Source organism: Haliotis rufescens, unplaced genomic scaffold (assembly GCF_023055435.1).
Source record: "Haliotis rufescens isolate VD_foot unplaced genomic scaffold, xgHalRufe1.0.p SCAF_1, whole genome shotgun sequence".
Lineage (NCBI taxonomy): Eukaryota > Metazoa > Mollusca > Gastropoda > Lepetellida > Haliotidae > Haliotis > Haliotis rufescens.
In genome coordinates this window covers 69,680,257-69,752,345 of record NW_025963779.1, presented here as the reverse complement: position 1 = coordinate 69,752,345, position 72,089 = coordinate 69,680,257, and the positions used below count along the sequence as shown (strand labels likewise).

General features: G+C 41.0%; 3 protein-coding genes across 6 annotated transcripts in view; 1 reads left to right on the top strand and 2 right to left on the bottom strand.

Moving 5' to 3' along the window:
- Nucleotides 1-2,011, bottom strand: part of LOC124134053 (cylicin-2-like) — a 10,686-nt gene extending 8,675 nt beyond the window's left edge. The window contains exon 1 of the mRNA XM_046498674.2: nucleotides 1,812-2,011. Coding sequence (XP_046354630.2) covers nucleotides 1,812-1,915 — 104 coding nt within the window. The 5' untranslated portion in view covers nucleotides 1,916-2,011. The remainder of the gene's footprint in view (nucleotides 1-1,811) is intronic.
- Nucleotides 2,012-25,354: 23,343 nt separating this feature from the next.
- Nucleotides 25,355-57,186, top strand: LOC124134054 (purine nucleoside phosphorylase LACC1-like). Of its 3 annotated transcripts, none has more exons than XM_046498677.2 (2): nucleotides 25,355-25,559; nucleotides 54,980-57,186. In XM_046498677.2, the coding sequence occupies exons 1-2, from the start codon at nucleotides 25,546-25,548 to the stop codon at nucleotides 56,223-56,225; spliced, it is 1,260 nt and encodes a 419-aa protein (XP_046354633.1). In that variant the 5' UTR covers nucleotides 25,355-25,545; the 3' UTR covers nucleotides 56,226-57,186. The 3 variants fall into 3 exon arrangements, with proteins under 3 accessions (XP_046354633.1, XP_046354634.1, XP_046354632.1); XM_046498678.2 differs by lacking the exon at nucleotides 25,355-25,559 and adding an exon at nucleotides 33,174-33,386; XM_046498676.2 differs by lacking the exon at nucleotides 25,355-25,559 and adding an exon at nucleotides 49,951-50,062.
- LOC124134056 (purine nucleoside phosphorylase LACC1-like) lies at nucleotides 37,868-50,436 on the bottom strand. Of its 2 annotated transcripts, none has more exons than XM_046498679.2 (2): nucleotides 50,080-50,436; nucleotides 37,868-42,106 (listed from the first exon to the last, which is right to left on the bottom strand). In XM_046498679.2, the coding sequence occupies exons 1-2, from the start codon at nucleotides 50,088-50,090 to the stop codon at nucleotides 40,864-40,866; spliced, it is 1,254 nt and encodes a 417-aa protein (XP_046354635.2). In that variant the 5' UTR covers nucleotides 50,091-50,436; the 3' UTR covers nucleotides 37,868-40,863. The 2 variants fall into 2 exon arrangements, with proteins under 2 accessions (XP_046354635.2, XP_046354636.2); XM_046498680.2 differs by lacking the exon at nucleotides 50,080-50,436 and adding an exon at nucleotides 46,076-46,236.
- Nucleotides 57,187-72,089: the final 14,903 nt, after the last annotated feature.

The window sequence follows — 72,089 nt, the reverse complement described above, 5'->3', positions numbered from 1 at the left end:
TCCTTCATGCATGTTGTGGCCTATATGTACGTATGATTTCATTTTGAACATTGACAAATATCCAAAGTTAAAATTAATTGTGTGAAAAAATGTATAAAAGATATGCAAAATATACACCATAACTGAAACTGTAAACAGCATGATACAGTGATCGTGTGCACTCTCATTCAAGGACCTTCACCTCAAAGAAATGACCAAATATGTACAACAATGTTGACGTATGACATCACTACCTGTGACCCACTTTTACAAAATGGCGTGTACACTTTCAACAGTACGCGGGATTGTATGAGAGGACTTTCGTTGATTCAGGGATCGTATAAACATAAATGTGACATGTAAGTAATCAGAAACATTCTGACAATCTATGTACTGTTATTTGTTGTCATAATTTTATATAAACAAACGGAAATAGTCAGAAATTCCGATAAATACCGTTGTCGTTGTGCGTGATTTTGCGTCAGTCATGGCGTCAACCAGAACGGTAACTTCTGTTGAAAATATCTAATCATTGCAATGTATCTATTTGAAATTCCGTACTTCTTCCTACGATTCTCTTCCCATGCATGTTCTGAAAATGTTGAGCCAATATATTGAACGAATAGACGAATGGATAGCTCAAAATAGGAGAATATGCTACACTGTGTAAAATCTGAATTTTGCTTTGTTTACATTTCAACCATGTGCAGTTTTTCGAGCACAGCGTTCGTTTTCACACCTAAGTTATTTTGCTTGATTTCATCTAGCCACTTTGTATTGGTGACAAAGACCACTGGTCATTTGATTCTAAAATGCATGAGGAATTCAAGGATGTAGGTATTGCAGATAAGTTTGAAATATACGTGATGTTACAGGCGTCTCATAACCGGTGTACCTGAAACGTGATTTTGTAAACACTATCCAATATGGCGGAAAGTTCACTTGGGCGTTCGTGTTTTCGTTTTTCCCAAAACATTCTAAACGATTCCAGGGTTATCGGAGACGTTTTGGAATGATCATTGGTGATTTCATAAAAGACAGATACCCGTGATCACTAATATGCTATTTTTGAAATTCATTTCTCCGAGTAAATATCCGAAATTTAGATTTCAAAACATGCTGTAAATAACGCCGTGAGTGTTAATTTAGTAATGTGTAAAAAATGGCGACATTTACGATGTACCTAATTTTCAGAGGTCATGTTCAGTACTTTTGCTTGGCCTAAAATGCCAGTGGATGATATCACAGGACAGGGAATTTCCCACCTTATTCAAAACTGTAAAGTGTTGTTGTGTGGGTGATGTATTTTGAATTTTATTCGACTTCAAAGTGAGGGTTGTAGAGGAGGGACATATATGTCCCTCTGGCATCCAGGGGGTTAATGCCGAGCGCCAGACAGGGTAACAACAAGTACCATCTTTTAACGTCTTTTTGTATGACGCGGCCCGGGATCGAACCCTGGACCTTCCACTCTCCGGACGGACGCTCTACCACAAGACCAAGGAGGCGGTCCCATCAAAGAGAACAAAATTACAAATTGTACAGTAGTGAACAAATTAACGGCAATAACATCTTGCTCATCTATGTGTGTGTTAAATTGTTCATCATTGACGGTATAATTGCGAGTTCATTATGTCATGATCTGAGAATGATATCGCAAGGAAAGTCGGCCCCCTTATGCAACAACAAGCAATATCAATTGTTTTCATATTTTCCATCTAACTAAGCATACCTATAATCTGTTATAGACGTATAGTACGGTAAACAAGAGACCTAGGCCTATAGGCCTTGTCTAACCGAAATCAGGATGACGGAATCAAATGAATTCTTACGTTTCTTCTTCAGCTTCTTCATCATAAGACCCGCCGTCTCGGGTTAATGTACATGAAACGCATGGAAGAAGAAGTATGCACAGAAGTGTTATCGGTTTCCACATTGAGAACGTTGTTTACTTATGACATGCTGGATAATGGTTTATGTTTCTTGCATCGTGTTTATCGAATGTTGTCTTTCGCTTCAGTTGTGTTCCACGTCATCAGTTTGGGCGTGACGTCATTATCGTTGCACGTTCTATATACCGCGAATAAATTGCCCTAGAAGGTATATTGGTCTCCAAGAGGCGACTATGTTTGTCGTAAGAGGAGACTAACGGGATCTGGTAGTATATGACATATACAATATCTTGCACCAATATTTTATTGCCCGTTTAAAAGTATTTATGTGCAGTAAGTATCTTCCATATTCGCCTCTTACAATGTTAAACCCTATAGTCACACAAGAGACGGAATGAGCCGGCAGCTGTCGGGACGAAAATTCTTAGTTTATTCCTGGATATTCGAAGTGCATTTTAAAACTTCTGAGTGCATTCTAAATATTCGGGCCCATTCTTGTGGCCGCCCCGAATGTTTTACTCTTGCTCAAAACTTTCGAGGTGCATTCGAATTTCAGAAATATCGAGCGGCATTCTAAGTGTAGTCAAACTCTAAATATTCTTACGGCATTCAGACAGTATTCGAAACATTCTGATCGCATTCGAGGGAGAATCGAAACGCCAAGCCACTTCAAATTCTGCCAGAATGTCCCGAATACGCCTCGGATGAGCCGGAATGCACGTCGAATGCAAGATCTTGATTGCTGCTGGAATCTATTTCCATATTAAAAGAATACAACTGGAATGCACTTCAGAACGTCCCGATTGGCCCTCGAATGGGTCCGGACGTCTTTCAGAACAGCACCGAATCGCATGAAAACGCGCCTGCATGGTCAACATCAACTCATGCCGCCTATAGGAAGAAGGGAGCCAAGGTCAAGAACTCCACCACTGGCCGCAGCCATGGTCGGGTGTGATATCTTCTGGGTCTTCTCCTGTTTCTTCTCCTGGCCTCCTCCATATCTCTTTCAAGCAGGTCTTGCTTGTGGACAGCAATCTGGAGCAAAGCAGCATGGTCCAGGGGGTCCATACTCTATGATGGTTGGGCTGAGACTGTTGAAAATGCTAGATTCGGCAGCATTTTATACCCTTTATCGGGGACCATTCCGGCGGCATTCCTGATACACCTTGGACATTCGTGTTACCTTCTGAGTACATTCTAAGTACATTCTTAGTATTCGAGCTGCATTCTGTTTGAATCTTTGGACGTTCGAACCATAATCGGTGTCCATTCCGGGAGCGTTCTGATTGCATTTGAGGTGAATTCGTACAGCATTCGAGGCACCTTCCAACCAGATTTCGCGCTGGCAGCAATCGAACCGCACTCGTGTGGCATTCGAAGTGCATTCTAAATATTCTGACTGCATTCCAACTGCATTCGAGAGCTAATACACCCGGAATGTGCAAGAATCATTCGAGGCGGTTTCGAAATGCATTCTAAGTACAGTAAAATTCGGTTATAACGAACTCGAGGGGACCACTAATTTAGTTCGTAATAACCGTAGTTCGTTATAAGCATACATACAGCATAATGGCATTCTTACAAAGGTTGGTCAATTTGAAATTCCCTCCCGAATGTGGAACGAATTTTGAAAATTCTTCATTCCGACTTGTACGTTCTGTTTGATTCCTGCTGATTCCGAAAAATGGTGACGGCGGCATAAGTTACTTTTAACTCCTGAGAATTGTTTACTGCATGGCTGATAAATGTAGTTGTACACATGTACTCGTTTACAATATCCAATTCCCCATATTCCGGCACCATATTACAATACTGGATACACATTTGAATGAAATAATTTAAACAAAAAGTTATTTGATATATATATTAAAGTTTAACTTAGCATGCAAATATTAGCTTACTCGAAATTGACAGGTAAATAGTGTCCTTTATAATATAATGGGTATAGGTTTCTCGGCAGGATAAAGCCAACGGATAAAAACGATATCCGTTTGGGTCATATGCGGATAGAGATGCAAATAACAAAGGTCAAGTAGGGACTACTTTCAGCGTTTGCGAACATGGCGTCGCCCTTGTCATTCGGCGATCGAGTCAGAATTAACCCTCCAGAATCTGGAAAAAAAATCTACCGGGATAATTGCTATCATTATCAAAAGAATAGTATGACTGTGTCTAACTGTGACGTAGCTAAGGCATTTTACAAGTTTTGGCAACTTTGGAGATATAAATTGCGAAACAATTTAGCGGGGACACAAGCTTAGCGCCAGTAGCTGGACCTGTTTCCATATTTTTGCTTGTAGGATTCTGCGGCTTGGAACCTTTTCTCCAAATTAAAACAGTTGGATATGACCGAAATATGTACTAATTGTTACCGTGTTTCGTTTTGTCGCCCTGTGTACATCTGATTGCACTTTGTAACGTTATGACAGGTCAGGCAGACTCTCATAGACTAGGTTTAGAGGAACTTCCTTTGATAAAAGGCAGTTAGCCTAGTCTAGTAGACATACAGATGGATTGCCGCGAAAGGTAAGTATAAACAATTTGTGTAGGCAATTGTTTTGCCTATATGTAGTTACACTATTGTATAAGAAATAGGTTATTGCCAAGGCTAGCTAAATACAATGAATATTCCTAATACAGGATATTTTCCATCCCCAAACTCACTCGCGTGATAACCTCTATTTCCAAAACACATGTTACAAATAAGTTCAGGCTGAAGTCGGATTCTTGGTATTCCATAAGCTTCATTCTCATAAGTCAGTTCATTGATAACAATAGAGAACGATAGACAGCCCTGTGTCGTACACCAAGTGCACATTCAAATCGTGCGGATAACTTATACAATTTCACATATGATATCACACAATAATAAACAAATGTATCATAATAAAGTTTAATAACATATTTCTAACTCCTCTTGTTCTTGCATACAATTTCCATCGCCGTTTTAATAGATAGCAATGTACTGGATTGCAGAATACAAAAATTGCCAGTAGTGCTATGTCCCCTACGAATACCGCTTGAGCTTCAAATATCTTTTTATGAGCATCACACCTTACGTAAAGTCAGATGTTAGTGCTCTCTAGCGTTACACAAAGTATACTATTCAAAGGTAGTTAATGACAACCCGATTATTACGTGCTACTATACAGTTAATCTTTATCCATGGCATTTAATTCTTTTTAGTGGTACATGGTTAGCGAGCACTAGGATCTGATTTTAATGAGAGTGCATATGCTGTTGAAAGGGTGTTCCTGATTAAAACAAGAATAGTCCCGAAGTCTGACCGTGCTGGAGATTTTTTCTGCCGATGCACTAAAACTCCCGTTGGTGCACTAAAACTCCCGTTGATGCACTTAAATCGCGTTGATGCACTAAAACTCTCGTTGATGCACTAAAACTCCCGTTGATGCACTAAAACTCCCGTTTTCAGGGTATTTGTCCTCCGCTGAATTATCATAATGCCATGTTTCTGTTAAGACCTAAAACGCATGGTATCATATGGTGAACGTTATAATGCCATGTTTCTGTTAGACCTATAATACGGTGGCATTTGGTGAACGTTATGATGCCATGTCTCTGTTAGACCTATAATACGGTGGCATTTGGTGAACGTTATAATGCCATGTTTCTGTTAGACCTATACTATCGTGGCTTTTGGTGAACGTTATAATGCCATGTTTCTGTTAGACCTATACTATCGTGGCTTTTGGTGAACGTTGTGATGCCATGTCTCTGTTAGACCTATAATACGGTGGCATTTGGTGAACGTTGTAATGTTATGTTTCTGTTAGACCTATAACATAGTTACATTTAGTGAACGTTTTAATGTCATGTCTCTGTTCGACCTATAATATAGTGGCATTTGGTGAACGTTATAATGCTATGTTTCTGTTAGACCTATAATATAGTGGCATTTGGTGAACGTTATAATGCTATGTTTCTGTTCGACCTATAATATAGTGGCATTTGGTGAACGTTATATTGCTATGTTTCTGTTAGACCTATAATACGGTGGCATTTGGAGAACGTTATAATGCTATGTTTCTGTTAGACCTATAATACGGTGACATTGGTGAACGTTATAATGCTATGTTTCTGTTAGACCTATAATACGGTGACATTGGTGAACGTTATAATGCTATGTTTCTGTTAGACCTATAATATAGTGGCATTTGGTGAACGTTATAATGCTATGTTTCTGTTAGACCTATAATATAGTGGCATTTGGTGAACGTTATAATGCTATGTTTCTGTTCGACCTATAATATAGTGGCATTTGGTGAACGTTATAATGCTATGTTTCTGTTAGACCTATAATACGGTGGCATTGGTGAACGTTATAATGCTATGTTTCTGTTAGACCTATAATATAGTGGCATTTGGTGAACGTTATAATGCTATGTTTCTGTTAGACCTATAATATAGTGGCATTTGGTGAACGTTATAATGCTATGTTTCTGTTAGACCTATAATATAGTGGCATTTGGTGAACGTTATAATGCTATGTTTCTGTTAGACCTATAATACGGTGGCATTGGTGAACGTTATAATGCTATGTTTCTGTTCGACCTATAATATAGTGGCATTTGGTGAACGTTATAATGCTATGTTTCTGTTCGACCTATAATATAGTGGCATTTGGTGAATGTTATAATGCTATGTTTCTGTTAGACCTATGATATGTTGTCAATGATTAGACTATAGGCCTTGGCAGGGCAACATTCCTTTCTTTGATTCGTCTTTTCTTCCTCTGTGCACAGAGATTGAGCAAGCGCCTGATTTCAATTCGCAGGTCAAGACTCTGCGTATTTCCCTGTTTTTGACGCCTGGTCATACACTCTAAACCGAAGTTTTCTATTTCTGAACACTAGACAGAACACATGGATGTACCAATTTTAGAACGCGTCCATGTGTTCTGAAAATATTCTGAACGCTGAACTACAACAGTAGTTATCTACAATTATATTAGCAAGTTTCGACGTGTTCTGAAGATGTAACACTTTAAGAACGCCTGTAAAGTGTTCTGGGACGAGATTCAGAACACTATACGTTCTCGGACACTTGCTTCTACAGTACTGACAAGTCAAATCATCGTTCGTGTCCATATTTTCTTTCAAGGCGTAAGAATTCAAACCATAGCCACACATCCATGCATATTCTCTGGTATAAAATTCTGAAGTGTATCATGAATTATTTATTATCTTTATTTGCCATGATCATGCTGATATTCAAGTCGCATAAACATGTGAGTCAAAATTCTTCATAAAACATTACAAGCTGTCGTGCAGCATTGTGAAGCAGTCGATCCATACTTAACAGTTGAGTTAAGTCTTTCATGAAGCGTTTGTATGTCGCAGACGTTTCTCTCAGGTAAATCTCCACAAGAACGATGTTTGTAACACAGCCATGACCAGGGCCTGAAACATCATGTCAAATATGACTCCGCAACATCCTACAACACGAAACAGTTATTTTGTCATTGTCATATATACTCTTCAAAAAAAGAAACTTGACATAGATGTAAAACCACTTTTAGCCAAATATCTAAATTAATTAAAATAATGAGAACCAAATAAGTCAAACAGAAAGATGATGTGTCTATGATTCGGGAAAACACATGCAAAGCACATAAACGTAGCGTTTTACAGCTTCATCCAAACGCAACCGCCTGTAAAAAAGTGCAGCACAGGATCCTGCATTTAGGCATGCAGCCCCCCCTGCTGAATGGGTATAAAAATCCACATCCACAGCTGTTCATACAGTCCTTATAACGGCAGTAGAGGCGGTGACAGAATGCCAAGACTGAATGCAGCTCAACGGAACAACGCCATTGGGAGATTACAAGCTGGAGCAACTCAGCAAGAAGTGGCCAGGCACTTTGGCGTACTTTGGTCCACAGTGCGGACAGACAATCTCCGCACTGTGGACCCGATACAAAAACACCAACAGAGTTGACGACAGACCAAGGTCAAGAAGACCAAGGGTGACAACCCAAGCACAAGATCGATACATCCGGCTGTGACACCTCCAAGACCGCACTTCCACAGCCACGTCTACAACCACACAGATCCCTGGGGTACGCAGAATAATAGATATAGAGAATACTACACTCATTCTCGTTAGATACCATTTTTACGAAACTCGTGAACTTTCTATGGTATCTGACCTCGCTTTCGCTCGGTCAGATACCATAGAAAGTCCACTCGTTTCGTAAAAATGGTATCTAACGAGAATGAGTGTGGTATTTTATTTATTACCCACGTTAAATATATATTTAAGTGTAAATACATAACAACTTTCGTTCTTTGACAGACCAAACTGAAACCGGTTGCAAAATCTGGTTGCGCATGAATATTGATATATGACCAAAAATGGGCATTGTTGACATGTTTATGCATACGCATTAACAACATGCGCCTGCTGTTCTGTTTGCAAACAAACCAGCACCGACGCTCAAGATCCTTTTGGAAGAAAGTCTTCAACTTATGGTAATTCAAGCGCCATGTTGTTAGTACGCAGGACACCGATAAGAAAATTTGAAATGTCACATTAGCGCCGCGCTTTGAATATCGGACCAACAGTCACACGCATCACACTGCCGGGGTCCCGTCTGTGCAATCAAAATGGTTCGGTTTCCTTGATCTATCAGATGAATTTATATCATGTCCGAACCATTTTGGAAGAGGGACATCAGACTGTTCGCCAAAGACATTCATGTTAACTGTACCACCCTATATACCGAAGACGTGAAAATCAACAAACTCTAATCTGCTTGCATGTCAGTGACAGCTTCGAACGATCGAAGGGCAAGGTCGCCACCGGAATAAGAAAAGACAACCGCGATCCACTCACAGCGTTTTACGCTAGAGATAGGGAATGTTATTGTTCACATTTTGGAATGTTTGGGGCTACAAAATCAGAAGTCAAGCACACTTTCACGGAGTTTTCGAATGATTTGTATCGGAACTGTGAACTTTAAGTGATCTGGTCGTGCTGTCGTGTTCGTTCATTCATGAACAACACCTCCCGAAACAGCGCCACAAAATACGCTTCAAAGGGGACACCGATGGCACAACCGGATCATCCCAAGTAAGTCTAGATATCTGTCCAGATAGTTTAAACAGACTTCATTTCACCACGCTTATCCTTTTACGTTAAATCAAATTGAAAGTTGCGAAAATGGCCGGGTGCGTCACGCTCAAGGGACGCGCTCAATCGGCAGTCGTACATTGTAAATCGATTTATAGATCTAGCTCGATTATATGTCTGTAGGAGCTCTATGCATAACTTATATAGAATGCAAACCGAATTTGATGCGTGTGACTATCTTGTTTGGTTTAATAAAGTGTTTGTAAATATCTCTCGTTCTCGTGAATTTCTTCAGTTCTGCCTTGTAATCGCAAAATGAATGACGTCTCGCGATTTTTTATGAATGAAAAAAGTAGTCCCGGTGTGACAGAGGTCACGGTTATCCAATCAAAACGGATAAAACAAGGTCAACCTTGTACGACACACGTGTGACGTACGGATTTAGTATCTTACCACCTGTATCTTCACCACGTGGGTAATAACGTTTTTTATTACCCACGTGGTGAAGATACAGGTGGTAAGATACTAAATCCGTGGATAACCGTGACCTCTGTCACACCGGGACTACTTTTTTCATCATTTTGAAACTACAAGGCAGATCTGAAGAAATAAATGAGAACGAGAGATATTTACAAACACTTTATTAAACCAAACAAAATAGTCACACTCATCAAATTCGGTTTGCATTATATATAAGTTATGCATGGAGCTTCTACAGACATGATATAATCGAGCTATATCCATTTACAATGTACGACTACCGATCAATAGAGCGAGGGTCCCCATGAGCGTGACGCACCCGACAACTTTCGCAACTTTCAATTTGATTTAACGTAAAACGATAAGCGTGGTGAAATGAAGTCTGTTTAAACTATCTGGACAGATATTTAGACTTACTTGGGATGGTCCGGTTGTGCCACCAGTGTCCCCTTCGAAGGGTATTTTGTGGCGCTGTTACGGGAGGTGTTGTTCATGAATGAACGTACACGACTGCACGACCAAGATCATTAAAAGTGAACAGTTCTGATACAAATAATTCGAAAACTACGTGGAAGCGTGCCTGACTTCTGATTTTGTGGCCCCAAACATCCCAAATATGAACAATAACATTCCCTATCTCTAACTAAAACGCTGTGAGTAGGCCTAGATCACGGTTGTCTTTTCTTATTCCGGTGGTGACCTTGCCCTTCGATCGTTCGAAGCTGTCACTGACATGCAAGCAGACTCGAGTTTGTTGATTTTCACGTCTTCAGTACAGTTAACATGAATGTCTTAGGCGAACACTCGGATTTCCTTATTCCAAAATGGTACGAACATGATATAAATTCAGCTGATAGATCAAGGAAACCGAACCATTTTGATTACACAGACGGGACACCGGCAGTGCGAGTGACCGACTGTTAGTCCGATATTCATATCGCGGCGCTAATGTGACTTTTCAAATTTTCATATAGGTGTCCTTCGTACTAACAACATGGCCCTTGAATTATCGTAGTTGAAGAATGTCTTCCAAAGGATCTTGAGCGTCGGTGCTGTTTTGTTTGCAAACACAACTGCAGACGCATGTTGTTAATGCGTATGCATAGAAATGTCAACAATGCCCATATTTGGGCATATATCAATATTCATGCGCAACCAGATTTTGCAACTGGTTTCAGTTTGGTCTGTCAACGAACGAAAGTTGTCATTTATTTACACTTGAATATATATTTAACGTAGGTAATAAATAAAATGCCACACTCATTCTCGTTAGATACCATTTTTACGTATACGTATCGGCTTTCGCTCGGTCAGATACCATAGAAAGTTCACGAGTTTCGTAAAAATGGCATCACTTCGGGCTTTCCTCCCACATTAAGCTGACACGCCGCGATATAACTGGAATACTGTTAAAAGCGGCGTTAAACCCAACTCACTCACTCACTCACTCACGTAAAAATGGTATCTAACGAGAATGAGTGTAGTATTCTCTATGTACGCAACACACTGGGGGAGGCTGGACTTTTTGCACGAAGACCTGTTCGACGTCATGTATTGACCCCACGTCATCTGGCGGACTGTCTGCTTTGGTGCCAACAGAGGGTTAGAGGGCACGTGCAAGGTGGAGAAATGTATTGTTTACTGACGAGTCCCGTTTCCTACTCACACGTGCTGATGGGCGCGCACGTGTCTACAGACGTCGGGCTGAACGTTACGCCCCCAACTGTGTGCAGCAGGTTGTCCCATTTGGCGACGGGAGTGTCATGGTATGGGCCGGAATTCATCACGGTGGCAGGACGCCTCTCGTGCATGTTGCAGGTGCATTGACTTGATCCTTCAGCCTTACGTTCTTCCTCACGTCCACGTTCATGGCGGACAGTTCCAGCAGGACAACGCTCGACCGCATATTGCACGTGTTTGTCAGGAATTCTTACAGCACAACAACATCTAGACTAAAATCTAGTATCTGAAATGAACATATCGTACATAAAAAAAACAGTTGTTCAGTTATCTTAATAAAAATATAATAAAAAGGAGCCCAGTGACTCTCTTCATTTTCAGATACTGCAGTGATCTAGATTTGCCAAACATTATAGACTTGCATGGGCTGTATTTGATATATATTTGTATCAGGGTCTGTAAGACAGACTACAACATCTAGACTAAAATCTAGTCTCTGAAATGAACATATCGTACATAAAAAAAACAGTTGTTCAGTTATCTTAATAAAAATATAATAAAAAGGAGCCCAGTGACTCTCTTCATTTTCAGATACTGCAGTGATCTAGACTTGCCAAACATTATAGACTTGCATGGGCTGTATTTGATATATATTTGTATCAGGGTCTGTAAGACAGACTAAACAACATCCAGACATTACCTTGGCCGGCCCGGTCACCAGATTTGTCCCCGATTGAGCATCTGTGGGACGAGTTGGATCGACGCGTTCGCGGAAGGATTCCACCGCCCCAAACACTTCCGGCGCTTCTTGATGCACTTCAGCATGAATGGCAGCACATCCAACAGCGTGTTATTGACAACTTGATTACATCTATGTGTCGTCTGTGTCAAGCGGTGATTGATGCACCTGGTGGGCACAACCGATACTGACATTTTCTGTACCCCTGTGACATTAACTGTATCGTGTACATGTGTCTGTCTAGGTGACACGATTAATGTTTTGAATATTGTGTACATTGATCTTCAAACAGTGTTTCAATTATGGTTTCTGTGTCCTATTTTGAAACAATCGCATTATATTACATTTTGAAAGTCAGTGTCAAGTTTCTTTTTTTGAAGAGTATATTTATCAAACTCGTACATACTAGTACTACGAAGACATTGCTCTAACAAATGATCCTTAGTAAAAACAAGATTATCGTGACGATCACATTTGTTTCATTATTTACAGGTTGTAAAATGCTTTGCCAAAAAGTGTCCTTTGACTTACAAAGTTATGTCTTACTTAGATAAAGATCTGAGCAAAGTGCACACAAGTACCTTCTTAACTGATCTGCAACGCTGACTCTTTGTTTCCTTTCCTCATTGGCGTAGCGGGGGCACGGGTGGCCCACTCGTCTAAGGCGCCGCGATTCGCTGTGCAGAGTTGCGTCCCTTGGGCACGCCAGAAACCTATGATTGTGGGTTCGAATCCCGGTTCGCCCCGATAATGTTTCTCGGTTTGTCAGCACCGTACCCGTGCTCGTGGGTTTCACCGAAGTGGTAAACGTCTGCGACCTGCATCACTTCGGGCTTTCCTCCCACATTAAGCTGACACGCCGCGATATAACTGGAATAATGTTAAAAGCGGCGTTAAACCCAACTCACTCACTCAGTCACTCATTGGCGTAGCCGTCTGCTGTGTTCAATAATTTCTTTGGTACTTATATAATCTGCAATGCACCCTGTAATAGAAACAACGTGAATCTGTTTCTCTGAAATATTTCACATAAAAAAAAAGAAAAAAAACCCGTCACCATTCCTTTCTTTGATTCGTGGATATCACATTGTGCCCATGTGGGTAATGTGCATAAGACTTCTCCAAGGACAGAACACGCGCGCTCTACCACAGATTACAGGCGTTCATTAATAGAACATATGCTGTCCGAAATAGAACATTCGTATTCTGTGGCAGAACGTGCAGACGCGTCCAGTGTTCAATATCAGAACACACAGACTTAGAATGTTCTGTCCATTAAATAGAAGCCCGGCCTTTATTAGCCGCCGAGTGACTAACAACGTGATATGTTGGTGATTAATAATGACCGTTTCCTGCAAAACTGCCCTTTGTGTGACTGTAGAATATAGGATTTGGTAAGGTAGTGAGATGCCACTGTGCCAGCATTAAATAAAACACGCGCCGACGTCTAACAGACGCCCATTCAACGGATTGCGTGAAATTAATAACCACCAGAACGTCTAATAGAAGAAATACGGTATTTACAGTCCGCCGTCATGCTGGAATATCGCTGAGTGCGGCGTTAAACGACAAAGAAAATAAACAAAATATTTTACCAACATAATATATCAACATAACTACAACATCATACACTCACATGCACTGCTGTAAACCTTTATCTCGTTTCATACGGAAGTAATTTATGTGTGTTTGATGTAACTTTGCTTGGGTAATTGCTTTCGTCATTAATGTAATGATTTGTTCCATTATGTATTATGTACTTATCACCCCATGCAGATTTCCAAGGGTCTCACCCTGATATTTGCTTTATCCAGCGAGGCAGCTGCACACACTCGTCGTATTTCAGGTAAAGTCGGTGCTAACTTCCCGCAGAATATTCTCGCTCTGTTGCCAAGGTCATTCGTAATAGATCGTATTCCAAGAGAAAATGTTAGTTTGTGCGAGAACTGGAAAATAGTATGCTACAAATCAGCATCAAGGCTATTAATTGTGCAGTATAAACAATCGATGAAGCATCATCTCTGTGTATTGACTATCTTTCAGGCAAGGAGCATTTGGTTGAGTTTAGTTTGGTTTTTCAATGCCGCGCTCCGCAATATTCCAGCTATTTGGCGGCGATATGTAAATTATCGAATCTGGACCAGTCAATGCAGTGATTGACTTCATGAACATGGATCAACGCCATTGGGATACGATGGCAAGTGAAGCATCAACAAAGTCAGCGAGTCTGACCGCCCGACCCGTTAGACGCCTCTTACGACAAGCATAGCCGCCTTATACGGCAAGCATGGCTTGCTGAAAACCTCTTATAACCCGGATCTTCACGGGTGCAAAGGGCTTATGTAACCATGCCACGTGTTCATTGACGCTGTTTCATTTACTGTAATCATAAGTACAAGGATAGCGAGGAAAATATCTATTCTATTCCCTACTTCCTGTTTACACCTGAAAAGCGAATTCATGTTTTAAAAAAAATTATTCAGCTATTGTCTCGCTGAAAGAGGATTGGGGACTAGTTCTTCTTTAATCACGGATCTCCGCCCTGTTGTTGTGAAGATATCGCAGGTGCAAACAAACCAACATACGGGTTTCCCGATGGGCCTTGATCCATGCATGGGTTGATGAAGACCTATTCTAACCCGGATGTTCACGGGTCCGGTGACATGCATCAACCAGGTCACCGAGCTTGACCACCCGATCCCCTTATTCGCATCCAACAAGCATGGTCGCCCCTTACGAAAGCATGCATGGGTTGCTGACCAATCCTAACCCGGGTCTTCACTGGGGCGTAGTTTGGTACAGAGAGATGCATGTACACGATAAGGGCCGAAATCATGGACGACGTCTCTTATGGAAACGATGTATTCCATCAACATTACAATGATTAAGTTTAATAATTAGTATTAACAAACAAGGAATATTATTTGCACACGAAAACGTATTTATTAAGTTTTAAAATAATTATACACGTAATAGTTTCAACAAGTGTATACACGGAAGGGTATTAGCCCCAGCTACTATACCAATATGAACATAAATATATTTTCACAGTTCCAGGTTGAATGTCTGTTTCGTTTTTATCGCACCTGAACTTTTTATCAACGTGAGCTTTAAGTGTATAGCGCATTGCTCGTCGTCCGTTCGTCATACATTTTTACATTCGCGACATCTAAAGTAAGTGAGTGAGTGAGTTGGGTTTAACACTGCTTTTAACAGTATTCCAGTCATATCACGGCGTGTCAGCTTAATGTGGGAGGAAAGCCCGAAGTGATGCAGGTCTCAGACGTTTACCACTTTGGTGAAACCCACGAGCACGGGTATTGTGCTGACAAACCTAGAAACATAATCGGGGCGAACCGAACTCTGTTGATGAGTATCCAGGCAAGGTTGACTGTGCGTTGCAAGAGACTACAGTGGCCTTTGTTGCACAGATGGCAGCTTTGTTCAGATTGTACCTCAACTGCGTGGGAACTGATGATGAATTGACTGGAATATCTGAGCTTGACAGCCTTGACAGAGCGTCGGCAGCTTGATTTGATCGTCCTGGGCGAAACTTAATTTCAAAGTTAAACTGAGCAAGTTGTGCAGCCCACCTTTGCTCTACAGCTGCCAGTCTTGCTGAGGTCTGAAGGTAACTCAAAGGATTGTTGTCAGTTAAGACAACAAACTTAGCTCCAATAAGGTAGTCCTTAAACTTCTGAGTCACTGCCCATCTGAGGGCCAATAATTCTAACTTCATGGAACTGTAGTTCATGTCATTCTTCTCTGGAGGTCTGAGTGTCCGACTTGCATAGGAGATAACTCTGCGCTTACCATCTTGATCCTGCATGAGCACTGCCCCTGCCCTTGTAGACTAGCATCAGTTTCCACAATGAAAGGCTTTGTGAAGTTGGCGTAACCAAGCACAGGCGTAATAGTGAGTTTCTCCTTGAGCTTGCTGAAGGACATCTGACAATCATCATTCCAAAGGTTCCTGATCTGCTGGTTGCGTGCTGTATGTGAGGTAGCTTTGGAAGCCTTACAGACTAGCTCATGTAGCGGCTTAGCCTTTTTGGGCGAATCCTTTCACAAACCGTCTAAAGTAACTTGCAAAGCCTAGGAATGAACGGAGCTCCTTCAATGAGCTTGGTTCAGGCCAGTCTTTTACCACTGATATCTTTTCAGGATCAGTTGCAATGCCTTGGGATGAAACCACATGGCCCAAATATTTCACTTCACTCCTCAAGAATTTGCATTTCTGTGGTTTAAGCTTGAGTCCATGCTGCCGCAATCTGGTCAGAACTCTATCCAATCTTTCCAAGTGTTCTGTGAGGGACTTTGAATAAAAAATGAGATCATCCAGATACACCAGTAACAACTGGAATAACATGTCTCCAAATGCAGTCTGCATAAGCCTCTGGAAGGTGGGAGGGCTATTACACAGCCGAAATGGCATCCGTATGTACTCAAACAGTCCCATGGGTGTGATAAATGCAGTCTTGTGGCGATCAGCCTCATCCATAGCAATCTGATGGAAACCGCTAGCCAAATCCATTGTGCTAAACCATTTGGCTCCAGAGGAGCATGGAATGATTCTTCAATACGCGGCAGTGGAAACGCATCACGAACTGTTTTGGAATTCAACCGACGATAGTCCACGCAAAGTCTTAAAGAGTTATCTTTCTTTCTCACTAACACGAGAGGTGAGGCATATGGACTTTGTGTGTCTTGTATGATACCTTTGGCAAGAAGTGACTTGATATGTTGTTTAACTTCCTCATAATGTGATGGAGGAATGGACCTGCATAGCTGAGCAACTGGCGTTTCATCAGTGGTATTAATCTTGTGTTTTACCGTATCTGTGCAGCCCAGTTCTGTGTCATCAGTTACAAACAAGTGTGAATGTTTACGGAGAAGGTCCATGAGGGCTTCCCTCTCTTCAGGCGTACAGTCCACATTTGAGAGATCAATTAAGTCAAGAGCAGGATGACTGTCCTTTCTGTTTGGCTTGGTAGGCAACCGATGTGTGATTAACTCCTCATCTGGGGATACTCTATCAAATTCAACCTCTGCTTGATTTGGCAACACTGTATCTTCTCTGACCAGACCAATCTTTGTTCCAGGTTTCAGCCAGACATCAGATTCACCTAATTTTGCCACTCTCACAGGGTAATGACCACCGTATGAATCAGACAGTGAACTGACAACCATGAGTCCACCAGGTAGAGGCTTGTTAAAGGATTCAACACACACTGATCTCCCGTCACTGTTTCCTCTAACGTTCACAATGCTCACAGACTTTGCAGGTACACAGATATTCTGTACTCCGGCCACTCTGGCAAATCCTTGAACAGAAGGACGGTTACATTCCTTAAAGGCATCTATCCATTGCACATGTACAGCACCTGAAAGACTCTTCAAACACTTGAGTCCACGCTCCTTCATCAGTTGTTCCCAACACTCTTTAATAATGTTCATACCCACAAGTCCTGGAACATTAGCCCTGCCAGTTTCTTTGACTATCAATATGCCCCTCTGACTGACAACCCTTCCCAAAACAAACACATCAACTTCAATATAACCTATGTAGGGAATTTCTAAACCATTAGCAGCTCGAAGCGTAAGCCAGGTATTGTCCGGATGAAAGACAGCTTTCAAATCTTGAAACTTTCTGTTATTGTGGAGACCATAGACCCTGTATCCAGGAGGCTGGGAACAACTATGTTTCCTAGCATAATATCAACTGCAGGGCATTCACCAATTGTGCGCTCCTCCAATGAGCCATTCAGCGCCCAAGATGCCACATGGCTCAGTGTAGCGGCGACTCTGCATTTCCCGAACTCTGTGTGTCGTTTGCTTGCTTACATTCACTCTGATAATGTCCCTTCTAATGACATTTGTAACACTCAATTCTTGATTTGTCCTTTGCGACAACCGAAGCTGTTTCTCCTCCTCCGTCAGAGCCTTGAGTAGTTGCACTGTTTCAGGAACCTCTTCAGCTTTGGCATTGGCTGCAGTACCCTGTGCATCTGCTGTTTGCTCTTTCACTGTGGCCGACCGGCTGTCAACTGAGGCATCCTCTGCCCAGGCAGTGGCAATTTCACGGAGATCCATGAACTGTATTCCTGGCTTTTCCCTAATGACTCTCTTCAGTTCCCTTCTAAGGTTAAGGTCAGCCACGCCCTCTGCAAATCGATCCCTCAGCATAGAGTCATCGTTGTTGGCTATTGATGAGCGCTTCCGTCGCAACCCTCCCATGATTGACATAAGCGTGTGGGAGTTAGTCTTCAGATCCTCTTTCACTCCTTGTCTCCTCTCATAGAATTTCCAAAGCAACTGGGTTTCGGTTTGTCTGTCTCCAAAAACATCCTTCAGAATACCTATGATGGCATGGGGATCTCCAGTCACAGAACTTGGCCTATACCTGATTTCATCTTTCGCTGGACCCTCTAGATGAGATTTAATCAAGTCGGTAAATTCATCCCCTGTAACATTCCTTGCCTTGGCCGCTGACTTGATGTCATCAATAAAGTCCTCTACAAACTGTTCACCACTCCCATTAAATGATTTCACCTTCCTGTCTCGTGGAACAAACACAAGTTTAGGCTCTATTTTAGTGGGAATACTCTGCTGCAGAATATGCAACTTCTCCTCCAGTTCCTGCATCTTCTCTAAGCTGACAGTGACACCTTCCTTTATCTCCATGGTGTTTTGTCCCTCTGTTGTGGAATACCGCCCTATCTAACCCTGTGTTGTAACTATCCTGTTCGCAGCGCCAAATGTAGCCAGGTCCACTTTATAGTCACAACACACATCACTTGAATTTAATGTCTGTTTATTAGTAGAACTACTTATAAGAATTTGTGAATTACAGGGTTAGATAAGGGCGGCAGTTCATTAGCCTGCCTCTGACAAGAAAACCTGAAAGCACAAAAAAACCAAAAGTCTCACAGAGACAGTATCTTACAGTGTTTGCCATTATCAATCAACACGTAAACATACAAATACCGCTAACGTAAGGCGGGAAAATTGACCTTGCGGTACCCAAAAGTCTAAATTTATGATAAACACTAAACTATCCTGTAACAATGTAAAATACCTATGTACATGGTCCCAACACATCATTATTTAGCAGAGGAATAAATATAGTGATTATTGAAATGCTTACTTGGAATATCTTGAGGCAGAAAGTAAATCAAGCGGCGTCCTTGATGATGGGTGTTTTATCAAAAACACGGCCAGGCACTAACAACCGAAATGTGAATCTTAGTTTGTGCGGAAACGGAATAAGGAAAATATTATTAAAACTTAGATTCAACTTCTCACATTAAACACGGCCACCATGACAGCCTCATTGAAAATGGCAGGGTTTCCCATTGATCAGTCATTTGTGCAATGCAACGAGACATGCTCAGTATTAATTATGAATAAATTTCATTTAATTATGAGTGAGTGAGTGAGTTGGGTTTAACGCCGCTTTTAACAGTATTCCAGTTATATCAAGGCGTGTCAGCTTAATGTGGGAGGAAAGCCCGAAGTGATGCAGATCTCAGACGTTTACCACTCAGACGTGAAACCCACGAGCACGGGTATGGTGCTGACAAACCGAGAAACATAATCGGGGCGAACCGAGATTCGAACCCACAATCATAGGTTTCTGGCGTGTCCAAGGGACGCAACTCTGCACAGCGAATCGCGGCGCCTTAGACGACTAGGCCACCCATGCCACCATTTAATTATGACATTAGATGGACACTAAATATTTTGCATAGTATAATACTATTTTCGATTTGCGTATCCTGAAATTTGACCCGGACGTAATCTTTGACCACAGTTTACCTCAGTATATCTCGATTAAAATCTCCTCTGAAACCTCTGGACTTACTAAGTTGAAATTTAACCTATGACCTTTGGACTTTTTTCTCAGTTATTCATTTATATTAATTGAATGCGATGATGATATCAGTTTACAGTTCTGTGAGAACCTGTATTACCTTTTTTTGCATATACATGTACTCGTTTACCCTATCGAATTTAAAGTGGCAGTACCATGAAAAATAGTAATAGAATTTTGAAATCATTATGTAGCCAGTATGATGTACAATACGATGACCGCGAGAATAAAAAGTGCGAAAACGTAAAGTTGGCGCTGTTGCGCTTAAGTAAAAGGACGTATTATGGTCTGTATTTGTCATAACCAAAAAACGAGTCTTAAAGCGCTGACGAGAAGGCGTGGCGTGGCTAAAACTGAAGTCAAGTCTCCATTTGGGGAAAAACAACCAGTCATTGAGAACCACATCATCAACAGACTGTCAATGTAAAGCCTCGATTCCAATATCAGGAATGTTCACAGCAATGTCAATATCGAGTGTGGCCTCCGGGAGCTCTAATCACGGCCTGACAACGCCAAGTGAAGCTTTGAACGAGGTTCCATCCGCCATTTCATCCAAAGTTCTCGGTGCTACAGGACGATCTGAAATTCGTTTCTGCAGGATATCCCAGGCATGCTCGATGGGATTCATGTCTGGTGAATAGGCTTGCCAGTCTAGACTCTGAATACTTTCTCTCTGAAGGTACTCATTCGGTCACTGTGAGGTCATGCATTATCGTCCATTAACAGGAAGTCCTGGCCTTTGGCAGACCGCCTCCGTGGTCTAGTGGTAGAGCGTCCGCCCGGAGAGCGGAAGGTCCGGGGTTCGATCCCCGGCCGCGTCATACCAAAAGACGTTAAAAGATGGTACTTGTTGTTACGCTGGCGCTCGGCTTTAAGGGGCTAAAATAAGGACTGGTTGGCTCGGAGTCAGTATTCATGTTGAACCAGCACTATAAATCGGCATCAGTCCGGACTAGTACAAGCAGCCACACAAACACACGCGCGCGTGCATGCACGTCGCTGTATAAGTGCAATAATCTTGGACGCGACGTTAAACCCAATTTCACCTCACCTCACCTCACCTGGCCTTTGGCACCGGCGTATGTGCTCACAATGGGATGAAGGATCTCATCTCGATATCTTGCCAATGCCCCATTCCGAATGACATACAGGTCTGTGACACCGTCCAAACTGATCCCTCCCCTGACCATGACAGACCCATCTCCAAATCTATCGTGGTGCACAACACAACAGTTAGCATTGTTTGAACGCCAGACACGTCTCCTCCCATCATGAAAGTCGAGACAAAAGAGACTCGTCAGTGAAAAGAATAGGTCATAACTCCTTCATTCCCATATTGACAAGTTCTCTACCAACTTCAAGACGGCGATGTCGATGTCGTATGGTCAATGGAGGACACACAGCAAATCTACGGGCGCTTAAACGAGATGCATGAAGTCTTTCCTAATTGTCTGAGTAGAAATGCGCAACCCAGTAATGTTACTGAATTAATTATTCAGGCATTTTGCAGAAGAAAGACGATTTCGCTCAGAAGAAGGGTAATTTGTCGATCCTCCTGGGGCGTAGTTGTTTTTGGTCGTCCTGTTTCAGGTTTTTTCTTCACTGGCCCGGCTTCCTGATACCTCTCCCACATTCACATTGTATGGTTGACGTTACATTGACGTCCAACTTCACGTTTTCCCAGACCAGCTTCCAATAAACCTAGGGCCATACCAGCTTCTTCATACACGTCAGGGGAGACAAACAGTGTGCGTTTTTAGATCACAGCACGTGCCTGCTCAGGGAAACAACAGTCCACACAAAAGCTGTACACCATGAGTTTCATGCTTGGTATGCTCTGTCACATCATGCACGTGTACCATGTGACGTAACATACGCGTGTTGAAGGGCCGAAACTATGGATACATGTTTGAGCTATCATCATGTAACTTTTTATTTATGCCTTTACTTAGTTGTCCTTAACTTTTGTTGTTGAGTATATGATACTGGTATGGAATCCTTGTACATGTATGTCACGAGTATGGCTATCGAGGGCTGTCAAGTGTTACCTTGATTTAACGTGAACTTAACGTTAGTATATAGTTTTAACATCTTAAGATATTTTCCTTTTCAGTTTTAGGGGCGCGGGTTCCACACACCCCCACCCGGTGTTATAAAGAGTTGGTTGGTTTTGATGGTTTGTTGTTTTACGCCGCACTCAGCAATAGTCCAGCTATACGACGGCGGTCTTTAAATATTCGAGTCTGGACCAGACAATCCAGTGATTGACATCATGAGCATCGATCAACGCAATTAGGATACGATGACATGCATCAACCAAGTCAGCGACCCTGACCACCCGATCCCGTTAGTCGCCTCCTACGACAAGCATAGTCGCCTTTTTACTACAAGCATTGGTTGCTGAAAACCCCTTCTAGCCCGGATCTTCACGGGTTATAAAGAGAGATCTTTGTAGACAATTAGTGCTAAATAACCAGAACGGTATTTTCTCACCTATACAGTCACTCGTCTCACAACAACGTGTAACTGCAGGAAATTATTGCATAATGTATGCCAGTAGCCAGTCCAGGCGTCATAAAACACTCAGCCATGTGTAGTGTAATGTAACATGTTAGCAAGTGACCTGGATTCACAGAGTGTATGACATGTTGCTTCATCTTTGTAGTGCTATTTCAAGACTACATGGGCGGTCGGGTAGCCTAGTGGTTAAGGCGTTCGCTCGTCACGCCGAAGACCCGGGTTCGATTTCCGACATGGGTACAATGTGTGAAGCCCATTTCTGGTGTCCCCTACCGTGATATTGCTGGAATACTGCTAAAAGCGGCGTAAAACCATAGTCACTCACTCACCGAAGAGTTTACTCAATTTGTGATGTAAATGACCCTTGTCACATTTCCTAGTTGAAATAAAGAGGAGCATACTCCAATCCTGTAATCCCATTCATACGAAGGAAAGTAGGGTGTACAAATTATCATTGTTTAAATGTGGATAGAAGAATGTCTGAGAGTTAAAAAGGGTGAAGAAAAGGTTTGCAGACGACCGCGAATGGAGGCTTACCTATCAGAGTGCGAACGGAGGGGTGGGCTTGTGCGATCAAGCGTGTAATTTTGGAGGTCGCTGTATGTAAAGGCTCCGCCTCCGCTGTATTTTCGGCCAGCTTTTGAAATTGATAGACGGGCCAAAAGTGCAAATAAACCTTACATACTCACCGCTTTCAATGTTTTAATACATTATTTGCATTGACGATGTTACGATCTATCCCATTCTCCAAAGTTGTATATACCAATGAGATGTGCACTTCCAGATACAGTAAACTACGGTTATAACGAACACGCTTATAACGAACTGACGGATATAACGAACTTACTTTTTTGTCCCTACTATTTGCTGTAGTTATGCTGTATATATACTTATAACGAACTACGGTTATAACGAACTAAAATTATCAGTCCCTTTAAGTTCGTTATAACCGTAGTTTACTGTATTCCAGAAAAAAAGCAGGTGGGTTACAGATCATTGTGGCTGTATCATTTGTTTAGGTTGGTTTGTTGAAAGACCATTCTACAATTTCATTTAGACCATTGTCACAATGTATCGAGCTGCTTGTGTGATGTCCTGTTATGCTTTCCCCTGATTATATACAAGGGTTGACGAATTTACATAACGGACACAGCACCACCATATTGTCCTCGCTTACTGAAAGGTAGCAAGTATCCTACGACGGTGAGGTACAGACATGAAGAAGCTAAACCACAAACAGTGCTGATACGGTGAAAGGCATGTTGTTCCAGGTGTTGCGTAAATGGCCTGTGTAATACGAGTTAAGATGTGTAAAAGAAAGGTGTTCGTATTCCTTGTATGGTTGGTTGGTTGGCTGTTTAACGCCGCACTCAGCAATATTCCAGGTATATGACGGTGGGCTGTAAAAAAATCGAGTCTGGGCCAGACGAGTCTCAACCAGTTCAGCGAGCCTGACCACCCGATCCCGTCCACCTTGGGGAATGGAGGAATTAAGAGTGCGTGAGTGATTTGGTCTTTTTACGCCGCTTTTATCAGTTTTCCATTGATATCACGGCGTATTAGCTTACTCAATGTGTGTGTGTGTGTGAGAGAGAGAGAGAGAGAGAGAGAGAGAGAGAGAGAGAGAGAGAGAGAGAGAGAGAGAGAGAGAGAGAGAGAGCCCGACGAAGTGATGCAGGTCTCAGACGTTTGTCACTTTGGTGAAACGGTATTGTGCTAACAAACCTAGAAACGTAATCAGAATTCAAACCGTTTCTGGCGTGTTCAGCGACCTGCAGCGTCTTAGAAGACTGAAGAAATTCAGAACAATAGTCAACACGATATTAAGGGAGGACAGCTGTTGCTTCGTTTGCTGAGTGTTGTATGGTGGAGGTGTACTATGTCGGTCATTTGGTGACAATTCTGACATCCCACTTTATTGACAAAATCGATATCGGCCCAGAGTTACACATATTTTCTTTCAGCGAAATATTTGCTATTGACAAGTAGATATTTTTATCATGTCGGACACTCTTAATGTCAACCGACAAAACACAGGTAGCGTAAAGAATAAGGGATTCGAACTCTAGACAAGCAGATCCTGGCATCTAGGCTGCGAAACTCACCCCCTTAAGCCATCCGCGCCCCTCGATTCAACAAACTATTTTTAAAAAGTCACACATAATAGAAACTTGGCAATATAAAAACCCTTATAACCAATATGTCTTCATTTGCATACTCTTACTTAATTAATATTTTACAACATAGAAACCCTGCGAAAGGTTGTTTGTGATAAAGAAAATGTATAAACTACTCTCCAAGCTTGGTACGAACACCTCGGGTGTGCCAGAAACCTTTGAACGTTTGTTCGAATCCAGGTTCGCCCTGATTATGTTTCTAGGTTTATCAGCACTACACCCGTGCTCATATATTTCAACATCTAAGACCTGCATCGCCGGGGCTTTCCTCCCACATCCTCTTTCGGGAGAGCGGAAGGTCCGGGGTTCGATCCCCGGCCGCCTCATACCCACAGACGTTAAATAATGGTACTTGTTGCTATCCTGTCTGGCGCTCGGCGTTAAGGGGATAAAACAAGGACTGGTCGGCTCGGAGTCAGTATACTGTGTCTGAGTGGGGTATTCATGTTAAACTGCGGCATGGTATCTCAGTGGGCCAGCACTATAAAATTGGCATTAGTCCGGGTCTAACAAAATCAATTCACTTGGGGCAATTTTTCCATAACTTCAAGTGGGTTTTTCCATTCTCTTTCCACCGTCATTTTGCACTGACGTCAATTTCACCCCGCATTTTCTTAGATATATCATATACACCCGCCCCAGTTACATTGCATGTCTAAACAATCCTAAATTACACCCAAAGAAATTGAGAAACGAGTGGACGGATACTAAAAAAAGCGTATATCTTTATCCCACAAGCGTTATTGACCCATTGATATTTCCTATCTTGCCCACATTGACGTCAGATGCAGCCAGACGTCAGTAGAAGACGATCACCAAATCTCCCACTAAATCCATACCTTTCACCCCTATCCTCAAATGAATCCATCGAGTAACATTTAGAAGTAGCGACTGACTTTCACATTGTCCTGTTTGCAATGCAGTCAGACGGGGGTGCTAGTTAGGGTGCGATATGAGAACATGTTTTACGCCAGTATTACCGTTAGTGTGATATCCTTGCGTTCAACCCTGGCCTATATCTCCACGGATTGGAGCGAGCGGCGTACATTATAGACACGCTATACATTCCCATGTAGCCCAGTCGCTTCCAGAGCACCACCAAGGCTTTTCACAATGCCGCCTATCAGGTAGGCCGATAAATCGTTATGACTGAGTTATAATCGTTGAACATTATCACCGACTCTTAATAAAGCATGTAAATGATGATTCATTATTAAATTATTTCGAAATTAATATTTCATTATACTCTGTAAGGCGAGGAATTAATATCTAAATAACAGGAACTAAACAGTTGGGTTATAATGATAGGTCATCTAGATTTCAATGCATTTAAGATCTACACTCATGATTTATGTATTTACTAACATCGTTATACAATATGTGTATATGTTATATCAGCATTTATATCCCTGTTGTATGTTGAGATATAACAGTGTGACGTAAGTATGCGCATGCTGTCGTAAATTCCGACATCTTGATTAACCGAAATATCATTCATAATCTGTTGTCATGGTTACCTGGGTTAGTACACCCGTTATGAACAGTATCACGTGTCCTGATGCCATGTGTTCCCAGTGAATGGATATGTGTGCCTATATCTACCAGTGATAATGCTATAATCATGTGTTATGTACATGCGAACGTTTATGTGAGCTAAGAGTAATTTGATGTAGAACTTGGAGGACATATGTTTTTCGGTAGCTCAGCCTCGTTCCTCGTTGGGTACGTAGTTGTTCCATATGTCTGACACAGGAAGTGTTCTATTATTACGTTGATCCGATGCTATTCATCTCGTTGCGTTTAGTAACAAATCAACGGTATTCTACCTACCACTTATGTATTGTCTGTTGAATGAGTGAGTGAGATTGATGGTCGTTTGTTGCTTCGAACAGTGTAAGTATTTCACTCGAACCATGTTTTGTGTGGCTGCTAAAGTAGGAGACAAGCCCAAAGTGATTAAGGTCGTTAGATTATATGACATTTTAGTGAAACCAAAGATGACGATGGTGCTTGCAGACCATGCAGGGACCTCACTCGGGGCGAAACTGCGGTTCGAACTTATAATCCTTGCACGGCTAAGGGGCGCAACTCTGTTTCTGTTCGCCATACAAGATTAATTTGCCATACACCAAGTGTTTGTTTGCTTCTTTGTTATTTTACGTCGTAGTCCCAATATTCAAGCTAAATATTCGAGTATGGATCTGTCTAGTCTCTCTTCCAGGCCCGAGAGAATAAAATTGAAAGAGGAGTCCAACTCAAGTCTAGATTGATTTGGCAAGTCTAGATTGCCTCAGCTCCTGTAAATAAGGATCGTCCTGGGCTCAATTTGGATTTTTATCTTCTTTTTCTTATACATATAAATATTTAAACACGATCTTCATTTAGTCCGTTCTCACAAGCATGTGGTGACATGCATGATCAACCTAAGACTTTTTGAATGAATCACCCCATTTAACACACAACGTTCTCGTTAAACTGAAACTCCTTTATTACCTGAGAAGATAAGGATTAGAATTGGTCTTCAGCAACCCATGCTTGTCCTAAGAGACGACTAACGGGATCGGGTGGTCAAGCTCGCTGACTTGGTTGATGCTTGTCATTGTATCCCAATTGCGTAGATCGATGTTAATCACTGGACTGTCTGGTCCAGACTCGATTATTTACAGACCGCCGTCATATAGCTGTACTATTGCTGAAGGCGTCGTTAAACAACACACAAAACAACTACATTATCATGCTATATCGTTCAGTGGTGGTAGCCTAATGTACACCGTTATAATGTTATGTAAAGCATTATACACCGGTACGCGGGTTCGATTCCCACATAGATACAATGGATAAAGCGACGTGACATTGCTGGAATATTACTAAAAGCGGCGTAAACCCATACTCACTCACTCACTCGTTTAAGAAAACGCAACCTTAAGGTTAAAAACTTGTCTGATACTTACATGCGCAGGCACTTGCGATATAGGACGCGCGGTATTCCACGGAGTTGCTAGTAACGGGGAGTAGACATGCATTGTACATTATTATTAGGGCTCATGCAGGCAGGTGGTATTGTCTTACAATGGGCTGCAGTCGACACAGTACTAGAGCGCAGAGAGTCTGTAATTGAGAACTGTGGCGCTCTGTGCTATAATCAGACCGTCCATCCGACAGTTGATCAGATAATGAAATCACATGACGGCATTATATAAACAAGTCCTCAGCGTCTAAACAATCAGCCCCAGACTGGGCTACATGACTTGTTAGTCTTCTACAATGGTCAATAAATAAGATGCTTGATATGGTCACTGCCCAGAAAACCTCCCTTTTTTATCACGATTTGTGAAAGGTAGGCACTAATTGACTTCTGTCAAGGATTCTTTCCGAGGCGATTCCGTCCCTTGGGCGTGTCAGGATTCTGTGATAATTGTCTAGAATTTCAAAGTATCCCTGGTTTCTCAGCTCCATCACTGCATCGCGTCTGGTTTTCCTCTGACATTAAGTGTGGTGAAATGGGGTTTAACGTGACGGTCGCATTCAAGGTTATAGCGACGTGCGTACACGTGTGTGTGTATTTCTGCTTGTACTTATTCGGACTAATGTCGGTTTTATAGTGCTAGTCCACTGAGATGAAATGGCGCAGATTAACATGGATACTCAACTCAAACACAGTACACTGACTCCGAGCCGACTAGTCCTTTTCTTATCCCCCTAATGCCGAGGGCCAGGCTGGGTAATAACAAGTACAATCTTTTAGAGTCTTTCGGTATGACGCGGCTGAGAAAGAAACCACTGACCTTCGAATTCCTCTTTTTGGACGGACGCTTTATTCACTCTCGCAATAAGATGACACAACGTGATATTATAGAAATACTGCAGGAAACATCCCAACAGACAAATTATGCTGAGATTAGAAGCCACATTTTGTAAAAAAATATTCATTAACTTTCGTTTTCTTTTAATCCTATCATTTTCAGGCCACTGGGTGACGAAATGAAAGATAATTTTTTTAAAAATTCGTTATCATTTAAAAATTAACTTTCACTTTGTGTGAGTTCATTGGAGTATGAACCTTCATAGAGTAAGGGCCAAACTGTATGAACGTCGGAGCTTGCGACATATTTTTCAATCAATAAATATAATAACGCGTTTAGTGAAACGAGGGTTGAGTGATAAGTTCTAAACCTCACATAGAAGGAATTGCGTTAGAGTAAATATTTCTCTCTTCTCTATTTCGCTTGTTTGTTTGTTGTTTAACGCCGCTCTCGGCAATATTCCAGCGATATGACGTCGGTCTGTAAATAATAAATAATCGAGTCTGGACCAGACAATCCAGAGTATCGATCTTCGCAATTTGGGATACGATGCATTAACCAGGTCAGCGAGCCAGACCACCCGATCCCGTTAGTCGCCTCGAACGACAAGCTCAGTCGCCTTTAACTCCAAGCGTGTGTTGTTGAAGACCTATTCTATCCCGGATCATAACGGGGGTGATTTTTTTTCTTCTGAGCGTTAGATGGTGTCATGCAGGCATATCCGCAAAAACATTGAGTCCATTGAGCAAATTGTTTCGCTGTGTCGAGTCAGAAAAATAGGCAGGGGTCTGTGACCACTGGAAAATGGAGAAACAAGAAGAAGGTGCAGGTCAGAACAAAGTGTTCACTATTACGTGGTCAACCACTAGGACCTGCATCACTTCCAGCTTTGCTCCCACATCAAGCTGACACGCTGTGATATAACTGGAATACCGTTCGGATTGAGATTCAGATTCTTTATTTCTCCATAGACCACCGACGGCGGTACAAGCGCATACATAAAGTACAGAGATGAATATAATATGTATATCAAGAAGGCTGTGTGCATTTAGATTTAGCATTCAAAGTGTTAAATACAAATAATAAATATTTTAATAGACGTTTCAGCTCGTTTAGTTTGGTTGTTGAAAATAGTTTTTTTTAATGAAAACACATTTGACCAACTTAAATATCTTCTCGGAATAAGTGAAAGTCTTTTGTTATCAGAAGCTTGACATCGAAATATATAATGGATGTCATCTGCTATTGCTGGGGAGTTATAGAGTGAACATAGACGTTGTTCTCTGGGTACATTATTCCAGCGGCCAGTCTCGACTGGTAAATTGTGGTTATTAGTGCGAAATTCTAAGAGCGGGTAATAAACAGATATAGGTAGATAGAGGTAGTTTTCAGATAATGACATTATTTAAGATGTTAATGAACTCGACAATATTGAACTTCTCCAGGATTGTAGAAAATGATCGGTCAATATTCTTTCAACAGACGAGACTAGCCACTTGATGTTGAAATTATATGGCATAATATATACTTGGGTCATTGATATATTAGAGTCGAAAAACTTATTTTGTTGAGATCGTATAAGATGGGTATGCCAAAAACCTATAATTCTCTTAGCTACTCTGATATTAATATTAGAAATTGAAACGGCATTAGCCGATAATACGTTGATTGCTCATTGTTATCTAACTGTGGGTTTTTTAAAGAACGTGGACATCATGAACATAGTTGTCACGTGTGCTATCTCAGCTGACCAATGAGACATAACACCTAAACTAGGACTGGGACCAAATTTACTACCCGGGTACCCGATCCCCTATTACCCGACCCTACCCGGGTACCCACTGCAGGTCTCAAGAGCTGGGAACAAAATGTCTGATTGGGAACTGTTTTATCGCAGCCCTGGCCAAAACTACTTAGATACATGCATCAAACGATCAGTACACTGAAGTTGACTGAAGCTTTATCTTTTCTCAGACATGTACAAGTCAAAAGGAATGTGTGCATCGTCAGAAAGAAATGCGAACACTAGCGACTTGTGGTGTAACCACTGAGCTATAGTGAGTTTTTGTCATCAAGCAATATATCACGTAACTAACCACGGGCCCGGGTAGTCCTGTGGGTACCCGGCTCCTACTCAGGACCCACCCGACCTCAGTACCCGAGTTACCCGTCCCAGCCCTAACCTAAACCACCTAAACCGGAAAATACACACAGTAATAATTATTTCTGCACATAAAAGAATGCCTATCGGAACGGAAAATACGATTTAAATGGTAAATCATCATGTTTAATGATAATTCATTTGAATTTCACTTTAGCAGTATTGGTGAAGTTTATTGTCACCTGTTTTTTTTTAATTTACTTGAATTCTCTGAAAGGAAAGCTATGTAGTTGTTTTTGTACGATGTTGACCGATAGCTCCACCCTTTCAAGTCGTACATGCATTAATCAACACCAAAACACACGTTCAGTTTGGCTGCATGCATATACGGCTTCTCATTCTTCGAATCTCCTATAGGTGTCGCTTCGCGCAGAGCATGCAGCGAGTATAGCGCCAAACACAAGTCGAACCAGTCGAAATTATAGTCCATAATAAGCCGATTTTGAATCCGCGAAGAAAATAAGGATCCATATTTCAAGGCTTTCAAACTTCAGGAGTGTCGTTTCCCTTTAAACCCAACTCATCCACTCACTAACTCACTCACTCGAAGTTATCAATCAAATCTCGTAATCTTGCTTATAACAAAACTCTTCCGATCTGTACACTTCTCAGTATATGAATCTTGTATGTCTACCGCCTCACACCATGGACCCAGTAATGTGCTTGCACCGCTTGTCAATAAACAGATAAACAAATGTCAAGAAGCTAGAATAAACAAGCCTGGGGAAACATGACTGATAACCTCATGCGGTGATGCTTGTTTTGTTTGTTGTTTAACGCCGCACTCAGCAATATTCCAGCCATATGACGGTGGTCTGTAAAAAAATCGAGTCGGGGCTAGACAATCCAGTGATTAACATCATGAGCATCGAGCCACCCAAGTCAGCGGGCCTGACCACCCGATCCCGTTAGTCGCAAGCAGTGATGTACATCCTTATACATCCTATATACGTGTTCCGTTATAAAAGCAGAGTAAATGAATTTTATATGTTTGTATGACACGATACTCGATATTATTTGAGACCTGGCACCTATTGATCCACAGTGCACCCCTTCCTTTAGCTGCATCTGACCGCCTCCGTGGTCTAGTGGTAGAGCGTCCGCCCGGAGAGCGGAAGGTTCGGGGTTCGATCCCCAGCCGCGTCATACCAAAAGACGTTAAAAGATGGTACTTGTTGTTACCCTGTCTGGCGCTCGGCATTAAGGGGCTAAAACAAGGACTGGTTGGCTCTGAGTCAGTATACTATGTCTGAGTGGGAATTTCATGTTAAACTGCGGCATGGTATCTCAGTGAGCTAGCACTATAAATCGGCATCAGTCCGGACTAGTACAAGCAGCCACACAAACACACATACGTACATGCACGTCGCTATATAAGTGCAATAATCTTGGACGCGACGTTAAACACCATTTCACCTCACCTCACCTTTAGACACCTCTAAATAGACAAGTACACACACTAAGTTCCATAATAAGATATTGAATAAAGTACTTGATGTTCGCTTAACATAACTATCAGTGATATTACTGTAGAAGGAAGGAGGAAGGAAATTATCTAATAATCTATCTAATAAATATGAATGAACAGCAATCAAATGAGGAAAACAAATTTGGTCAATCGTGATATTAAAAACACGTTCGTATAACTTTGATAATATGAGTGCTCCCTGATGTATCATTAAGAGTAATGAGCATTTCGTTGGAGTTGATAGATATTGGGGTCAGCTTTCAGTGGTAACCACGCGTGTCTGTGTTGGGGGGTACGTGGGTGTAACACTATCTAAGGTCACCTGCTATCGTACACGTGTTGGTTGAGTTCTCCAGTGGCGTCAGGTGTTTACCAGTAGTGGCTATCGCAAGAAACAATAGCCACAAAAAGGAGCAGCCAGGCCCTTTCTGTATAAGGAACAGCCTGACCCCGCCCAATATCGATATGCCGTTGGTTGCTGTACTTGTATCATATAAGAGGGGAGGGGGGTGGGGTGGAAGTGTGTGTGTGTGTGTGTGTGTGTGTGTGTGTGTGTGTGTGTGTGTGTGTGTGTGTGTGTGTGTGTGTGTGTGTCTGTGTGTGTGTCTGTGTGTGTGCGGTATGCAATGTATTGTTTCGCTTGTGCTGTCCAGATCAAGACGATGTCTCTCAATAGAAAGTACTGTACCCCCTCTGTATACCCCATTCCCAAGACCAGGACCCCTCACTTGGTAAATCCTGACCTCTAGGAAACCTATTTCACTACCCTACCCTCTCACGACCAGTGAAGAGCAACCCATGCTTGCCGTAAAAGGCGACAATGCTTCCCGTAAGTATTCGGGTGGTCAGGCTCGCTGACTTGGTTGATTCATGTCATCGTATCCCAATTACGTGGATCGAGGCTCATTATATCAATCACTGGATTGTCTGGTCCAGACTTGATTCTTGACAGGCCGCCATCATATAGATGGCATATTGCTGAGGGCGGCGTTAAACTAAAAGACAATCAAACAATACTTAGAAATTTGGTAAACACCGAACCCACAGAAGCCTATCTCCCTATACTATACCCTACCCCTTCGCTTGCTATGCCCCGACCCCTGGGACATTTATCCTCCTATGTATCCCCCTAACCTGCAACATCCTGACCCCTGGGACGCTTATCCATTTAGCCCACTCCCGCACCCAGTACATGCCCACCCTCGACTTTCATCCCTTAATACATCGTAACATGTAATCAAGCTCCTAGTACCTGCTATCACTCCAACCACGACTGCCCTGCTCCCCGTGAGGGCTAATCGCGATCCCGCGTAGCAGGGGGTGACCACTATCTGAGCGGGGATGCCCGGCATCTGAGACGCTGTCGGTGCTATCAGTCGCCCTCATCCCCTCCACAAGTCAGCATCCATCTGCCATCCTCTGCCACAGGAACGCGGGGACAAAAAGCGCGTGCGCGTCTACATCAAACGCTACCCCACGACACAGGATTACCGTTGTGGACGTTGTAGACAACAAGAATGAGGTGAGCGAACGTGCCGCCGGTGTGAACCGTATCCATCCTATACACCTACCCCCAGGCTACTGTCTCCTTACCCCCCAGCTGTGTCGCTACCAGTTCGACCATCTCTCGCGCTGTCATGTTTCTTACGCATATCCTAACCTTGAACTCTTCCTGGTCCGAATCCCTAACATCAAAATGGTCCCCTAAACCTACAGCGTGTATCCATGTACGTATATGTTTGATATACCCCAGTCGTTATAACTATTTCAGCGTACTTTACAAGTCATCACAATTTACTGTCGATGTATATGTAACCCGACACCATGTCGTATAGTGTCTAAGCAATGGCATCACTCAAAGTGCTATAACTGATGCTATTTTAGGAACTGCTTGTCAGCAACTACGTGTACGTGATGCATGTTATGTGGTATAATTATCGTTATGGCACACGTGGAGGTGATCATCTGTGTCCTTGTAAAAGTAGAAACGGTAAAAGAATGAATATTGTTTAACGCCACAGTCAGTGATAATACAAGTATATCAGAAGGTGAGGTGAAGTGAAATGGGTTTTAACGTCGCGTCCAAGATTATTGCACTTATATAGCAACGTGCATGTCAGTGTGCGTGCGTGTGTGTGTGTGTGTGTGTGTGTGTGTGTGTGTGAGAGTGTGTGTGGCTGCTTGTACTAGTCCGGACTGATGCCGATTTATAGTGCTAGCCCAATGAGATACCATGCCGCAGTTTAACATTAATACCCCACTCTCCGGGTGGACGCTCTGTCACTAGGCCACGGAGGCGGTATGGTGTATCAGAAGTGTTAGCGAAGGTCCATGTTATCGGGTAGCACCCACTCGTCATATGTGCTGCCCAGCCGACCGTGGTCTCTTGCGGCAGTTGTATACATGATTTAGTGCTTGATATACTAGTACACGATTCAATGCTTGATAAACTAGTATATGATTCAGTGCTCGATATACTAGAACACGATTCAGTGCTTGATTTACTAGTACATGATTCAGTGCTTGATTTACTAGTACATGATTCAGAGTTTGATTTACTAGTACATGATTCAGTGCTTGATTTACTAGTACATGATTCAGTGCTTGATTTACTAGTACATGATTCAGTGTTTTATGTACTAGTACATGATTCAGTGCTTGATTTACTAGTACACGATTCAGTGCTTGATTTACTAGTACATGATTCAGTGCTTGATTTACTAGTACATGATTCAGTGCTTGATTTACTAGTACATGATTCAGTGCTTGATTTACTAGTACATGATTCAGAGTTTGATTTACTGGTATATGAATCAGTGCTTGATATACTAGTACATGATTCAGTGCTTGATTTACTAGTACATGATTCAGTGCTTGATTTACTAGTACATGATTCAGTGCTTGATATACTACTACATGATTAAGTGTTCGATCAACTAGTACATGATTCAGAATTTGATATACTAGGGCATGATTCAGTGCTTGATATACTAGTACATGATTCAGTGCTTGATTTACTAGTACATGATTCAGTGCTTGATTTACTAGTACATGATTCAGTGCTTGATATACTACTACATGATTAAGTGTTCGATCAACTAGTACATGATTCAGAGTTTGATATACTAGTACATGATTCAGAGTTTGATATACTAGTACACGATTCAGTGCTTGATATACTAGTACACGATTCAGTGCTTGATATACTAGTACATGATTCAGTGCTTGATATACTAGTACATGATTCAGTGCTTGATATACTAGGGCATGATTCAGTGCTTGATATACTAGTACACGATTCAGTGCTTGATTATCTAGTACATGATTCAGTGCTTGATTTACTAGTACATGATTCAGTGCTCGATATGCTAGTGAGTGAGTGCGTGAGTTTGGTGGTACGCCGGTTTTAGCAATATTCCAGTACGAGTCAGTGCTTGATATACCAGTAGGTGATTCAGTGCTTGATATACAAGTACATGATTCATTGCTTGATATACTAGTACATAATTCAGTAATTGGTACACTAGTTCATGAGTCAAAGTTTGAATACACGATTCAAAACCCTTTCCATAAGCATAAGAAATCACTGCTAAAATTCGATTGTACGATTTCGACTTTATCATAAGCATGTGTTGTATCATTATCAACAGTGATGATACCAGGTGTTCGCCAAAAGTTGAGTATACCCTGGCAACCGGTGGCACCCGTCTCAAACACATGCAAAGGCAAGTAAAGTGTTCACTTGAAAAATCAGCATCCCAAAACAACGGGAACATATGCTCGAAGTCAAACTCGGGACTGATGCGTCAAATTTTGAAATGTGCTCCACGTGTCTATCATAAATGGTTTGGAAAGTTTTACTTGGGCCTTGAACGGTGTAAACCCACCAAAGGCTGGAGCTGCAGGAATATTGGCGACATAAAGAGAGAGTGTTGACTATTGGAAAGTTGAAGTCATTCAGTCTTGTGGAGAGTTTTTCCTCACTCTGAATCATTATGCACTGATCTAAATATAAAACAGATGAGGCGGTATCACTGGTCTCCTATAGATCTAACTCAATAGGACAAATCAGCGGAGGGGATTTGACTATTCTTGAACGGTATCATATGATCGATAAACCTGAAGCTTAAGTTAAACTTCTTGGTCGCCTTCCCTTGTTTTGATTTTGCCAATCCGAGCAGAAATTTTAAAGTTCAATCACACGTTACTGTTTCCCTGACCGATTCCCTGACTAACATGACTCGCCTTAATCTCGGCCTGACTATAAGGCTCCATTTACAACAGGTGTTTAGTTACCGTCGTCGTTTTGAGGACCGCATCTAAATCCGTCATGCAATTTATTGATACATAGGTAACAATGATATTGAGAGCAACAAGAACACCATTTATGAGGTAAAACTATATTTATTACGAAAACAGCCTAAACGCTGAGAGTTCTAAATTCAAAGTGAACACGAACACTTTAATTGTATGCAACACGGCGCGAACGTTCCTGTCAAAAACAGCTCAAGGCAATGTGTTGATACGTGCGTAAAGTGTTGAATGTCGTCATAACAATCAGCAATCTTTCAACTGTACCAGTCTCTCCCTGAGTCCTGAGCTCACAAAACACGAAGATGGATAAAAAACATGGACCCATTCGACACCTTAGCTACGTTCCGGAAGTGACGTCACGAGCTCAGCGTCAGCTACGTCTTGGCACAATATATCTCTCGCTCATGAGAGTAATTTAATTGGAAAGCTATTTTTTTAGCGTTGTGCCATTTCAATCCGACTAAACAAGAATGGTAGCGAATGGGTTCAGGGCATTTATCATAACAGAATGATAACATAATACACTGTATACTTGAGGATATGGTTCAAGCTATGACCTCTAAGAAAACAAAATTTTCTTGACATAATATGTTTATAATCATCTATTTTCTGTTTGAGACATTGTAACTTTAAGGAGAACGATTTCGAAGACTTAAATATCATTAATATTTCTCTTAGCAAATTCTGTATCACATAAGCTTTTAGATTTTAATGTTTTACCTTCTAACTATGTGTTTTTCGCCGGACTTTGTCAAACTATGTAGATAACAGGGTACTTAGGTATAGTGATCTGACTTAAACAAATACTACCCCTTTTTTCTTTCTTTTTAGATAAAATAAAGATAATTTATTTATTGCCGCCTAAAAAGAAATATATAAAAAAGGTGAAATGTTTCCTCCTGTCAGAAAAACTTGTTATGGCACGGGGATCTACTGCTCTTACGTATGTCAGTCACGTTGCGGAAGTGAAGGCAATATCAGATAAGGACTTTTGTCGCTTGTTATTGTCAGGAGTATGGTAATCACTGCAATTGTTATATAAATGTTATCATTGAGTTAGAACCGGGAAACACCCAAATACAAGCTCAAGTGTATTTACAAGGTTATCGCTGCATAGTGATACGAAAACAGTATGCATAATGATCTGTATAGGGGTCTGTGTAACAACAATGTGGCACTTTGATGGACAACTGAAATCCATCAGTATTATTATATATAGTTATACACGATCATAAAAGCAGTATTCGTATAACTTACTGGGTTAAATCACTAAATATTGGCAAATATCTCATTCGCCGTTGGATATTGAAAGCAGATCACATGTCTATGTTGTTAGGGACGTTCGTTAAAGAGCGCTATAGAGCGGCGAGTATTAAGGATATTTTCCGAGTTTAGTTTAATGATTATAACATTTCAATATAAATGACATCCTAGTCAACTCATCCTGGGTGGAGTGGAGTGGAGTGGAGTGGAGTGGAGTGGAGTGGGGTGGGGTGGGGTGGGGTGGGGTGGGGTGGGGTGGATTGTGGCCCAGTCGTAGTCGTCTAAGGCGCCGCGATTCTCTGTGTAGAGTTTTGCGTCCCTTGGGCACGCCAGAAACCTATGATTGTGGGTTCGAATCCCGGTTCGCCCCGATTATGTTTTTAGGTTTGTCATCACCATATCCGTGCTCATGGATTTCACCGGAGTGGTAAACGTCTGAGACCTGCATCACTTCGGGCTTTCCTCCCACATTAAGCTGACACGCCGTGATATATCTGTAATACTGTTAAAAGCGGCGTTAAACCCAACTCACTTACTCACTCATTATACTTCTGATATTTCTATGTACACGCTCAGTTGTTTGCTTGAACGTCCAATGTTCAGTATTTGTTTAGCAGTTACAGCTTTGGAATTGAACCCAACACGTTTCATGTTGAACGTTCAACCTAAACTAGTATCTCAACATTGCAAGGGCTGACGCACTCATAACTTCGTTTATAACCATACTTATAGGGTCAGTTACAGCTATACAATTGAACCCAACACGTTTCATGTTGAACCAGTCAACGTTCAACATAAACCAGTATCTCGACATGGCAGAGGCTGACGCATTCATAACTTGGTGGAATGAACTGACTTTATAATGACACCTAAGTACAGATATTCCCGTTCCCAGCGATACATCAAACTGATTACATATAATGTGTATCTTAACGAGCAGAGTGACTTCATATCTCTGTATCACTGCCAAGAGGTGTGTAGTAGTACCGTCTTTCCTCTAATAAAAGCCCAGGCCATTATGACTTTGAAACCCAGCCCATATTAGAGCCCTGTTCGTTAGAGGTCCGTCCCTTATTCAACGTACTTACGCTTATTTCATAACCTTACCCTATACCAACCCTTAATGCGACCGTATCTGAATAGAGAACATACGTAAATAGTGGAAATGGGTGATTTCGCTTACATATGCTGATGGCGGAGAAAACAGTTTGGGAATATACAAATTCAAGAGCAAAGGAGACCTTTGTATGCTAGATATCATTAAGTGTAAAGCTTCTATAGCTTTGCGTGTATACAAACATGCATGACCAACACACCTTTCTAATACTACAAGGACTGGAACTGTTATTAAATGTACAAATCACTGATTATATGTCAATAAAATCTGACTACTATATGTCACCAGACACCTGCTGATGAATGCTGTTAGTGGAATCAATCACAACTCTGACGCTTATTTCACTTGACGTAGTAACACCATAGACCCCATGTGATAACCAAAGCACGCATGACACACTCGACGTATTAATTTCATAGACCCCATGTGATAACCAAAGCACGCATGACACACTCGACGTATTAATTTCATAGATCCCATGTTATAACCAAAGCACGCATGACACACTCGACGTATTAATTTCATAGACCCCATGTTATAACGAAAGCACGCATGACACACTCGACGTATTAATTTCATAGACCCCATGTTATAACCAAAGCATGCATGACACACTCGACGTATTAATTTCATAGACCCCATGTTATAACCAAAGCACGCATGACACACTCGACGTATTAATTTCATAGACCCCAAGCTATAACTATCGGATACTCGACGTACACGTAACATAGTTCCCCATGATATAACCACGCTCGGCACACATGGCAGAGACACGTTTCATCATTCAACTCCACAGTTGTCTTAATATGTAATCATAAACCCCTTTGCCTTTTGCAAAAGTAAGTATTAACCTACGTTTGTATGTTTTAGGTTGCAACTGCAGCTTACTTAGGTAATGCTGTTCAAACTATGTAAGAGCATATCATGGTTTACCCGAGTAATACTGTAGCCCGAATTAAGGTGTATAATTTGAATGACACCGCCATTTAATCTTCTCGAGATACGACGCGCATATCGCGAGGGGCGATAACTCCCGATAAATTATATGAATTTGAGAGAGGATTCGGAGTGACAAGCCCAGGAAAGCACTATAACGTCAAGTGAAACAAGCCGAGACGAGCGTAATCAATGGATAAAATCACAAGGATAATGTAAAAATCTGATCATAAATGAGGTAAAGTAGAAGAACAAACATGAATTATCAAAGCACTGAGAGTAATCACACTAAGTCACAACCACCACAGTTAATCAGTAGTAGAGAGCAAAAGGTGGACCTAATGTAGGTCATGTATCTCTGCAGGGACCTGTCCGTTGAATACAATGCCATATGTTCCTGCACAAACCGACAGACCAACGTAATATAATACACCATCAGTTACGCAACGAGAAGGGTCCTTGCAGAGACAATAGATTTAACACTGGCATAGAGATATGCAGTGCCATATATAAAGCCTACCAGACTTAGGGAACCAACCATATGCTGGGATGTATGGTGTGTGTGTGTGAACGAAAAAATATTATGTCCACACTAAATATATCGTAACCCCGTATTGATCAACCGTTATATCATATCTCGGTGTGGAGACCCATAGATCAACGTCTGTCTGCAGGCACATAGGTGTATCATACCCCTGGTTCCGGTGAGAACCGTGGGCCAATGTACACAGGCACACTTAATGTATTACATCCTGCAGAGACACATAGACCAAACGTAGTGTTATACGTTCCTGCCGAGACCCGTTGACCCAACGGATTGTCATAGTTCCTGCAGAGACCCGTAGACCAAACGGAATGCTATACGTTCCTGCAGAAACACATAGATCAAACGGAATGCTATACGTTCCTGCAGAAACACATAGATCAAACGGAATGCTATACGTTCCTGCAGAGACCCATAGACCAAACGGAATGCTATACGTTCCTACAGAGACCCATAGACCAAACGGAATGCTATACGATCCTGCAGAGACCCGTAGACCAAACGGAATGCTATACGTTCTTGCAGAGACCCGTAGATTAAACGGAATGCTATACGTTCCTGCAGAAACACATAGATCAAACGGAATGTCATTGTTCCTGCAGAAACACATAGATCAAACGGAATGTCATACGTTCCTACAGAGACCCATAGACCAAACGGAATGCTATACGTTCCTGCAGAAACACATAAACCAAACGGAATGTCATATGTTCCTGCATAGACCCATAGACAAAATCGAAAAAAATGTTATACGCTCTAGCAGAGACCCGTAGACCAAACGGAATGTCATATCTTGCAGAGGACGCAACAATGGCTATCACTTTATCTAATGTTCACAAAGCCAACTTGGTTCCCAAACGGGAAATTGTCTCTCTGATAAGAAAAGAACCTGTCGGGGTCGCAGGCTGTGCAGGTGGCTCGGGTCGTGTCTATATTGTTTGGTTTGATGCCAATCCTTTCCAAGAGGAGTGTGTTGGTAGTCACGAGACCTGCGTGTACCCGAGTACCTTCACCATTCACCCTGAAATCCACAGTGGTTTGGTCAATAGCCAGGAACTCTTCTACTGCAGGATCCATGCTGTCAAACGAGAAGCAGTCCGCGCATAACGTCGGTCCCATGGTAACCAAAATATCCTCCACATTACTTCCGAACTCTTCTACAAGAGCGTTCACCGTCTGAACGACCACCCGTTTCAGTGTACCCATATACCCAGCGTGCGCTGCGCCGCACACGCGTTTCACTGGATCCACAAAGAGAAGAGGGGTGCAGTCAGCTCCTGCCGCGGCCACCGTCAAACCAGGCTTGTCGGTGACAATGGCGTCGTACTTCTCTGGCTCTTCCGTTCCAACCACCCACACCTTGTTCCCGTGGTCGGTCCGCGTAATGAGGAACTGATCCGGATCGAACAGGGCAGTTTTGGCCAAGCGTCGTACATTCTCCGTCACGGTCAGACGTGAGTCGCGTTTGCGCGTCGTGTACAGCAAGTTCATGGACGACAGGCTCGGTATGCTGGTGATCCCGCCAGAGCGTGTGGAATAACCATGGTTAAACTTGTGACTTGGTATGAGAGTTGTTCTCAATACATTTATCTCTCCTATTGACGGCAGGGTTATGAGCATATTCCGGAGGTCAGGTAACGCCGACTTCGAGTCCACCAAGGCCGTGACGTCACACGGCGTTGTTTCAATCCGCCATGTGTGAACTGGCGTGAACATGGCTCCGCACACGGTCTTCCAATACTCTTCATAGGGGTCGCAACACAAGACGCACACGTTAACTACATCTGCATTGTCCAGGTTTCTCTTGGCGTCGTAAAAGCAGTTTACGCGACCTTCACCTACAACCTTGGACGTTGTCATGCTGGCGCCGGTCAGGGCGTTTCCTGGCACGACCGGCGTCTCCGTCGACGTCAGAAAGTATACGTATACGTGACTACTCACATTCTCGATTACGCGTAGGTGCTTCGCCATTTTGTTGATGACGTCAACATTGTCTTCAAAGCCATGAATGTCGACCAGGACAGCTGAAGGTGCTGCGACCTCCATGTCGATTACGGGGACCTGTCTGAAAGAAGAAACGAAATATATATGAGAACTGAACATACAAGCACATAAAAACACTTGATACTGAGTAGATACCCAAACATTAATTCGTCGCATCTCAACAGGCCGTGGTTTCGCTCCGCACGATATATAGAGGAAATATAAGAGGCGACATCGTTGAGAGAATGCATCGGTTCACTTAAAAAAATAATAATATAACCATGCTTTGCGTGAAATATTGTTACTATAACAATTAAGATAATATTTTATTCGTATGTTTGTCTAGATTATTAAGCCTGAATGAGCAGAGAGGTAAAGTATTGGTTGGATGACCTGAATCAAACTGGCTTGGGATGCCAATTGACCCGATCCTAGTCCCCCTTTAAAGATGACGCGAAACAATGTAACATTCATGATACTCATCCATCATGGATGCTGGTTGTGATGACGATGGTTATGCTCGCTATTGTTGCGTTCTACTAGTATCAGAAAGATTCTGATCCGTTAAGCTGGAAGGTTTTATGAACCCGACGTATACATCCATCCATCCATCCATCCATCCATCCATCCATCCATCCATCCATCCATATATATATATATACACACATCCATCCATATATATATATACACACACATCCATCCATATATATATATATACACACACACACACACACACACACATATATATATATATATATATATATATATATATATATATATATATATCTGACACGTCCAAATCCAACTACACACGTAGGTGTATAGACATATGTTCCGCCTTTTTTTCCGACTGACCGTTCGCCCTCTGAACAGAATATACTCGCTCTAAGTGCAATGGTGGTAACTCCAACATGAACGGGATGACACGTACGCCATGTCTGTCAGGGAGACTTCGGTGCATCTGAACTATTACAATATTTGAAAAGCAATACTCTGAACTTCATACAGGAAACAACGTACATTTGGTTTATCTTGTTAAAAGACATTTCTGCCAACGAAAGGGCTGACGTAATTTATTTTCCCATGTGAAACTGTACGAGATGAAATCAATAATGCTGACAATTACGTGTTGAGTGAAAAAACAGGAGACATAACCAAATAACGTTAGAACATCTGTAGCATGTTTTTCGTCTCCATACATATCTTCATGTGAAGCCGCCGGAAAAAAATACGCATTAAAATTGAAACGCCTTTGGTTCAGAATACATATTTTAACTTGTCCATTGTTTAAGATATATGCAACAATTATTCAAAGTGAGATCATCAATGTGTTTACCGCTTGGGAGTGTTTTAAAAGCGGAAAGAGCGGAGATTTCAAAAAAGGAAAAGGAGACCTCGCTAGTTCGGGCCTCGTTAATCTGTAATTGCAACTTTCCGGATAGTTACCTTTGGGGACTATTTCATTTGGAGCGATTACTTCCGGATTGAAGGGGTTTCGTAGTACAAGCCTAGAACCCCAGTATAATACACGTGGTCGGGCTAGTTACTGTGACTCAGTGTAGGTAACAAAGTAGTGTTTAGTAGTGTTTGTCTGCATATCACTGGATGAGTAACGCCACCGCGTAAAATGCATGTTGTTTGTCAGTCCTGTCGTGAGCAAGTTTTTATTCTGAACAGGAAGATATGGAAATTAGGGGGAAAAACACCAGTGTACTATGCGCGTCAAGCAATTTTCGTCGTGCACGGAAAGCGACGAAATATAGGTCGGCAACGAGAGGAGACATTTGGTGAGAGCGTGCGAAAGCCGAAGTATTACTGACCGAAGTAGACTAACATATAGTCTCTGAAATGAACATATCATACAGAAAAAAACGGTTGTTCAGTTATCTTAATAAAAATCTAATAAAAAGGGAGCCCAGTGATTCTCTTCATTTTCCTGATACTGCAGTAATCTAGACTTGCCAAACATTATAGACTTGCATGGGCTGTAGTTGATATAAATGTATCAGGGTCTGTAAGACAGACTACTGACCGAAGCAGAGTATGCATCTCTGTGCGTGAGGAAGCACAATATGAGGTTTATTTATTGGGGCTGTTAACGTGTTACAAACCGAAGTATACATTAAAAAACAACAAATTGTTTACAAAAGTTTCAATGTGATACTTCTCCATGTTATTGTGAAAAGGATGTTAAACATTAGGCATTTATGTAAAGTACTTGCAGAAACGGGGTTTAGAACCAAAAGCTATCCAAGAAGGTTTGAGTACAACACTAGGGAATGATTCCCCTTCCTGTGTCACCGTAAAAGGATGTTTAAGCGAGAGCCTTGAAGATGACCCCCGTCCTGTAAGGCCTGTCCAGAGAATGCACGATATTGTGATGGCCGACCAGCGAATGATGGAGCGTCATATTGCTAGTTCAGTAGACATGTCCCAGAAGAGAGTACCTTCCATTATCGCAGAAACATTGTCACTGACGAAAGTATCCGCTCGTTGGGTTCTATAGCTTCTGACATCGTATAAAAAACGCACAAGGCACAATATGTCTCGTGATAATCTTGCTCTGAAGCTGATCCAGAAAGGTTCTTGCAACGATTTGTGAATATGGATGAAATCTGGATTCCCCACTTGCAACCTGAGTCCAAACAACAATTTGCAAGAACTTGATCACTGCATGTTCCTCAAGTAAATTTGTCCATTTTCCAAAGGGCACATACCCCTTTATATCTTACTAAGTTTTTGTGGATACTAATCTATAATTTCACGCGGGGAACGACGCTCTCCTAACTATACGAGAGTCTCTGTGGGCTACAAGCCACTCAACCGGAGCGTGTCAGTACGTCCACATACTGTCACACATACATTCCCCGAATCAGAGCTTGTCAATGTTTCAATTATCATCGGGGGCACGGGTGTCCCAGTCGTCTAAGGCGCCGCGATTCGCTGTGCAGAAGTGCGTCCCTTGGCACGCCAGAAACCTTTGATTTCTGGGTTCGAATCCCGGTTCACCCCGATTATGTTTCTTGGTTTGTCAGCACCATACACGTGCTCGTGGGTTTCACCGAAGTGGTAAACGTCTAAGACCTGCATCACTTCCAGCTTTCCTCCCACATTAAGCTGACACGCCGTGATATAACTGGAATACTGTTAAAAGCGGCGTTAAAACCCAACTCACTCACTCATTCAATTATCATCAATGATGTGTGTGTATAGTCGAGACATAAGTTTGTCGTCTCAATAACAGCACAACCAGTAACACAATGTATGATATGATGTCATTCCCATGTCGCCAGCTGTTTGTTATTTCCTTTACTTCTTTACCGAAAGAATGTTAACAATTCGCTAATATTTATGAAATGACTCAAATGGTCCCGAAGTGGATTTTAAGTAGGACGTAATTCAGTTTAATGATCCAGTCTCGTTTCACAAATGAGTCATGCTGTTACAAAAATTAATGTATATGTGGGTGGATTGAATTGTATTACGTACGACGGTCGTAGAAGATCCTTTGAGCAATGGGACCTTCGATTTCCCTGGTAATATACTTATATCCTGCTTCTGCGGGCCCCTCTTCCTCTCTCACACTCTCTGTTGTTCTCTCTCTCTCTCTCTCTCTCTCACACACACACACACACACACACACACACACACACACACACACACACACACACACAGAGTTACATTAGCTTATATATCGCTGAGTTTTCTCCCACTTTCAAAACCAAACTCACAAATACTGCAGCTATTATCACTGTAGATTTCTATGGAAGCGTATTAGTCCCATAGTCTAAAACAGTATCTTCTTATTTCACCCACGTAGATACTACTTACATCTACGTTGTGGCAGTAATACACTGCCATAGATTTCTGATCAAGTACATTTATTCAAAATCGTACTAATATTGACACTCTGCTGGTTTCGAAGTGCACCTCGATGTGAGATTTAAAGAAAATATATCACAATGTTTGACAACAAATCTAATCACTTATCGCGGATCATGATTTGGACGTGTTTATAATCTGATTACAATATATTTAGTATAATGCTTACCTATCACAACAGCCAACGACGATATGAAGACAGTCCTGTCCTTTAGCCTGTGCTGGGCGGGTGAAACTGACGTACTCCAATGGGGGCGTTACCCACGAGTCTTTATCATACCAGCTGTTTGTGGTGACCCGGAAGTGATCAATGGCCACGTGTGATACAGGTCAAGGCCCAGCACTAGGTGCAGGTGCAAACAAACCCACAGCAGTATGTGGGTTTGTTTGCACCTGCGATACCTTTACAATTACAGGGTGGAGATTCGTGATTAAAGAAGAAATAGTCCCCAATCCTCTTTCGGCGAGACAATAACTGAATAGTAGAACCCTATTTAATTCGCTTTTCAGGTGTAAATCAGGAAGTAGTGACTGTCTCCATACGATATGTTACGAGTGTGTCCCGACTGCCTTATTGTTGTAAATACTGGACTTTGTCAAATTAACGAATGCCAGGTGAAAGGTAACCCCGTTTTAGAGTAAGTTATTAAATTATTATCCAGCTTGAAGTAATCAGGTGCATAAAACACATAACGTAATGCAAATACCATTGTAGTAGTAATAAAAACATGAATGATCATGCAATGTTTTCCATTTTATCACAATAACAATGTATTAAAACATAGCTTCCTCGATATCCTTGCTATGATTGCAATGCATTATTAACATTGAAACAGAAATTAGCGTTAATGAACGCGTGCCTTGGCTATATAATTTTTAGGCATTGTTGACAAGATGTGAGTGAGTGAGTTGGCTTTGAACAGTATCCCAGTAATATCATGGCGTTTCAGCTTAATGTGAGAGGAAGCTCGAGTAATGCAGGTCTCACGCGTTTACCACTTTGGTGAAATCCACAAACACGGGTATGGTGCTGACAAACCTAGAACCATAATCGGGGAGAACCGGGATTCGAACCTACAATCACAGGTTTCAAGCGTACCCAAGGGACGCAACTCTGCACAGCGAATTGCGGCGCCTTACACGACTGGGCCACCTGTGCCCCCGACGGGATATCTGAAATAATGCATGCGCCAATAGTGACGTAATGTGTAATGGTGTCTCTATTATTGTAAACCAGTGTTACATTCTTGTGTCTCTCATAGTTTAAGAAACTCGTGCACAACCCAGTCCGCGTTCATATGCTGTAGGGTTCACTGGCTGAAAGCTAAACAGTCTTCAAGATTTCGCTTACATATTCCTGTCATTCCTTGCTATGAATCACTTCCGGGTCCCCTCAAACAGCTGGTACAATGACGCATTCTCGTTACTTTATTCGCCTCAAGTAAGGTTATCATTTCATGTTTCAATAACACAGCTTCAACAAAACAGAAAACTTCCTGATTTCAACATCAAATCTGTTTTGAGATAGCGCCTCGCAGGTGTACGTATGTAATCAACAGTAAAATGCGCAGGAACAGCGAAGAGGGCTTTCCCACGGCGCACATGAAGCAGTTGTTTGTTTAGGAGTGACACCATTCGTCTGAAACGTCTTAATGTCTTATTTTCCAGGAAACACAACTTGACACTTATATTTGACCTTTGTTCACCTCTGTAAATGATGATGTACAAAGAAGATCAGTGAACATGACAAACGTACAACATCTGCAAACATGACACTTATTAACGAATATAATTAAATAAGTATTGTTAACGATGCTTATATTGCGAAGGCTAATAATAAATGTTATAGAGAATATGAATATGTCATACGGATATTTGAATGTGTATTTCAACGTAAATAGTCATAGACCTCGTTTTGTATTTGGTTATCTAAACTCATAGGACGAATGTGGGTGACATTATACTTGTTCGGCAAAGGGAATGACGCATGCGGGTATGGCAAACACGTGACACGGCTGTAGACAGGGCCTCGTGATCAGTACGTGACGGTGTAAGGGAACGAATTATAGCGTGACAAGAGTGTTGACCGTTCTAACGTCTCTGCAAACAGCCAATTCAGAATAGGTCTTCCGCAACACTTGGCGGTTATACCGGCACTTCTTACATGACAACGAGTTTTGGGTTTAAGCCCTACAGAAAGGTTAGTCAGTAACATATTAAAGTGTGAAGCAAGCCCTTAGCTACGCGGGTCTTAGAGGGTTGAGGTTTCGCTGAAGCCAACGATAGGGTATGGTGTTGGTGGAATCTTGGATTCGAACTCACGAGATGCGGAACTTTGAGCTGACGGACATAACTCTAAACAAGCGAGTTGTGTCGTCTTTGGAAGCGGGTTACTACTACTACTACTACTACTACTACTACTACTACTACTACTACGTATGATGACGGCGACGACGACGATGATGATAGTGAGTGAGTGAGTGGGGTTTTACGCCGCTTTTAGCAATATTCCAGCAATATCACGGCGGGGGACACCTGAAATGGGCTTCACACATTGTACCCATGTCAGGAATCGAACCCGGGTCTTCGGCGTGACGAGCGAACGCTTTAACCACTAGGTTACCGGACCGCCCCGACGATGATGATAACATCAATAATGATGACGACAACTGTGATGATGATGATGATGATGATGGTGATGATGATGATGATGATGATGATGATAACGCTACTGTATATGCCCAGAAAAGGGGCTACAGTAGTATGAACTGTATCAACGGAGACGAGCAATGAACAAGTAGTCCTTCCTGTTGCTACAGTAGCAAGGCGCACAGGACGAGGGGATGCAACCATCCGGACGCCCTACTCGGAACACTGATTACATATGGGGGGCATTCGGTTACTACCAGGTCCTCGACCCGAACATTAGACTAACATTTAGTCTCTGAAATCTTATATTACACAATATCCTTCTTGACTCTAAAAATAAAAATAAAAGTCCCTATGCTGATTTCAGATAGAGCTAGCTTGAGCTGGCTAGACTTGCTTTTGTATGCATTTCCAGATTATGTTTTTTTCATAAAATAAATATATTCCACGGTCATGGTGCAGGACTACCCGAACATAAGCGACCCCCCATGTAATAATCATTTCATGGAGAGGGTTGTGGGGTTGGGTTTGAGGACTGGGAATTTTGTTACAAAAAGGTTATGTTTTATTTTCATTGAAAAGGAGACGAATAATTTCATTTATTTTCAAAACACATTTTGTTCAGGACTTTCTGCACGTGAAGCGAACAATGTATTTATTACGGTAAAACCTGATAATAATGTCGATTTGCCTGGGCTGGAGATTGATTACCTGCAACGTGTCACGTACCCGACAATCGCAGTGAAGCGCATACATCCTCCCTTGAAGAATACGAGATTACCTTTTGAAATGGAGATATATGTCTCTCTTGCAATTGTCAACTAATTTGTCCAACCTTTTGGAGCACATGACTCACCGTCTCAACGTTTGAGGCTATTTTTACACGAAGAAGACAACCGATTTTTCAAGTTAATCTTGACAGTAATAAAAATGGGATCGACAGCAGGGAATAAAATGTGAGGGTCATGTCAATGGTATCACTTTCGTGATCTAAAAATACCACAATTAAACACTATTCCCTGCGCTTCTTGCAATATGTTTGATATTTTATAATGTCTACACAGATACAAAGTTATGATATCAAATAAATAACATGTACTGGTGAACCAGTTTGCATCATTTTAATTTAAATATGAGGGTTGTATGATTATCTAATTGAGTGATCAGTATTACAGTTCCAAAGTCTGAATTCAAGAAATCTGTTATTACTAAGTCACATTAAGTTTATAAGAATATAAATTTAGAAGAACAAATACAAACCTAATCTCTAAAACACCCCACATTTACACGTACAGACTTTACGTTTAAACTATTTGAACCTAAGTCATCCCCGATACAGCCGAGGGGGTCGAAGGGTTGAAACCCATGCAGTTTGTCACGCGTTCAATAATTCATGTCACGTGATAAGCTTGGGGATTCCCCTTCGTTCGCTGTCGCCATCTTCGAAGTGTATATTGTTGAGTATGTCTGACGAAGTAAAAGAAGACTATGAGAGCGAGCTGGCTAGGTAAATATTGTACTTACTCGGCAACCATGAGTCTTGCGTATGCTACACGAGTCCTTTAGAAACTGTTACTGTATTGACAGCGACAAAGCTGATAACTTCCGGGTTCCGAAATCTCGTCGCTGGGAAACGAAATAAGAAACTATGTTAGACACCCATCTTGTAAATATGTCAACCAGTGTTCATCTCTTATCATGTCGATGTGTCTTCCGCCACCCACCCCACCTGAGCACAAGGACCCACCCACGACTGTTCCGCTCACACAGACTTAATGACGCATTTCCTTCGTGGGCTGATTGGGTCAGTGACTGCACTCGGGCAGAAGCACACAACATGAAACTGAATATCCAATGCAACTATTTGTATAGCCCTTTATGACTGTGTCGCTAGTTGTGTGCTTCCTTCACGATGTGTCGACTGACTCGCTCATGTATAGTTAGTGTTATTCACCTTTGAACATCGTGTCGTATATGTATAAGGATGTCATTTACTACAGGATTTGAATTACTTATTTGACGTCATTTGTTTAGGGTTGTTTGTTTGTTGTTTAACGCCGCACTCAGCAATATTCCAGCTATATGACGGCGGTCTGTAAAAAAAAAAGGAATTTGGACCAGACAATCCAGTGATTAACATCATGAGCATCGATCCACGCAATTGGGATCGATGACATGTATCAACCAAGTCAGCGAGCCTGACCACCCGATCCCGTTAGTCGCCTTTTACGACAAGTATAGTCGCCTTTTACGGCAAGTATGGGTTTGCTGAAGACCTATTCTACCCCGAATTTTCACGGGTCCATTTGGGTAGGAGAAAGTGAATGTTTCCTTGCCACGATTTTTGTATACTACTAGACTTAGTAAAGAACCACCCGATTCTTTCACATTACTATATGTGATAACATATTAACCACAGTAATATGAAAGAATCAAGTGATCCTTAACCTTTTTGAGTAGTACACGAGTAATGTGTCAGGGAATTCGAATCACAGCAACTCGTCGTGGTCAGTAAATAAAAATATATACCCATATATATATACTTATATATAGGATTCGAATCACAGGAACTCGTTATTGGTCAGTAAATAAAAATATATTCCTCTCTATATAAGTATATATAAGTATGTTTATAGAGTAATCGTTTGTTCGAGACAAGCAGAGTGCCAATATTTGACAATAGGACCTATACGGGTTCCGCCTGGTTAAAACATTTACAGCACCTTAAACAATATATCGGGTTAATTGAGTTTGAGTTAAAGTGAAGTGTGTGAATAATGGACTCTCCCCTACCATCGTCAAGGGTTGCCCAGTCGTCTAAGGTGCCGCGATTCGCTGTGCAGAGTTGCGTCCATTGGGCACGCCAGAAACCTATGATTGTGGGTTCGAATCCCAGTTCGACCCGATTATGTTTCTAGGTTTGTCAGCACCATACCCGTGCTCGTGGGTTTCACCGAAGTGGTAAACGTCTGAGACCTGCATCACTTCGGGCTTTCCTTCCACATAAAGCTGACACGCCGCGATAAAACTGGAATACTGTTCAAAGCGGCGTTAAACCCAACTCACCCACTCACTATCATCGTCAATATACACGTACGTGTGTACAGACCGTCAAGTATTTACGACCATTTTTTCACGAAGTGTATCCATTTTTATCTTACGACATAATTTAACGCAGCTCGATATTGTTAATGATTGATTACCAACCGATTTGACCACACACGGGTTGTGGTTTGAAGACACCTGACCACCGGAGACGGGCCTCTGGGAAACCAGCGATATCCATTGCACGTCCACTACAGTTCTCTGCTCGTCTCGAAACCCTGGTAGAAGGATATATTTATATTTTATTGCCGCAAACATTTCGCATTAACGACTCTCACCATATAGCTGATGTGCACCCAAAGACACGACCTGAATTCCCGAGGAATGATCAACATAGTGCGCGAACAGACTCGATATCAAACAGAACATTTTGTCCTAAAGATTAGGAGAAGCACACATAAATCACTCAGGACTAATATCGCCTGATAAGTTCAAAAGAGAATTTCCACTTTTAACCGAGAAAGATCATAAGGATAGGACCAATGAAAATAACACTTAAAAAATAACGTCATCATGGGAGTAATATTTATATATACAATATCATATATTTAGTCACCTGAAACTTTGTTAAAACTTTCATTGTTATTTTTGAGTTGCGATAAAGTTCATATATACACCTGGAAAATAATTACACGCCCCCTTACCATATATTTCCATATAAAATGGATTTATTTGTGTGTTTCATAAAATCGACTCTTAAATTAATTTCTGATGAAACACATTTGTGGTTTGTACTAAAATGACACACTCATATTAAAATGCAGAGACCGAAATGTGTATATATGTTGTCACTATTCCATGACTACCCCTTTCAATTCTAGAACGATAAATAATATTCAGGATATTTGGCGACTGTTCAACACGCACAGGGTATTCTACTGAACCTTTAATTAAGTGATGATCCCACCTCGTGATGATGACAGAGGAAATATGTCCACGAGTCGGAAGGACCTGTTCCGTAAGGGATATATATGGATTTCATATTTCCCTGTGCGTCTTGAACACTAGCCAAATATCCTGAATATTTTGAAACAATGATAATCACTAACTGCCATTCTACCATGACATATAGATTGGAAAGGTACAAGTTTTTCCCCCTAAGTACAGCCACCTCTCATATTTCCTTTCCGTCATTGAGGTCAATGATGGAATATATTGTCAGATCCGAGTGTTTCCTTGTTCCTGGGTGTGTTTGTGTGTTTGTTGTTTAATGCCGCACTGACGATGATCTGTAAATAATCGAGTCTGGACCAGACAATACAGCGACTGACATCATAAGCATCGATCTACGGAATTGGGATACGATGACATGCATCAACCACGTCGGCGAGCCTGACCACCCACATCTTACGACAAGCATAGTCGCCTTTTACGGCAGACATGGAGCTATTCTAATCCGGATCTTCACGGGTTTCCTTGTTCCTTCGTAGCAGTGTCGTTTTGCTGGCTGTAACAACTGCTATGCTCCATACTCCCATTGAATTGCCCCAAATGACTCTGAATCAGAATATGAATGGACATTGCCTTAATCTGACCAAAACGTCCCCAGCTACTGTAACGATGAATCAGTGGGTTCCGATAGGGAAAGCGAGTTAATGAGTGAGTGTGTGTGGTTTTACGCCGCTTTTAGCAATATTCCAGCAATATCACGGCGGGGGACACCAGAAATGGGCTCATCCTTAATGAGAACTTCATGAACTCAATATATGGTTTAAAGTGTGTGGTTATTGTGTGACGCACTCAGAAATATTCCAGATACATGGCTTCGGCTTGTAAATAATCTGGGCCAGACAGTCTTGTGATATTATGAGCCACGATCCACGCCGTTGGTGTACGTTGACAACACGCCATTAACCATATCACCGAGCCTCTCAACCCGACCCAGTAAGTGAGTGAGTATGGTTTTACGCCGCTTTTAGCAATATTCCAGCGGGAGACACCAGGAATGGGCTTCCCACATTGTACACATGTCGGGAATCGAACACGGGTCTTCGGCGTAACGAGCGAACGCTTCAAACACACAGCTACCCGACCGCTCCCGATCTATTCAGTCGCCTGTTACAACCAGCATGGGTTTCTGGGTACATATTAACCCGGTATTAACACGGGTTCCCAATTTAGTCGCCTCATCGGACAAGTAGTAAGATGCTGGGGTCACATCGGTCCTCTCGGGTAAAGACAGATTTTACAATCTTCATAGACAATATGTTCTTATATCTGCATCTCGCTTTCCTTGAACTACGGATAATTCGATGTTTAATATACTTTAGCGATAATGTGCAATATCTACCTCAGAATGTGAAAAAAGATATCATTCGAGTAAAATACTATTTTATGCCGGAACTACTTTCAGTCTGCCCCAATGACACTGCGATTTCAGAGGAAGATCATGAAAATCATGTAACAAAATACTAAATGGAATATCAAATAACATGTTTATCTCATCTGTTCACCTGCTGCGCCACACATGAAATTTCAGATCACTCGATAAAATAAACATGTTAGTGGAGACAAATATCTATATGTTTTCGATGGCTCCCGCTTGGTTACTTCAAGTAACCAAGGTGTCCTTGTGTCCAGCTATGTCATTACAGATTGTGTCTCTATTTAGAGGGGCGGTCGGGTAGCCTAGTGGTTAAAGCGTTCGCTTGTCACGCTGAAGACCCGGGTTCGATTCCCGACATGGGTACACTGTGTGAAGCCCATTTCTGGTGTCCCCCGCCGTGATGTTGCTGGAATATTGCTAAAAGCGGCGTAAAACCATACTCACTCACTCACTCTATTTAGAAGGGATTTCGTAATTTATAAACCTGTGAAATTTTATGAAATGGTTTGTAGTGTATGCCAATATATGTGGGTTTTAGGTGACAATTTAGGGTTTATTCAAAGCGCTTCTTAATCTCAAATCGAGGCTTACATAATTGTGCTATTTTAGAGTCACTGGGTTCATTCACCTGATGAAGGAGTAAGCTTATACTCCTAAACGGTGTGTTCCTCATAATAAAGAAGTCGACATCCATAAATTCTCCTTCTTATGTGTATCGCTTCTAAATGCCTTTCAAAGACTTTTTTTTGAAAAAAACAACGTTTTTATTGTTCCCAGAGTTGAAGATTCATACAGTATTCTGTCAAAGACATATTTCGGATTGCATAGAATGGCACTCTTTAAAAAATTAAAGGGGCCTTTCAAAGACTTGTCACTGGGTTATGTATCTGGTAGATACATATACAATGGTGTATGCAGAAAGCGACTTTAGGTCTGTCAGCCGTTGGGTTCCGCTCGACAGCTTCCTTTAATATGTTGTTTTGTTTGTTGTAGAATGTTGAGCCAGGAGGAGGAGAGTCCTGGAAATAAGCCCATGGTCTATTTCGCGGACCTCTACCACAAAGACCACCCAAAGGAGCGCATCATCGAGCGCCTGACAGAGGTCATCACCAGAAACACCAAAGTCCAGCAACACCATGTCCTGCTGCTCTCCCCTTCTACCAACGAGCTCAATAAAGTTTCTCAGAAAACAAACATCCAAGATGGCAACGGTATCACTTATCATCGAATCATCACTGAAAACAAGATCCAGGCATTCTATGAAGGAAAAGAGTTCCTGGATGCCAACACTTTGAACCGAATGGCAATGGTCTGCGCTTGTGAACAGAGCGGCTTCTGGAAGCAGTTGGGCGAAATGTTCTTCACCAAGGCATATCAGATGTTTTTCGCTGTGGTCGGGACGGGAAAGATGGAACTGACTGCGTCCTATGGTCTAGAATGTGAGATAGAGGCTTTTCTTCAAACTTTACCTTCCATTGGTGACATCCAGATTTTGAAGTCTCCTCTCATCCCGGACGCCATCTTTAACCACGGATTCACCACCAGAAATGGCGGTATCTCCTCCACTCCCGCCCTCCGCTCGCTCAATCTCGCCTTTGCCTCTCGCAAACGGGACTCCATGTTGGTAATCAACGAGAACCGTCGTCGTCTGGCGGAAGCGGCTGGCTTCAACAACAAGAACATGCAGTTTCCCAAGGTCGAGCACGGCAACCGAGTATGGAGTATCGGCCAGGATGTACCTGCAGGGTTTGACGCCATTGTGACTCGCTCAGCAGGGATCACCATCGCAGCTCCAGGGGCGGACTGCGTGACCATCTTGTTTGCGGACCCAGTGCGACGCGTCTGTGGGGCTACCCATGCTGGATGGAGAGGAACGCTAAAGGGCATAACAGTCGCCACTATCCAAGCCATGGTGAGAGATTTCGGGTGTGACGTCGGCGACATTGTCGTGGCTATTGGTCCGTGTCTTTCTGCAAGCAATCTACAGTTCACTCCAGAAGACGCGAAAGGTTTTGCGGACATTGACCCTTCTCTTGTTCTATGGAAAGAAGGCGATCAGAAGGTGTATGTTGACCTTCTGTCAGCCAATAAGATACTTCTTCAGAGAGTTGGAGTAAGGATAGAGAACATTGACACAAGTGCCCATAGATGCACGTACGACAACCCAGGCGAGTTCTACTCATACAGAAGGGATAAGTTCCCTTTCGGTAACCAGATTGCGTACATCAATATCAGATAGAGTTGTCTCCCTTGTCAACATGAGTTATCTCCCGTGTGACAGGCCGACAAGAAACCTCAGTGGACCACCTATAGATATAATGTATTCCCAAAGACTATCCCACACGGGAACTTACCGGAAACTGGATTCCATGAACAATGCAAAGTGTGTTATAGGTTTTGAAATGATTGAATATTCATACCATGTACAGATACACCTTATTGCATATTGTTGAATTAGGTGATGGGATGTATTGTATATGTAACACTGAATAATACGTAATCGCCTTCTGTCAAGAACGCAGTATTGCGACAGTACATGGATATGGGAAACTGTGAAATTCAAATGAATTTACATCACTTCCACATGTGTCCCTTCGAAGTGAGCCATAACAATAACAAGTAACTAACATAACTACTTTCAGTATACTACTGAAAACATTTAAGGATGACCCGGTTATGTCATATTACTATAGGTATTCTGTTGTGCCATAACATATAAACGATAGTAATAAGAAAAAATCGGGTGATCCTTAACTTCGTTAAAGATCAGAGCGAAATATTTTACAGTTGATTAATCAGACTTGTTACAAATTACGTTTTACCTTTTTGTAGAAAATCTGTATCGGATTTAACCTATCTTTAAATTACGATATCCCCGTTTTATATACATATATTTATTTATTTGCTTGAGATATAGATATAATTTATTTATCCACCATTGCTGTTTATGGTGTTCTCATTTACTTGATAGGTGTAAAGGCATGGTTCCAATTATTTCTGTTATTTGTAGATTGTTTAAATAGACTGAAAATGACATGTTATCCCTTTTGATTTGGAAACGGTAATTATCTTTTTACTTTGCATATTATTCTTTCCTTTTGGTTTGATTATATTGTTTTGACGGATTTTGTGACTTTTAGGGCGTGAAATGAGTGTTATACAACCAGTTTGAAAATAAAATATTTGTTTTCATAAGCAAATGTTGGTGAAGCCTTTTTTGTTTGATTTTGAACGCCAACGATTCCAGTTATGTTGATACAATATCCTGAGTAGCAGCGTTGTACCAATTGTAAACGTACAGACATCTTCAAGTAAGGACAGTTCTTTAGCAAAAGCCTCACTTTCTATAGGGTAACAATTTCATGTCGACTGGAGTAAACCACAGCGAGTGAGTGAGTGAGTTGGGTTTAATGCCGCTTTTAACAGTATTCCAGTTATATCACGGCGTGTCAGCTTAATGTGGGAGGAAAGCCTGAAGTGATGCAGGTCTCAGACGTTTACCACTTCGGTGAAACAAGGAGCACGGGTATGGTGCTGACAAACCTAGAAACATAATCGGGGCGAACCGGGATTCGATCCCACAATCATAGGTTTCTGGCGTGCCCAAGGGACGCAACTCTGCACAGCGAATCGCGGCGCCTTAGACGACTGGGCCACCCGTGCACCCCTAATCCACAGCGAAGTTACCCGATCGTCATGCGACCTGAAACAGGATTTTGGGATATTCCTGCCATATACACACGGCGGTTTAGACCGTTTCCAATTTATTGCAGTACATTACATTGCTTTGTTCAATAAACGAAATATAAAATGAAAAGGTGAGGCACTCGAAAAATTCTACAAAAGTATTGTTTTTTTCGAGTTGTTTTAATTGCAGTCAGAACATCCTGATCAGAGATGCTTGATAAGTCTTTATATTTCGTGTCTATGTGTGTTTAACATACCTCATTATATTAATACGGGGCGGTCGGGTAGCCTAATGGTTAAAGCGTTCGCTCGTCACGCCGAAGACCCGGGTTCGATTCCCGACATTGGTACAATGTGTGAAGACCATTTCTGGTGTCCCCCGCCGTGATATTGCTTGAATATTGCTAAAAGCGGCGTAAAATCAACCTCACTCACTCATTATATTAATACTATTATATCAATACTATGTGACTTCCCGATGTATACTGAGCAGCAAAAGAAACTATATAATACCTATCAGTTTATTTTATCATAATTTGTGTTTGATTTGCAATATCCTAAATTTGCGATATTATATATAAATATAAACCGTAGTGGCTCTTTGTCAGTCAGTGTGTGGATACTTCCACATGTTTTTTTTGTTTTAAAATATATTTTGATTTAAACTTTAGATAGCAAAATCACATCTCACATCATACACAACTGCTGATGGGTATCTTAGAAATCGTATCTTTGAAAATCAAAACATTTACATTTTTCGGCAAGAAGGTACAACATTTCTAACATGGTAGGGGGCATGTGGTTGCAATTTCATTTTTTACCCAAGACTTAACTGAACCAATATTATTTTTACACAAAATTACCCAGATTGCACTTTACAAACTGATGCAGGAATGAGTGAGTGAGTGAGTGAGTACGGTTTTACGCCGCTTTTAGCAATATTCCAGCAATATCACGGCGGGGGACACCAGAAATGGGCTTCACACATTGTACCCATGTCGGGATTCGAACCCGGGTCTTCGGCGTGACGAGCGAACGAGGCTACCCGGCCGCCCCGATGCAGGAATGAGTGATGGTTAAACAGACATAATCAAATTAAATTTCAGTACTTTCAATTTATGATTAGATAAAATACAAACTCAGTATACAGAGTCAACTACGGTTATAACGAACTAAAAGGGGCCACTAGTTTTAGTTCGTTATAACCGCAGTTCGTTTTAGGTACATGTACAGCAAATGGAGGGGACACCAAAAACAGTACGTTATATCCGTCAGTTCGGTATAAGCGTGTTCGTTATAAACGTAGTTTACTGTACTTTCAGTGTACATACAACCAGCAGTGTTAGTGCGTGACTTTCAGGATGATTCAAGCTTGTAGTTTCAGCTTTAACTTTCAGACTTTAACACTTGACAAAGAGATTTACTTGATTGAGACTCTACTTTACATGGACAAATTTGATGGCGGAAGATTTCCACAACTCCCGCCCCTCACTTTCATTTACAGATACACACACTGACATACATAGCCCGCAAGTATACCTGGACAATGTATAATTATACATATGTGTAACATAGGCCGAAAGTATTTACAACTAAATTCGATTGCTTGGATTGCATTTAATATTGTTAAGCCAGACTTTATTTTGAAGTTTCACGGATGAATTAAGGTCAGTAGCTCGAAAAATATATTTTAAAACCGTATTTAAAATATTTTTTCGATTTCCTCAAAAAGTAGGCAGGAAAAATATAGTAAGTGGGGGTGGGAGGTTTTTAGATAAAATTTCAACAGGTTTTTATCATAATATTTTAAATAATCTATTTATAGTAATACCGACTGTAAACGATTTTGTGTATATTAACATTTACCTTATTTCTAGTCGGCGGAATAAAACTAACACAGCTTTTCATTTATTTTTTTCGTGATTCATAATCCAAGTTTTAAAAAAATCTATCCTTCCTGTGTGCTCTATGCTGATCTCCTATATCGCCATACAAACTGTATGAATGAGACATGTATATTGGGCAGTTGATGATACGCATTCTCACGCTGTCAGTCTCAATCACAAACTTACCACAAAGGTAAACCTTTTTTCTTCCTTATATGGACATATTTATCACGTCATGTTACAGCCCGGTTTTTTTATTTGTACTATCTCTGAAACAGAAACAGGACAGCACATGCTTGATACTTCCAGGCGCTTTCAAGTCAGTAACTGTTTAACTTGCTAGACGTATGCAGTTCATCCCTAAGCCTCTGTTTGCGAACATGAGGCTAGTTCATGAGGCTGGTTTATGAGGATAAGAATATTTGTCCTGCACGAGTTATCTCCCTTTCGATTATTTGGTTCAGAGCGTCTTTTTCCCTAGCTGTAACGTGCATACACCTGCCGTATTTAAATAGAGATATATGGGGGGAAATAATTGATAAATTGTGAAGTAATCAAATAATATTTAAATTTACAGTAAGTAAGGGAATAGTATTCCAATAATATATAATGATAATGTATACACCTGCCGTATTTAAATAGAGATATATGGGGGGAAATAATTTATTAATTGTGAAGTAATTAAATAATATTTAAATTAACAGTAAGTACGGGAATAGTATTCCAATAATATATAATGATAATGTAAATAAGGGTTTCCACGGCAACAGTATAACCGTACATCTCCGTTTACTTCTAAAATATTAGGGGCGGTCGGGTAGCCTAGTGAAGACCTGGGTTCGATTCCCGACATGGGTACAATGTGTGAAGCCCATTTCTGGTGCCCCCCGCCGTGATATTGCTGGAATATTGCTAAAAGCGGCGTAAAACCATACTCACTCACTCTAAAATATTGATTAATAGTTATCTTTAATCGGTGACATTTCTTCCATATTATATCTACTAAGTGTCCTTTTTGAAGATGGATGTTTAGTGCAGGTCCACGCGTAATAATAAATGCTTTTTGTGAAACTGAGAAACTGCCTCTGTATTGATAGGTTAATAATTTCCCGTTTGATTGATATTCTTAAGGAAATCCGAGAAAAACAAACTGTCGTTTGAAGAATTAAATGAAACTTACTAGATCTGTCTAGAACCTAGTCATTCGCAAACATTGTTTGCTATTTTTATACAGGAAATTACTTTCTGTGAGAATGATGTATTACAGTGTTCGATTATCAACCAACCTTAACTTCGGATTTGTCAGTAAAGATTTTATATCTGCCATACTTAAAAATAACGTTCATACTTTTGAAATAACAACTACGTAATTGCACATAAACACATTATATTTTATACTTATAGCTAAAATGGATAGAATTATCATTAAACCGCCCGCATGTTATCAGAAATGAGCGGGCCACTGTAACTTGATAATGCCCTCATATTACTTGACGACGGGCCATTATCACGCCCGTTGTTAGGTGACGTCAAAGGATAGGATCGGTGACGTCACGTTCAATAGTGACGTCATCTGATTAGTTCTATGACGTTTCCATATAGTAAAAGTGGGTAAGTGACATTCGTGTTGATTGCAGTAAATGTTTCAAACACGATATTGTTGTTTCTTTTTATTTGATAAAAAAATCCATCCATTTTAGCTATAATAACGGTAACGCTATTTTTCTGGGCATTATCATTTGCAGAAGCCCTCAGTCTATTCAACTGCCCTCCTTCGTCGGGCAGTTAATGGAAGACCTCGGGCTTCTGCAAATGATAATGCCCTGAAAAATAGCGTTACCCTTATATCATTATACAACTAAGGGTGTGAATTATGTTTTGTTTGTTTGTTGTTTAATTCCGCTTTCAGGAATATTCCTGCAATATATAGTCAATAAACAACTGAGTCTGGACCAGACAATCCACTGACTGACATCATGAGCATCGATCTATGCAACTGGGATACCATGACATCTATCAACCAAGTCAGCGAGCCTTGCACTCCGATCCTGTTAGTCGCCTCTCGGGACAAAGCATGGGTTGTCGAGGACCAGTTGTATCAAAACGGATGAGAGGAATTAGTTCGCTAAGCAGAGGTACCACTATACACGACTAACCCACACAACAACACAAGACCTGAGTGAATTAACTATCAGTTTATTAGACAGCCACAGAAATGTATATATAATCAGTCAACAATAGAATGTTTACAGTCAATTATTAGAGAAGATTTACAATCAGTAATAGAGGTACATATATGTGAAGAACATTAGATGAACATGATATGGAATCATTACACAAGATATATACATGTACAACATTAGTCACGATACATATTCCAAGGTACACACGTAATGCAACAGTTTACATATGATTGAATATAGTATAACCGACACACTCTAGCTAATACATTACCCGAGTGGGCATTCACACAAGATACATTCAGTTCAGCCACAATACATATTCCAAAAGGTAAACAACGTAATACAGTTTACATAATTGGCATAATCTACACACAGAAGTAGTACATGGGAATATCTAAGATATACACTCAAGTATGACATATTCAGTTACCTGCAGGTATTGCCAAGGGTAAAAGCATATCGTCAAGAATTAACACAGTGCAAGATAGAAAGGTTCTTACCTGAGTGAATAAACAGTCAGTTTATTAGACAGCCACAGAATGATTTGTGACTGTCTGTCGTCCGTATTTATACCTATTCTAGCTACTACAGATAATATCATTTACTGATTAAAGTTGCTATTGCGAACTTCAGTGGCGCTATCTAGACAGAATTATATAATTTAGTTTGACCGAGGCATTGATGATAAAGGTATTTCTGATTGAAGTTTAGTACGGATAATTGTTTACCAGTTCCTAGCATGCCACGAATGTATACGTGGTACATGTGATTTGATAAGGGTGGATGATAACAAAATTAACGTCTTATATTTGTTTGTCTAACTCTATCAGACCAGCACCAAGAGAGATGCGGGTCCTGTCCAATAGGCGTTATCGGATTGACCCTTGGCAGTCTAAAGACAATGGAACGAGGTCGTTAGTTGTAATATTCCCTTATTTCAATTCTTAATATGTGGCATTTAACGTGATAAAATATTTGTCAAACATTGTTCATTTTCCCCATGTTAATAGTTGTAACCCGGATCTTCAGGGGTTTGATGTGAGTTATATGTGGCATACACACGAAGAACAGCGGTGACGTCGTGTCTCATGGAAGATTGGCTTGAACTAATTTGCTTAGCTTTTAATTATCTGCATTAGCTTCTGATTATTGTTTATCGAACACAATTTCCGTGTTAATGAAGTCCAAATTAATGTTTAACGCAGATAATTAGCTGATGGACGTTGCTCGTGAAGCTATGTATAAGCATATACTCACGGTGCCAACAGTTTGTGAACAAGTCATGGAACAAAGCTTCTATGTTATTTCAGTTTAGTATCAATAATTTCACATCTGCAGTTTGTAACGACTTGACGCAGTATGTTGCACAACATAGTGTATTAAATCACCTTACGAAGCATTATAATTGCAGTCATCCTTATCAAAATGGCACTTAATAATATGCTACATGTACCTGCCTGTACACAACGTTATATGATATACTGGAACAAAATGGCTCTCGCCAGTTCATTACATATGGTTTGTGTTTGGTAATTTGGTATTTACTATCCCGATAACGGTTGAAATTTGAGAGCCTACTGAATCTATTTGCTAATTCAGTTTGGCATAAAAGTAAAATGAGGGACGAAGACAGGTACATGAGATAAATATAGAATACTAAACGAGCTCTCGTGTAATACCAATTTTATGAAACGAGTGAATAGTTGTGGTATCTGACGAGCGAAAGCGAGTCAGATACCACAACTATTCACGAGTTTCATAAAATTGGTTGTACACGGGAGCGAGTTAAGTATTTTATTTATTACTTGCCATTTATAACGTTTTTAGAAATATACTGTTGAGTATGAATTGGCTGACACCTACACGATCCACGCCATAGTCCAACTGAGTTTAACAGAATAATACTTCAAACAAGTCAAAGGTTGAAACGTATGAATTTAATGCCATACAACGGTCCACCTTTAGAATTCACAAAATTATCGTAGAGCTAAGACTATCGCAACTCACATACTTTAACAGACTAACGACTGTCGTTGCGCTACAATACGATCGCCTTGTGGAACGGGCCTTGCACCTCAATGTTTACAATAACGTCACAATACCCGATGACGTAATTTGTGGAATTTTGTTGCAAGATCCATCGGCGAAACAATGCCATGTGACGTCAGCCTAGCAACAAGGTTGCTGGGGTCATCGAGTGTGCATAAGCTCCACTCAGTGATCTATCAACTCCACACGCAATATCGTTGAATAAGCCAAGGGATGTTGAGAGCTTTCAATATTTGTTCGTGAAACGTGTTCCGAGAGTACATAAGCACGCGTTTTGGTATTACACAATGTGAAATACAGCTGTATGTTTATTAAACGGGTGATCTCTTCACGGGCAAGTAATAAAACAGAATAGTGTGTTTGACACGTGACGATAGGCATCAGTTGTCATGTTGTTGTTGTTGTTGTTGTTGTTGTCCCAAGCTGTGCCATGTGACAACACCTTTGCTTTTAGATTAACTAATTGGTATTGTGGTTACAACAGGTGCGTCTCATGGTACGTTCAACATGTAGTTCATCGCAATTTTATTCCAAAGAGCTTCATGTTTACCTGGGTACAAGCTCCTGTTCGTGACAGGATTCCCGAATTTTGATATAATTATAAAAAATATATTTTGGAATTTATGAAACAATAATGTGAGTGAATATTGTTTAACGCCGCTGTCGGCAACTAGTGACTGATAGCATGAACAACGAGTCACTTCATAGGGACACAATGACTCTAAATCAGAGAGTCATGTAGCATGGCGTCCTTCTACCGACGGGGACGCTAGAGACCTATTCGTACCGGGAATCAAAACGGAAGTTATGAAAATTCACTAGTAGCATCAGACGCTTCCTTTGTATGTTGCGAAATTTAGGTTACTCTTTTTAATTGCTTGTGTTGAATTTGACTCTTAGTTCCATGATGACAGTGGCTCAGTTCCTGGGTTTGTTTGTTTGTTGCTTAACGCCGCACTCAGCAATATTGCAGATATATGACGGCGGTCTGCAAAGAATCGAGTACAGCCCAGACAATTCAGTGATTGACATCATGAACATCGATCTACGCAAATGGGATGCATCAACCGAGTCAGCAATCCTGACCCCACGATCCCGTTAGTCTCCTCTTACGACAAGCATGGGTTGCTGAATTCAACTACAACCCGGACCTTCACGGGTTCAATTCCTGGGTGCTCGCCGACGCACGGAAACAGAAATTGTCATGTCAGATTTTGTCAGCAAAATGTTGGTATTATTATAATTTATATACCGCACTAATATCTCTGCAATATATATATATATATATATGTATTTGTTCTCCGTGCAGCGGATCCGTATGTATTCCTGATGTCATGCTCAAGTCCCTGGGGGAGGATACAAGCAATACTGCCTGACCCTGACTTCTGGAGAACTTGAACTTAACAGTGGTGATATGGTTAAATTTAATGTGCTACTCAAAAGAAGTTAAGAACACCTTATTCCTTCATAAACTGAGCCAAATAGGCAGGGATCATCAATATGTTAGGGGTTATTTTTATGAAACTGTGTTCTCAGTCTATATCTCCGAATATAATCATGACCCCTGATTATTTGGTCCAGTATATGAAGGGATAAGGTGTTCTTTAACTTATTTTGCGTTATATATTTTTTTGATTCAGTATATTACTATAGTTAATCTGCCATGATATGACAGATTAACTAGAGTAATATGAAAAATAGGGTGTTCTTTAACTTCTTTTGAGTAGTATACATTCTTTCGACTTTCGATACTTCACTTCATTCGGTTCACGTCAGTTGTGTTGTGTCGTCTTATATCGTCCATGTCATGATATGTATCATTGCACATGTGGTGATAGTGACGGAAAGGGACTGATTATTGATGAGCAAATCCTAATCTGGACCATTTCTTGCATCCATGTTGACTTGTTTGTCCTTCCACCTGGTAATGGTCACAGATGTTGAATATGGAGCCATGTGTGAGCCATGTGTCACTACAGCATCCCTTGGGAATCTGGGACAGTGTTCGAGGGAAGACAGATACGTATTTATATCCCCGTGAAGACCCCGGGTTAGAATTGGTCTTCAGCAAACCATGCTTGTAGAAAGAGGCAACTAACGGGATCGGGTGGTCAGGCTGGCTGACTTGGTTGATGCATGTCATCGTATCACAATTGCGTAGATCGATGCTCGTGATGTCAATCACTGGACTGTCTGGTCCAGATTCGATTATTTACAGATTGCCGTCATATAGCTGGAATATTGCTGAGTGACGCGTTAAACGACAAAGAAACAAACGTATTTATATATTCCTATGACCTACTTTTAATATGACAAGTACTGATTAATTCGGAGATAAAGCTATTCTGTTTATAAATGTAACATTTAGCGGTGTGTAATTATCTCAAAATTTAAAAACAAAATAGCTTTACTTCCATTCTACTTGACCTTAACGTGGTTTTGTAAAGCGGACTCCTTTTCCTGCGAACGTATTCGACAGTGATGCGGTCAGAAGTGGTTATCGATCAATAACCCTTTCAAAATTAGAAAAAATTAACAATAAAATTAGATCATCTGTAAATGTCATGGTAGAATTTTCGTTTATTGGCATTTGTCTACTGGATAAAAGTATCTATCACACCGTGCATTAAGTTACAAGTGACAGGCAATCCAACTGAGCAAGGTGTTACAAACACAATCAACATCGATAGTCAGGTAAGTATTGTGTATCATCCGATATTGATCAGGTGTATGTGATGGTGACCTATTTTCAACAGAAGCGAAGTCAGTGTTGGTCTTGCTTCTATATCTCACAATATCTAGCAAGAGACATTTCATGGTCATATTTACCAGTGTTCAAAATAAGGGGATCCTGGGCTTTTTGTGGATTTGAATCAAGGAACAATTTGTAGCACACCCGACTGAAACTTGACTTCGAACAGAAGCGGTGTCAGCAACATCAGGAGATGTTGGTACTAGATATTTGGTGTAGATGCTGTTAGAAGTAGGGTCGAAGTTCTAACATAATACTCGTCACGATATGGCTGAAATACTGCCGATGTGACGTTAAATATTAACTCACTCACTCACTCTAACATAATAAAATATACATTGTGTAGCAATGGCAAAATGTAGATTTTCACATATGGTTGCCGAACTTTATTTCGAACAGAAATAGTGTGAGCATCACAAGGAGTGGTTATCGGTAGGATACTTCGGCGCTGTTGCACCATCCATGGCAACTGTATAGGAAATGTTATTTATGGTACTTACTCGGTCATTTGTGTTCAAAATGTAATGACGTTTCACATGCTTTTTCCCCCTGCATTTGTTCAAGACTTTCGAATCCGACTTTCAATTTGGTCGCGGCGGCAGCCATACAGATGAGGCTTTTTATGACCATTACTCGGCTATTTGTGCATAAAATTGCATGAAATTTGGTATGTGTTTGGGGATTCCACACATTTTGGCCGCCTCTGTTGACATTTAAAACTGCTGACTGCACACGATGCTGAGCTACAATAACTTTACAGATGATCAACTTTGATCATTGTCACCATATTGAAATAAACAAAATTAAACACACACACACATACGCACGCACGCACGCACGCACGCACGCACGCACACCGTTGGTGTCGACTCTGTGCCATCAAAGCTATATGATGATCAGTTATCCTATGTACTCAGACATTCGTCCATATCTTTTTCATGTCCTCACAACATATTTACAGTCATTCTGTCATCATTTAAAATTTGATTTCTTTGTTAAAACATATACATGTGTCGTCGCAAGTACATCTTGAAACAAATCGCAAAGTTGGCAAAGTTTTACAATAAAACACAAGGAAGGAACAACCACCTTCAGGGTGTTTTCCAACCAGGTGTTGTGTTTTCTTACATATGCCTACAAAAGAAAATACTAAAAAACGTAGATTAGGGCAATTATGTTTCACTTTTTAACATGCCTCTGTCGGGTTCTAACCTTGGCCGCCAACTTTTGTTCAAAGTTCTAATGTCTTCATAACAGAGGCATTTTAACGCATTTTAACACTGCGTTAAATGCAACAGTGTAAATAATGCATTTAAGCCTCTCCCTCTTTTTTGGTCCTGTTATCAGTGAAATACACCTCGCTTAAACCATCATATTATGTACAGCTACAACATGAAATGGGACATTTGCTGCAGGCTTGTAGATAAGTCCAGTAGTGACCATTGTTACAACTGTATTGACACATCTTACTCCAATAGAATTATTTAATATTAGATTATATATGATTGGTACAGGTGTATCAGGACAGGAGGAGAATGTATGATGCTGCAGAAGATGAGGGAGCAAAGGGAGTTTCGCAGCAAGACATCTGTAAATCTGTAAATCATATTGAACTGCAAGAAAGAGTTCGGTTTTTAGAAGAGCAAATTCAAAAAGCCCGTGTTAACTACAAGATTAATCACGCAGAACACGCAGAAAGACATTTTCTTTCACTTTTTGTAAGTTTAATGTTTTTGTTGGTTAATGCTATACTCAGATAAATTTTAGCTATATGATCGCGTCTTTTTGTTTGTTTAATGAAATGTTTTGAGAAGTAATATTTTCAAAAATATCATCAAGTAACTTTCGTAACTGTATCAGGTAAGTGATTATTTATGTAAATGGGATACAATAACTATGATATTAGCCTCTGGTTTACAAATTAAGAAATATATGACAGTATAACATCATATACTAATCATGCTAAACTCATACTTCCCTACTATTTGTGCTGGGAATATTCATAACAGAAAGGTGAAGAAGCAAATTGGTATATTTAAAGAAAAAGCATTCCCGATTCAGTAAAAAATGTGTTTTGTGTCATACAGAAAATGGAGAAAGTAAGGCATTACAGAGTAGTTCAGGACAGTCGCCAGCATTTCTGCCTTCTTGGAAACAATTCAGATATCTAAACTCCAGGAAGTGAGTGAGTATGGTTTTACGCCGCTTTTAGCAATATTCATGCAATATCACGGCGGGGGACACCAGAAATGGGCTTCATACGTTGTTCCCATGTCCGGAATCGAACCCGGGTCTTCGGCGTGATGAGCGAACGCTTTAACCACTAGGCTACCTGACCGCCCCTCCAGGAAGAGAGGAGAGCTCTTGATTAATACAGTTCCAGTGTGAGGGATTCAGGAAGTAGTGGTCCTCAGTAGTTAAGAGGTTTTAGGATACACTTGTTGACAGCAGACATGTTTTCATGATAGATTTTGATCAGTTATTTATTGTTCAACGAAACCAATGTAAGCATACACGTGTAAAATTGGATTCAACCAAAAATTACAAATGTTATCAAGACGTTACTCGACTGGGTGTATATTTTCTTTTGCCTGGCAGTTAAGTATGTGTTTATTTGAGTGTGGTTGATTTAAATTGTGTTCACTAATTTTGAGTGTATTGGATAGACAGTTCTACTTTGGAATAATAAGGGACATTGGCTGTCCGGTCATCTTAGTATCTCAGGCACCCATATTTGCCGTGTAGAGTTGCATACCTTAGGTGTGTCAGGATCCAATAAAAGATTCGCCCTGGTGATGTTTCTTGGTATGTCAGCACTATTGGGATGCACCACAGCATACCCACCAACCCCTACCAAGCTGAATAATCATAAAATAACTGTAATACTATTTCAAAGGAACAGATAATCCACCTTACTTTCACTCGCCATGCTCACTCATTTACTCACACACCATGGGCACTCACTCACTCACTCATCATGTTCACTAACTCATTATGTTCACTCACACATCATGTTCACTCACACATCATGTTCACTCACTCACTCACTCATCATGTTCACTAACTCATTATGTTCACTCACACATCATGTTCACTCACACACCATGGGCACTCACTCACTCACACATCATGTTCACTAACTCATTATGTTCACTCACACATCATGTTCACTCACACACCATGGGCACTCACTCACTCACACATCATGTTCACTCACACATCATGTTCACTCACACATCATGTTCACTCACACATCATGTTCACTCACACACCATGGGCACTCACTCACTCACACATCATGTTCACTCACACATCATGTTCACTCACACATCATGTTCACTCACTCACTCACACATCATGTTCACTAACTCATTATGTTCACCCACTCATTCACTTACCGTGATCACTTATGTGACTTTGTAATCAAGGAACACTATAAAGAACTCCACACAGGAGCACTGTCAGTGTTTAAAGAGCCTTACTATAGCGAAGCAAATACACAGGCACGATGAGGTGTTCCTGACAGAGGGCAGCATCGATCCCAATTGCGTGGATGCTCATGATGTCAATCACTCGATTGTCTGGTCCAGACTCGATCTTTTACAGACCGCCGTCATGTAGCTGGAATATTGCCGAGTGCGCCGTTAAACAACAAACAAACAAACCAACCATAACAATTGGTATTTTCTTTCTGCCATTTAGTAATCAAAAGGAACATTAATTTTCATAACAATCTAGCTTAAAGAAATGTCACTTATTTGTCAAACTAATTTGTCTTTCTTTATTTGAAGGGAGACAAACATAAGGCACAATCCAGTTAACCAAACATTGTCCCAATAGAAAGAATCTTCTTTTCCCTTTTTCAGTCTGAAGAGAGATCAACTTATGTCATTTAGTTGAAAATGCCAATTATTTGTGGACCTGATTTGGAAATGTTCTCTCCAAAGAACGATTACTTAATTGCATTTTCTTAAAAATGGATAATTTTACCTTTTATTAATCTAGAAGTAAATCAACTCATGGCACCATAATACAGACTGTTTATTAATTTTATTAATCTGAAGTGATATTAACGTCTGACTCAAGAAAATATGTCACTTATTATTTGGCGAACTGAAAAAAACCCAAACTTGTTGCCTTTTCGATGGGAAAACGTTTCATGACAACATCAATTGAAAAATACAGAGGTTATATAAACTAGTTGAGAAAGATCAACTGATAGCACCATCATGTTAAAATTCGTAAGGTTTTTATAATATTATCACAAAGACAAAATTGTGTTGCCTGTACCAGGGAAATCAACGTTGGGCTCCATCGAGCTTAAAGTAAACAACTCGTTTGAATGTGTTCTCCCAAGACAAAGATGCTTTCTACATTTTCATAATCTTGAGCTAGGCCAACTGCACCATCATGTTAAAATTATTAAATGATACATTTTTCATTTTGGCTAGCGTATTTTCACATGTTAAGCAAAAGTTAGGTATTGTTCCCTCAAATCATAGACAGTTTTTACTATTTTAATCTTGAGGAAGATCGTCTTAAAGCACAAAGTTAAATATGTCACGTATTTGCTGAACCAATTTGGGAATGGTCTCTCAAAAGAATGTTTGTTTTTCGTTATTTTGTAATCTGAAGGAAGATAAACTTCGGCACCATCAAGTTACAGTATGTCACACACTTGCGGAATTACATTTTGAATGTCTTCTCACGAATCTGAAGGGATCACCTTACAGCATCAAGTTCTGTACTGGTTTCTTATTTGGCGAACTATTTTTGTAATATTCTCTCAAACGAAGGATTGGTTTATATCATTTCTTAATCTGGAGGGAGATTAACTTAAGGTACCACGTTAAAATATGTCCGGTATTAAAATGTGTTCTGGTATCTGATCTTGGGAACTAATTTGTGGTCTAAGAGAATGATTGGTTTTTGTCTTTTCATAATCTGAACGGAGATCAACTTAGGACGCCCCTCAGTTAAAAAGGTCACTTATTTGGATAATTGATTGGAATTGTTCTCTCAGACAATTGTTTTTGTCTCTTCATTGTGTCAAGGGGGATCAGCGTCTAATTACGCAACCACAAAAAGTAAAAATGTCACCTGTTTGGTGAAGTAATTTGGAAATGTTCTCTCAAAAGATAGATTGCTTACTGCTAATCTGAAGAAAGATCAACTTATTCACAACCAAGTTAAAATTTGTCACAACTCGAAAAGGATGATTGTATTGCCCTTTTTAAAGGGATATCATCTCATGGTACGACCAAATTCAAACTTTCACTTCTTAGGCGAAATAATTTGGAAAAGGTCTCTCTTTTGCCTTCTTTTTAAATCTGAGGGGAGGTCTACATAAGTGTACATCAAGTTCAAAATTCTAAATACTCGTATGTTCTGGCTGGCCATTTCCACAGTGTGCTTATCAAGCGGCGACCATTGCTATTATACTTAATTTTTGCCATAGGCAGACAACACCATCCATTGAGGTGAGGTGTAAGGACGGACACGGGTCATGTACAGGGGAGCCGTACATGTTCACTCAGTCCATGTTT

Excerpts from the sequence above, each read along its gene's own strand:
- LOC124134054 (XM_046498676.2), top strand. The coding sequence starts at position 50,019 with ATGTCTGACGAAGTAAAAGAAGACTATGAGAGCGAGCTGGCTAG. Across the intron at positions 50,063-54,979 it reads TATGAGAGCGAGCTGGCTAG|AATGTTGAGCCAGGAGGAGG; the intron begins GTAAATATTGTA and ends TGTTTGTTGTAG.